At 44.3% G+C, this 72,089-nt stretch overlaps 1 protein-coding gene and 1 long non-coding RNA gene across 3 annotated transcripts; one reads left to right on the top strand and one right to left on the bottom strand.

Annotated features, from left to right (window-relative positions):
- Positions 1-7,690: 7,690 nt before the first annotated feature.
- Positions 7,691-35,479, bottom strand: HOPX (HOP homeobox). 2 transcript variants are annotated; one of them, XM_057726270.1, is made up of 3 exons: positions 35,320-35,479; positions 14,636-14,792; positions 7,691-8,484 (listed from the first exon to the last, which is right to left on the bottom strand). In XM_057726270.1, the coding sequence occupies exons 2-3, from the start codon at positions 14,777-14,779 to the stop codon at positions 8,407-8,409; spliced, it is 222 nt and encodes a 73-aa protein (XP_057582253.1). In that variant the 5' UTR covers positions 14,780-14,792; positions 35,320-35,479; the 3' UTR covers positions 7,691-8,406. The 2 variants fall into 2 exon arrangements, with proteins under 2 accessions (XP_057582253.1, XP_057582254.1); XM_057726271.1 differs by lacking the exon at positions 35,320-35,479 and adding an exon at positions 31,801-31,905.
- A 10,232-nt stretch (positions 35,480-45,711) lies between these two features.
- On the top strand, positions 45,712-48,403 carry LOC130849314 (uncharacterized). The gene is made up of 3 exons (XR_009052715.1): positions 45,712-45,800; positions 47,244-47,341; positions 47,906-48,403. It is a non-coding gene; the product is annotated as an uncharacterized LOC130849314 (long non-coding RNA).
- The last annotated feature ends 23,686 nt before the right edge of the window (positions 48,404-72,089 follow it).

Below are 72,089 nucleotides of genomic sequence, written 5' to 3' on the forward strand. Positions count from 1 at the left end.
TGGCTACAGAGGCGGGTAGGAAAGGATGCCGGGTAGATGTGGAAGGACAAATAGGACTGTCAATCTGTATGCCTTCATGTTCCTTGTCAGTAACTTTAGAATCAGTTAGTAGGGAGGCAGATCCTAGATCCGTTCTTTAATCTGTATGCCTTTATTGCTTAGGATAAAGGCGAGGCTCTATAATGAGATCCCCAACACTGTGCCTTAATCAAGATGTAAGCTTATTTCTCTAGCAGGTATAGTCCTGTACAGAAGGCCATGGTTGGTGTAATGACTTGATGGTGTTGAGTGCTCTGGTAGATATTAGTTCTGCTGAAAAAGTATTTGTAGTCTTCTTCCTCTGGAAATAAGGAAGAAATGTGCTTCTCTGCCCCTGTGGGGTTAGTTGTACTCATGCAACTTGCTCTGGCCAGTGAAATGTGACTGTGAGATTTGTCACAGAAGCATTTAGTTGCCAACGCCAGGCTTTTGTGCTCGTTTCCCCTTTCACTGAAATTTGTGGAAGCATGATTGATATGAAGGACAGCCATCCTGAAGAGTTTCTCGGAGCTGCAGCGGATTTGTGGAAGTGAGAAATAAAGCATTGCTTCTAGGCCGCTGAGATTGGAGATTGGTTGTCAGTGCAGCTAAACCTGGTATTTGCTGACTAATGCAGAGTATTGGTGCCTCCAGAGCCTAAGGGATTGCTGTCATCTGCATGATCTGAAACAGCTACTTACCATTGTCACAGTGTAGCTCATGGGAGGTGGGAAGGAGAAACAAGAGAACACACTCTAGTTTTTCAGGGGCATGACCCAGAAGGAGCACACATCGCTTCGCTGGCCACATCCAGTGCTTTAATTATCTACTGCTGCCTAACAAATTATCCCAAAGTTTAGCAGATTAAAACAACAGACCTTTACTCTATCAAACCATTGCAGGAGCAGCTTAGCTGAGTGGTTGTGGCTCAGGGGCTGCAGTTGTCTGAAAGCCAGACAGGGGCTGGAGGATGCACTTCCGAGCTCACTCACAGGGTTCTTGGCAGACCTCGGTCCTCACTCCTCACTGGCTATTGTCAGGGGGCCTTAGTTCCTTGCCATGGGGACCCCTCCACACGGCAGCTGCCTTTCGCCAGAGCAACTAATCCCAGAAAGGGGGGGGTGGCGGCAGAGAGAGAGCGAGCGCGACTGTAATGTTTTTCAGAAACTAATCTCAGAAGCGACACATCATCATTTCTGCATTTTTTTTTTTTTACTGGTCACACAGACCAACCCTGGTTCAGTGTGGGAAGGGCCTACCAATGTGTGAATACCAGGAGGCAGAGCTCTTTGGAGGCTAGCTAAAAAAACTACCAATATGGGACATGAGAAAATGTAGTCTTTAGCTGGGCAGCCATTGTCCTCAGATAAATTTACAGGACGAAAGAGAGAAGGGCTAAGGGGACAACCAGAATTCTCTGCCTCAGCTCTCTCCTCTGGAGAAAAATATAAATACATACATATATATATATATATGTCCTCTTCTCATACGTGAACACACATTCTGTATCTTGAAAAGATTCTATCTGTGCTTCTGGATTGTGGTCCCTGTGCTGTTCCCTGACGCTTCTTACCCTCAGCATCAATATCTCCAGAAACTTGCCTTCTTCACTCCCAGGCAAAGCCAAATCCCAATTTTAAAAAATGGAGTGGGGAGAGGGAGCTTCCATTTAGAAGAAACAGAAAGAAAATCCTTCTGCCTTGCTCGTCTGGAACTCCAAGGATGAGTCATATGGACTATGAGTCAGTTTGTCATTGTATTTAGGTAGTTGGATGAGTTACATAAATTGAGATTCAAGTCCAATGTGTCTCATATTTTTTTAAGTTTGGGTGGTAAACTCTTACAAGAAGCCACATTGAAATTTATGTTTACAGGAGTACATCCCCCGCGCAGCAGCGCTGAAATATTGGTCAGAATACAGCTGATGGTGAAACTGAAGGGAGAAGCTCTCTAGAAGCTGTTGCTTCTTCATGCCTGTTCATAGAGACCACGCCATCAAAGCACCAGGCTTCTGCAAACCAAGAAATCGTATTTTCCTTCCTCGTCAACATAAGCAGTGGCTCATGTCCTGCATCCCTGCCTGACTTATGTGCACTCCACTACCTCCCAGTACTTCCATCATGGGAAGAGAATATGAAGGTTTAAATTACTTTATTCTTATTACCATTGTTTCTAGTTACTTTGGCATTGAGTTTGGGCAGGGATACATTTGAAACAGTTGGTGTGAGGTTTTAAAATGACCCTTTAGTGGACAATGGAATATGTGGAGCAAGACTTCCACATGGAGGTGGCCAGGGTTGAGGGAGAGTAGCCAAATGTCCCCAGGAAAGTAACAAAATCCTATCTACCATACGTTTGCACTTAATTCAAATAAGTATATATTTAATGTCCATAAATTATCTACTTGTCAGTAATCATCTTTTCCGTTAATATGCAAAAATAATCTTTTTCTCAAGTCCCCGTGGACTGAGAAATGTCTGGTACTCTGTCCAATTAATTACTTTCAGGGTTTGTTGGCCTGTGTATTCCTGGCCCTCTTCTGCTCTGAATTCCTGCTTCTCCTAGATGCATAATTCCCATAGTGGTCAGTATTCCTCCTCTCATGCATTCCTCTCTTCCTTTCTCCACTCTCCCATTAGTTAGGATTCTTTTTGCTGCAAATGACAGATACACCAAGATGGGAATTCACTGGTTCACAGAGCTAGGAAGGCTGGGATGGCCCAAGGGAAGAGTGGACTTAGCTCTGTCTCTCTCTCTCTCTCTAAATTCCATCTCTGCCTGGCTCCATTCTCTCTCATCACAGTGTAACCATCTCTACGTAGCTGTGTAGATGGCTGCCTGCAACCCCAGGGCTCCACCCTCACAACTCTCCATGCGTGAGGCTGATAGAGAACTACCCATCCCGGGCCAGTTGGGAAAACTCTGCTGAGGGACTTTAATTGGGCCAGCTTAGGTCAAGTGCCCATACCTTGGTTCAGTCCCTGTGTGTGAAGGGAAGTGGCTTTGTGATGGGCCAGCCTGGGTCATGAGTCTAACTGGGGGGGCGGGGAAACTAGGACACTGTGATTAACTGCTCTCCTAGGACCACATGAAGTGGGAGGTGTTCCCCAAATGCAAAGGGGTGCTGTTACCCCTTTACAAGAAGAGAGCAGACAGAAACAAGTGTTTCTGTCATCCACTGTGGGCCACAAACGTGGCCCAAGCAGTTCCTTCCCCGGCTCCCAAAGCATCGCCAATGCAAGGCCATTTTGTGCAACAGTGCTTTCCTAAAGGTAGAAGATAATAAAGAGCAGTGACAGAATGGCAACAGTGGGCCCAGCACTGTATAGCTGTTAATTTAAAATGAATAGTTGACATTTGAAAGTCTCTGAGCCAACTCCACCAGGCTTCTGGGTCCGCTGAGGTGTTGCTGGAGCCTGTGCTCCGGAACCAGATCATTCTTCTCTGTCTCTCCTCTCCGTGCCTGAGGGCCCCAGCTAGCCTCCTCCCTGAGCATCCATGGGACACAAGCCCAAGTTCCTGGTGTTTTACTGTGCACAGCCACTGAACTCTTCATTTTTTTTCCCTTCTAGACCTGTGTTTTATAGCCGGAAAACTCATCAAGGTGTTTTCATAAACAAAAGAGCAAATTCCCCCTTCGGAAGAATTTTTCTAAGGATATTGTGATATTGTGATTAATAGTAAGAAATACATATATTTGCTCTTCATCTTGCTCCTGGCATGCAGCTCCTAAATCCCTTGTAATTTCCTAAGTGATAAGAGCCAGGTGAACCTATTTTGTTGTAGTATTTGGTGTTTTGCCTTCAGATCGCTCCCGTTCCAAAGTAGCTCCAGAGTGAGAAAGCTGAAGGGAGCATCTTGCTATTTCTAACAAGCCCCTTTCAATCACACCTGAGTTTGTGTTATAGCGGTGACGTTTGGAGAGCCCCTAGATAACCACAGGATGGGGGCTGGTCGCCAGGGGAACAAATCAGGTTATTAGAGGGTTGGAACTTTCAGCCCCACCCCTCCACCCCTGACATCCAGGGAAGGGAGAGGGGCGAGGAATTGAGTTTAATCGTGAATGGTCAGTGATTTAATCAATCACGCCTGCATAATGAAGCCTCCATAAAACCCCACTGAAGTACAGGGTTCAGAGAGCTTCTGGGTTGATGCATAGGTGGAGGTGCTGGGAGAGTGGTGTACCCAGAGAGGACCTGGGAGCGCCACATCCTTCCAGCGTACCGTACCCTTTGCATCTCTTCCATCTGCCTTTTCCTGAGTTATACCCTTTATAATAAACTGGTAATCTAGTAAGTAAACATTTCCTGAGTTCAGTGAGCTGCTTTAGCAAATCAGTCCAACCCGAGGAGGGGGTCTTGGGAACCTCCAATTTACAGCCAGTTGATCAGAAGCACAGGTAACAACCTGGGCTTGTAATTGGCATCTGAAGTTGGGGGCAATCTTGTGGGCCTGAACTCTTAACCTGTGGGATCTGATGCTGACTCCAGGTAGACAGTGTCAGACTGACTGAATTGCATGACATCCAACTGGTGTCACAGAAGTGCTGCGTGTGGGGAAAAAACCCCCCCCACATATCTGGTGTCAGAAGTGACATACCCTGAGTAGACTTGTAGTAGAGAAAAACAAAAGTTTTTCCTTTATACATCCTCTCACAGTAATGGTTCAAACAGCGGCTACCTCCGAAAATGGTTTCTGCTCCCCGCTCCCTGTGTGTTTATGCACTGAAAACATGCCTACCCTCAAAAATATTAACGTTAATATTAGGGTTACCTCTGCGTAGTGAGATCATGGTTAATTTTTATGGGTTTTGTTTGTTTTATTGTATGTTTTGTTTGGTTGGGGTTTGTTTTGTTTATCTCTGTTTCTACAATTCACAAATGAAACTGGTGCCCCTCAAGACAAAAGGACAGAGCCTGCTGCCTCTGTACCTTTTAGCAAGAAACACAAAACTCTTCCCCAAAGCCTTCTACCCTTCCCCCAACTTAAACCTAAATCTCATTGGCCAGACTGTGTCACACGACCACCACAGCTCCATGAGAGGATGAAAAAGGCAGTAGTGTTGTATTTTGGTTTTCCAGCCTCCACAGCGTCTGTAGGGAAAGGAGGTAACAGAGGGGTTGGGAATAATTATCAGACTAACCAACAGTGTCCGCAACAGAACTAGAACACAGCGAAGAAAGAGGGGATAGTGTGGAGTTTTTCTCAGCCTGGGGTGGGTATTACCACTTTGGTGTGTGACTCTGGGTGTCCAGAAGACACTCCTGATATAAAAAGAGCTCCGGGTTCTGGTTAAGACTTAGGCATGAAAATGAACCTTGCCCTGTCCTCATTAGTATTTTGTAGCAATAGTAATTATTATTACTTTTTCAAATTTCAATAATATATTTCATTTGACCCAGTATATCCAAAATACTATGATTTCAGCATGTAACCAATAGAAGAATTATTGAGACATTTTACAGTTTCTTTTTTCATACTAAGGCTCTGATATCTGGTGTGCATTTTACATTTACAGCACGTCTCAATTTGGACCGGCCAGATTTCAAGTGTTCAATAGCCACATGTGGCTAGTGGCTACCAAACCGGATTGCACAGCAGGCTCTGAAGGGAGCTGATCTAGAGTTAGAGGGAGCTCTAAAAAGATACTGATCTACAGTTAGAGAGCTCTAGAGTACTAGCAATACTAGTTATTACTATTTACAAAGTACCTTTTTTCTTAGTAGAGTATTGCTATGTTTGTATTGCAGTTGAAAAAGTAAACTCAAGGAGGTTAATGTTGGTAACAAATTTACATTTAAAAGGGACTCTTTCCCTGACGCTGCCCCGAAGTGCAGAGGTGGATGCTCAGGTGCATTCAGGATTTCACGCCACCCGCTGAGCACTAAATCAACCTAATTAAGGTTGATGACAACCAGAAACTAGGGCAATGGGTAAGGCTCTGAAAAACTGACAGGAAAACCTGGCAAAGTGGTTGGTTGCAATTGTGTGGTGGTTAAGGACTATGGCAAGGATGTCATCAAGGAGTACTTCAAATGCAAGAAATGAACAAATAAACTTGGCTCTAGTTAAACATGTATATTAATTGAATAATTAGTTAAAGGATACCTGATCCTTATTCCCTGCCAGCACCTTCCATTTAAGGACTCTTGACTCTTGGGCCTGGTAAACACAGGAAGTGATCCTTCTGTCATAAACGTGCTTCTCAGCTCCCAACTAAAGGCACACTCTCTGCCCAGCTGGTTGGCTCTTCTTGTCCTGGAGGGCTTGTTCTTGAATCATGTCTCTGGGGTGCTGGAAAAACTTCTGAGCTGGGGCTTAGACCTGGTTTGGCATCTCTCTCATTGCCTGACGTGGGCAAATCGCCACGCTCTGTCTTGGTCTGCTTTGCCCACAGTCATTCGAACAGCACGTTTTTGCCCCTCTCTGTTAGCCCATGTCTATGAAAGTGCTTTGAAAGGTAAAGAATGCTCTCTCTATGCAGATATTTATGATGTGCTCACATTCCTGTATAGTACCCACCTCCTCTCTGCTTTCCTTCCTGAAAGCGGAGTCAGTATCCAGCCCTGTGCTGACAGATGCTCAGAGCACCACCGATTAGGTTGCAGAGGAACGAGCCAGATGAGGCTGTTTTGCTCAGACCTTGGTTCACTATGTATTGTTTAGAGAAGCGATGTTTTAAGGTAGAGGAAGAGGAAGCTTGCCAAGGATGTTTAATGGGATCTTGTAAACATTTGTATTCTGAATAACTGCTGGCATTTCTTATTCTGGGCTCTTTAAGGAACTGAAAAGACTGCCTGCATTGTAGGTAAGAGTTCAGAAGTGCACAGCAGCGTCATTTCAGGCCGGGTTGGCAGACGCTGCTAGTTTCCTTTCCAATATCCATCCTCCCCTTCTTTCTTACCAACAGAACCCTAATTTTGCTTAAGGCAGTACTATGCCTAATTTAAAAGGCTCGCCTTCCCAGACTCCTTTGCAGTTGGGAATGGCCATGTGACCCAGTTCTGGCCAGTGAGAGAGGTGGAAGTCCCTAGGTGGAGGGAACCTTTTTTAAAGGGGAGAGTGTTAGCTGGCATTTGCCTTTTGCTTTTTCCTTTTTTACCTGAAATGCATCCATCTTGTTTCCCTGAACACAAGAGCCACATGCTAAAGATAGGAAAGTAGGAAGATAAAACGACTGCAGGTTCTCAGCAACCTTAGGGAGCCACCAACCTGCTGATGTCTTATGTGAAAATAATCAATTAAGCAGTTAAACAAACATACAAAAAGCCTGTTTGGTTAATCCACTATACTCAAGTTACTGTTCTACGCAATCAAACATAATCTTAACTGATAGACTGCTGAGACGTTTAATGTGCTCTGATAGAAAATAAACGCAGATCGACTGTAGAGTCCTTTAGAGCAGTGCTGCTCAAGCTTTCATGTGCATATACACCACCTGGAGAGCTCACTGGAAATGGCGATTCTGATTCAGTAGGTCTGGAGGGGAGTCTGAGATCCTGCTCTTCTCACAAGCTGGCACTAATGCTGATGACGCCAGTCCTAGACCACACTGAGTAGCAAGGATTTAGAAAATGACAGCTCTTTTGTCAGGCTGCTTCTGTGTTGAGCTGTTCTGTTTCTCTTTGCTATGCTTATCGTTCAGTTAAAAATCTGCAGAGGACTCAGCGTATTTTCAACAAAAGGTTAATGTTTTATTTAGAATATCATTTTAGAGACAAAAAGTTCATTTTGTTTAGCAAAATAAATTCAACAAATGCATGTAAATAAGGTAAGTTGAAGACTTGTGTGGATTTTTTTCCTTAGTTACTTGATTTTTTGCCAGTTTGAGTTTCTATCCTCCAGTCTGAGCACTTTCCAAATTAATGCAGCTATAATCCAAGGAACTGCTTTATGAAATCTGAATGACTCAAATTCCCTCTGTATCCTCACTCAGTCTCAATGTATTAAATGAAACACAAGGAAAATGACTTAGGGAAGTAGAAATAGAAGGAAATGTTTTTCCCTCTTGGTCATGTTATCTTTTGAACAGAGGCCTGTCTGCTCTGAAATGGATGGTGAAAGAAAATTGTTACTGGGAGGTGATGGTGAAAAGAAAACTTAGATGGTTTTCACACCATCTGTCATCATGACCCAAAAGGAAATGCAAGCCACACCACTTTCCAGCCAAGCCAGTGCTTTACACAGAAGCTGCACATAGCTTCCTACTGTTATTTTCTTTTCTAGTTATGTACATTAAAAAAAATATACACCATTGTGTTAAATAGCAGGAGAGCTAACAGTGGAACATGTTGACACGACACTAAAAACCACAATAGCTTGATTAAGCCAAGGAGAGAAACAGCAGATGGTCTTCATGGAGGGAAGCCGCCAGTGACCACCATCTCCTCAGTCTGTGACGGATCTGCACTCTGAGGGCAGGCCTTCTGACCGCCGCCACTGGGCCAGGCGCTGCTTGAACCATTTCTGGAGGAGGGAAATGTGTAAAATTACCTGTCACATACTGAAAAAAAAAGTCCATTCCCTTTCTAAAAGTAGCTTCTGTGGCCCAACTGGAAAAGAGGAAAGCAAGAAGTGAGTCCATGGGTATGGCTCTTCTCAACTGTGATACTTATCTTTCTGCCTCAGGACCTTTGCACATACTATTTCCTATATTTAGAATATTCGACCTTCATTATTTATCAGATGATCTCCTTCTCATCCTCAGGGCTCAGCATAAATAGAACCTTCTCAATGAAGCCTTCCCTAACCAGTTTATCTAAAGTAGATTCTCCATCCATCTCCTTATACTCTATTTTAATATTGTTACCTTCACAGAACTTTTAATATCTGTAATTAATTTACTTGTGTATTCACTCGTTTTTAGTCTACATTTCCTTCTAGAATATAAGATCCATGAAAGCAGAGTCTGCATCCATCTTATCATCATTAGCCCCTAGCATAAGGGCTTAACAGAAATTAATCAATGTTTGTTGAATGAATAAAAGAAATTGGAGCATCTCCTTGATGCCCCAATAAATCTCTATGGCTGCTATGCCTCTCAAGGGCCTTGGTTGTCAGTAGTGCTTAGTAAGAATTTATTGAATAAAATGAATGAAAAACTAAGCACTGGACAACCTTGGGGCACTCCTTTTGGGGGATCCATGGAGTAGTCTAGCCCAGTCTTTCCTGCTCCAGGGCCACTGACCAGTGAGAAAAGATCGAGTCAGACTCCCAGTTTACTAAAAATCTCCTATCTCTGTGTGACCCAAATATTCATACCTTGCAAAAGTGACCATGGATTTAGGAAAAGCCCCAGATGGGATACTTCTAGACATGGTACTATGTGAGGGCTAAAACATTTTCTGTACATTGTAAGGCTGCCTTACAACATACAAAGCTACCTTTATTATACCACTGGGGAGGGTGATTCTGCAAAGGGGAGGTAAAGAGACCCATGCTGGGGAATAGTTTGGAGGATGAACCAGGTTGGCCAGGAGGAATCTGGATTTTTAAACAACAACATTGAAGAGGGAATAGTGAAGAAATAGAAGCGCAAGCATTGCTCCACATGGGAGAGGGTGAGTTAGAGGATGCTATGGGAAGGCAGGACCTCCAGGCTTTATTCTCCTGTGCTTCCCAACCTTTCACACATCATGGCACACTTTGAGAATGAAGATATTTTCATGTCATGCTGCTTGGGTAGGTGACCACTGGGGGCTCTGCAGCCCTGGACTCTGCCAACAGGAAGCTCTGTTGTAACCAACTGGTGCTGAGAACCTGAGGAAGTTAGAGTGCAAGTCAGCTCAACTGTAAGTGAAGAGGTAAACTTAGGGGGCTTCTACTGTCCCTTGTAGGGTTTCTAAAGCTTATCTATTCTAGGGGTCAGTAGATGAGGGGACAGAAAGGAAGCAGAAGGAACACAGATGTGGGATGGATGCTAGACCCAGGATGTGCTGATGGAGATGGTGTGGTGAGAAACACCTAGAGGGCTCTGACGTAGCACAGCCAGATGCAGATTCAGCCTCCGAACAAACAGGATGGGTGCTAGGGCCATGCGCGGGAAGACCTCATCTCTGCAGAGATCTAGGGGGTCATAAGGCATTTCAGCATAAGCCCAAGATGAGAAGAAAGGGCAATAACTACAGGAGAAGGAGTACTTCGAAGGCTCAAGGCCTGTAGAGCTGGAAGGGAGCAAGGCCACAGCACGGTCTAGGGCTCCAGACCAATGTTCACCTGACAGCAAGGGACCACGCCTACAACTCGCCCTAACTGCTCAGCAGAGTTCACACACTGAAGTGCCTAACAGTAGTCAAGATCCGTTGTCTTATACACCTTTGTACTGTGGGGTGGCAGCAGAGAAAAGTAATCTAAAGCCAGGGCAGCAGACTGCTCTTAGGGAAGCCTTCTCTTTGGGGGTTGCTCTCTGGGTGCCATGTTTCATTCCTGGGGATCTCCAACCTTAAGGAGAATAGAGAGCTCATGTATCTTTGGTGGCTTTAAGCAACATTCTACTGCTAAAGGTGGGCATGTTTGCTCTGGAATCTGGTGTGAGAGAAGCATAGTTCCAGTGTCACTAATGAGGTAGCTCTGCAGGGGTTTCAAGGCTGGAAGGTCTGATTAAACAAAATTTCCAGTTACTAGAGCTGAATAAATGGCAGAGTTTTACAGACCGACTAATTAAAACTTGGAGGCGGAAAGTCTCATTTTCTATCAGGATTCATTTAAGACGAAATGATCGAGCTGGCTTCATTCAGAAGAGCCACCCACATCTTTACCCTAGTAATGAAGCAGAATATTAATGTACAGTTACTGCAAATAACTTCAGCAGTGACCAAATCTGTGAATCGGTGGGTTGGCATCCAAGTGCGTAATCAATTGAACCCTAGCATTGGGGGATGTTAGGAGGTTCAAGAAAAGGCCAACTATTTTCTGAAGATATGTGTTTTAAATCACATATGTATATAATAATATGGCAAACCAATTGCTCTCCAACAAAAATCATGCAACACCTTGCTTGCTTTTTTCACCTCCAGAGCTGAATGTTATCACATCTCACTCACATACATGCTAATTTTCCACCTGGCTTTCTCCTTCTCTTCTTTGTCTCAGTCATCCCCTGGGAAGGACATTCATCCTTCGCTTGCTTATGAATGGGTGCCCTCATTAGCCTTGCCCATTGATGCAGATTTGTTTACTCTGAGTGAACAGATGATAATTAGACACTGAGATGGGGAAGGGTTGAGGCAAAAATGACATTGTTCCTGTCCTTTTCTCTAGTAACTAGCATTTCATTCTTTTTCGGAGGAGACCTTTAGAGGCCTTTATTCCACTCATAAAACATCTAACAACTAAAACCAGGGTTCTGAGAAGAATCCCAGGACATCAAAAGGAGATAAAAATCCTGGAAACCAATCTAAGAACCAACACCAACCACACTGGGACTGAATCAGTGATGACAGAAAATGGCAGATCACCTAACCTCCCAAGGGGCTGATGAGAGCTTTCGCAGGCCCTTGTCACAGTGACTTCAAAATAATAAAAGATGCAGGGGTTGGAATTCTGTAAGATTTATAGGAGATATCTAATTACTGTCATGAAAAAAAACCCATTCTAGGATCCCAGCAAATGCACCTTAAAAAGTTATTTCCACTAGAGCATCCTTCACCTCACTTTGGGTTCCTATAGGTGTCCTTCCCCCCCATTCCAAGTAGAGAACATTGTCTTACAGTGGGACAGTTATAAAGAGGTCAAAGCCCCCAGTCAGAGAATATTTCCACATGTTAGTCCCTTTTGTCTTTGCCAAAGTATCAGCAGTGAGAATCAGCTCAAGTTAACTATCTCACAGGAGCATCACATGCTTATATCTCTTCTCCTAGTATTACTTGTTCTAGGAAAATGAATATGGATCCAGTACTGGAAGTGGGTGGTATCAGACATAAGAGACCAAGCATATGAAATAAATATTATTTTGGCTTTGATGACCTTTTCTCATGGAAAAGGGCAACACTAACAAAGAAAAGAAACGGGAAGTGCTGATACCAGACACTGCTTATGTGTAGGCCCAACAAACCCTGGCCTCCATCAGTTATTTAACGGGTCCCTACAGGGAAACTATTCTCACCCACCAGTGATATGGGGGTGAGAGGGTTGGGAAGGGATTAAGGGGATGGGGAGAAGGTTGGGAAGTTGCAAGATGAGATCCAATCTGGTAAGGGATGACAGAGGGTTACCTAGGAAGCCTCCTTCCCTGAAACTGCTGAATTCTGCCTCTCTCTAAGCTCTGGGGTCTCAGATGCTTTCCTGTGGTTGATGCCGGAAGACAGAGGCGCAAGCTGAGCTGTGGCAATCTCAGGGAGGAGGAAGGTTGTTAGCCTCGTGGCAGGAAAAGGAAGCAAGGCGCCCTGCTATGAGGCTGACTCATTCCCCCAAATGCTCACTTCAGGGCTGGGTCTACCATTTCCTTGTTTGAGGATGGGAGAAGAGGGGAGATGGGAGAAGGGCTGCCTGAGAGGTGCACAGGAACCTGCTATGTAGGGGTCTGAACTGGCTGACCTCAATTATAGAAAGGTGCCCTCTCTTTCTTCCTGCTTCTGACCTGATTTCAGTTCAGTTCTCTCACTTAAGGTTGGTTAATCTTGAGGAAAGATTGAATATAGCCTGAGATGACTGTCATTTACTGCATGGATTTTTTTTTCAGGAAGAAATAGAACATAAATTGAATTTTCAGTCCTTCCCTCCCCCGACCCAGTTGTTTCCATTCCTTTTCTGTCACGACAAAACAGCATGGTAGTTAAGCATCTGGTCCAGAGGTCCAGACTGCCAGGGTTCCGATCCCAGCTCTGCTACTCCCCAGTGGTGGTCTTAATCAAGTTATTTAACCTTTCTGTACCTTAGTTCCCTTATTTGTACAAGGGGGCCAACAATACCTACCTCACAGCATTGCTGTGGCAAAGATGATTTAATACTTGGTGAACCCCTGGAACAACAGGTGGCAAGTATCATCTATTATAAAGGTCAGCATCATCATTGTGCTTTACAGATAAGGGAATGACGATCACTTGCAGATTCAAGGGAGAAGGGAGAATCGGGTTGATACCCAGCCCGTAGTAAACCAACAGCCTTCTTTTTAAAAAGTTGAGTTACCATCTCTGTGATCACTCCTCTTTTCTAAATATAGTGTGGGATTTTAAATGACACAAGTTCAGCAGGCTGCCTCCTGGAAAGGGGGGGTGGTTCTGTGAAACATGAGCTGTTCAACCTGGGTTACAGGAAATCACCTTCCATGAAGTTCTGGTTCTGGTTAGCCAGACAGCTGTTCCCTTTGCTAAAAACAGATATGCTTGGCTTTCTATTTGACCTAGGAATGGGAGGATTTTCTATGGGCAAGTTCTCCGAAGGCTTAATTAGTAAAAATCATTTTGGACTTGGGATCCAAAGTGGATCTGGGTTCTAGGATCCACTGGAGCACCATGACACGCTTTAAGCCTCAGCTAAATATGATTCATGGTGAGAAGAGAACAAAATGTCTGATGCTCTGGTCCATAAAATGGGAAAAATAAGAAAGTCTCTGCTTTAGACCTGAGACTAGAGGTGTGAATTGCTCTGGGCTCCCATGGGAGAGATGCTAGAGGAGTTCCAAGAGGTATTATCATGCATAACTAATTGTCTTTCCATGACCAAAGGGAAAATAGAAGTCAGAGTTTAGACGGGGGTTTAAAAAAAGTCAGTTGAAGGAGCTAATACTGCACCTAGTGGTTAAAAATCATGGGCAGTGTTGCATTCTATACGCTAAACAATTTTCAGGATAATATAGGAGCTTTTAAAATAGATAAGTAAATCAATACACTTATACGGTGACATCTGCTTCCACTCCCTTCAGTTGTAATGTCAGATATCTACCTTCTCAGAAAACTCCAGAAAAGTACCCTAAACCTTAGAGCTGTGGAATTTTAAAAAATCGGAACGAAATCTCCCTGGCTCCGTGCAATTTTAGCTCTGCAGCTAAGCGGAAGCTGCAGCGTGATGTGATGCAAAGAGCATGCTTAACGACCTGTTCCATCAGGGCAAGTCTCTCCCTCCGAACCTGTTTCCTCGTTTACCAAACCCGAGGACTGAATTTATAGCTGATCACGGAGATCCCTTCCAGCTCTGACATTCCCTCTGAGAATAGATTTGAGGGCGAGGAGCTCAGAGGGCGCACAAGGCACCTCTTCTAAAGATTTCGCTCACAGCCCAGAGGAGAAAATAAACCCGGGAAAGCGAGGCAAAAGTGGGCCAAAGGACGCTGTTCCCAGCCCGGAGGGAGGGGAGAGGCGTTTATCCCGAGCTGTAGGGGAGAGTGGAAAAGCAAGGAGAAGGGAGGTTGGCGTGGGGTTTCCAAGCAGCTCCTGCGGGAGCCACCCGGCTGGGGTGGAGGGGCACATCTGGCGCCCGTGGAGCCGGGAAGCTGGGATGCTGCGGTGGGAGCGATGCCGGTCTGGTCTCCCGGGGTGCGGGCAGAAGAAATGAAAGATCGGCGGGAAGGAGGCCAAGCGGGAGCCGCGGGCAAGGGCGGCCCCCACCTTCTCGAGATCGCCGAGGCGAGGGTGGGCGCGGCGGTCCCGGAGGGCAGGGATGGGCGCGCGCGGGGGCTCACCTGCGTCTCCTCCTCGGAAAGGCCGGCCTCGGCCGCGATCAGGCACAGCGTGGTGGGGTCCGGGTGCTTGTTGACCTTGTTGAAGTTGTACTCCAGGATCTCCACCTGGTCTTCCGTGGGGCCGCTCGCGGTCTCCGCCGACATGGTCCCGACACGGCTGCGAGAGAGGCAGAAGCGGCGGCGGTGAGCGAGGCCGCGGGCGGGCGGGCGGGCGGGACCACGGGAAGAACGGAGCCCCGCGGCGCGGCCGGGCGCCCTCAGCCCGCGGCGCTGTCCCCGCCGCGGTCGCACGGCGCGCGGGTCCCCGGCGCTGCTGGCTGCGGCGGGAGCCTGCCCGGGCTCCTTGCAGGGGCGCGCCTAAGGGTCGCAGCGCTGCGCTACGCTGCGCGGCCTCGGGCCTCCCTCCTGCCCCGAATTTTCACAAGTTTCTCCGGGGCCCGTGGTCTGAGGAGGTGGGAGGAAGACGACGCCGCGCTTTCCTCGCCCTGAGGCTTTAAGGAAGGAGTGGATTTTGAAAAACCGCCTTCCTCCGGGGAGAGGGAGGTGCCCTGGGGACAGCGCTGACAGATCGCGTGGCTGGGCAGCCCCGAATCCGCGGCGGGGACGCCTCACCCATGCGCGCCCTGCCGCCTCTAAAGCAGCTTAGCACTTCGCAGTCCTCGCCAGGGAGGGCTGTGCACTCCCCACACCTGCTTCAAAGAAATGACCCACAGGACAGAGGTCACGTCTCAAAGTTTGGGAAATGGGGGCGGCGCTTTTAATCTCTCCCTTTTACAGAGGTGGAGATAGGTCCGCAGTGATTTGCCCCTGCAGTGCCTAAGGCCGGGACCTGAGCATCAGGAGGAAGTTCCACCTGAGGGCTTGTGTGAGTCACTCTGCAATCGGCAGCCTCCTCCTCCTCCATCCCTCCACCCCCGATTTTTCTAAGGGGAGCCATGAGCCAGAGGCCTTCGGTCGCCCCAGCTGCTTCCTGTCCCAGCGTGGCCTGGCATTGTTCCGCAGGATGCAGCAGACTCCACTTCACCATGTGCCTCCCTAGATGAGGCCTTCCAAGACAGAGCCAAAACCCAGCTAAGGAGGATCTACAGCAACTGTCTTCAAAATCAGACGTCCCCTATAATTGTGTTACAATTATGTGTCAAGTCAAGAGAATGGGTCCATTTCCAGATCCAAGGTCTCTGGTATTTCCTTACTTTAGAGCCAAGCATTGCTCTAGCAGATGTGGGGCAACATGACTTCCTGCCACATCTCTCACCCTTAAGTAGCCTCCGAAATGGGGCCCCAAAATGGCAGATGTGCTCTGCTCCCCTCCCCCTAGTTGAAGATGTATTGAGCTATAGGAAGTTAGGGTCTTCAAGTTCCTGGCTGAGCACTTGGTACACACAGGTCAGGACTTGCCACTGCGGACAGTAACAGACAAGCACCAGTGTGGGAATCACGCTGGTTTGTTGTTTGAACAAACAATTGTAAACTCATCCAGCAAAACCCTGAGTAGGTTTTGATGTGGTTTGTGCCTGGGGATGAGCCACACTCCACTGACCTGCCTTCATAATGTCCCCGATGTTGTGACAGTCTTTTCTACTGCGACCCGCATCCTGGGCTGCCTAAATAAATATCCTTCCCTCTCCTCTTGGTCAAAGCCTTGAAGAGGCTTTCAGGTGAGACAAGAAGCCATTCTTCTATGAGAGATTCTGAGCTTAAGCCAGTTGTCAGGTCATGGTGAAATCTCCGTGATTTTAGGGAGTTCTGTGCTCTCCCACTTACAAAGCTGTCCCAGTGATTCCTGTCACGGTGCTGAGCCAGGATGGGGTCAGGACAGGTCCTAAATGCCTCTTTTCCCGTGGGCACCTTTCTCCCCCTTTCTTTGACGCAGACCTTCAGAGCTGGAAAGAACCTTGGTGACCAGCACCCTAGAATGGAAAGCCTTGGCTTCAGTTTCAGTCCTGTGCTCTTCTAGATCCTTCTCAGCAGGCCATTCGGTCTTTAGTTTGGCAGAAAAAATCAGCAGGGCAACTGTGTAAATGCAGGCAGGGGCTTGTTGCTATTTTGAATGGGCTTTGACTGCCCTTGTAAGATACCAATTCCAGCCAAAGCTGCCCACTGGAACCACCCACCGCTGCTCATTGTGCCTAAAAAAACACAGGAGAGGAGACACTGCTGCCTCTGATTTTATTCCTTGCCCTAGAAAGTTTCCATCTAACTCCAGTGACACAGTTACGCTGGCTCTTCCAGGAAAAATTTTGCTGCTGCTTTATAGACTTCCCAGTCCTTCAGAAGCGTTCATTAAATTACAGATTTCTAAACTGGACTTGGATTCAAGGACTGTTCTACATGTACTTCTTTCCCTCTTTTTGTTTTTAATTGCTATTATTTTATTCACAAGTGACTCATGTTCTTACATTATCAGGTGCATTTTCTCTTATAGTTTTGTGGTTTGCTATTACAGGCCTTTGTATGAGGTTTCATGGATGGGTCCACTTGACTTTAAAGTACTCCTTGGGTTAGTTGACTGAGGGCCATTGCGCTTGGTTGGCTGCTAAGGAGACTTATGGGAGGACCATTTGCTCTTAGGTACACTAAACAAACTTGACTTCTAGCAATGAGGATGGAAGATCTGACCACAATAGAGATAGCCACCTGTTATTTCTCCACAAAACTCAGTCTCTGTTATGTCAGCCCTCTGTGGTTGACATGTGCTTGCTGCTGCTACTGCTCCGTTTCTTCTCTCCCTCTCTTTCTTTCAAAGGAAGCTTTTAAATCAAATCACCCTAGTAAGCTTGGCCTTATGAAACTTCTCAACTCTTTCCAGTAAGGAAACTGTTGAAGAGTATCTCTGAAGGTAGCCTAAACAGTGTCAGATGAAAAGAACTAAAAATATTTTAAAGCTTCTTAAACTTTAATCTCAGCACAAGTTCTATCGTTGCTGTAGTTATTAATATCTTATGCAGTTTATTGTATGTCAATTATATCTCAATAAAAGTTCTTAAACAAACAAAACTAAAAGGCAACCCTCAGAATGGGAAAAAATAATTGCCTATGAAACAAGGGACAAAGGATTAACCTCCAAAATATACAAGCAGCTCATGAAGCTTAATACCAAAAAAGCAAATAACCCAATCCACAAATGGGCAGAAGACTTAAATAGACATTTCTCCAAAGAAGACATACAGATGGCCAACAAACACATGAAAAGATGCTCAACATCACTCATCATCAGACAAATGCAAGTCAAAGCCACAATGAGGTATCACCTCACACCGATCAGAATGGCCATCATCACAAAATCTGGAAACAACAAATGTTGGAGAGGGTGTGGAGAAAAGGGAACTCTCCTCCACTGTTGGTGGGAATGTAAGTTGGTACAGCCACTATGGAAAACAATTTGGAGGTTCCTTAAAAAACTACAAATAGAACTACCATATGATCCAGTAATCCCACTCCTGGGCATATACCCAAAGAAAACCATAATCCCAAAAGAAACTTGTACCATAATGTTTATTGCAGCACTATTTACAAAAGCCAGGACATGGAAGCAACCTAAATGCCCATCAACAAATGAATGGATACAGAAGATGTGGCATATATATACAATGGAATATTACTCAGCTATAAAAAGGGATGAGATGGAGCTATATGTAATGAGGTGGATAGAACTACAGTCTGTCATACAGAGTGAAGTAAGTCAGAAAGAGAAAGACAAATATTGTATGCTAACTCAAATATACGGAATCTAAAAGTGGTACTGATGAACTCAGTGACAAGAACAAGGACGCAGATACAGAGAATGGACTGGAGAACTCGAGGTTTGGGAGGAGGCAGGAGGTGAAGGGGAAACTGAGACGAAGCGAGAGAGTAGCACAGACATATATATACTACCAACTGTAAAATAGATAGTCAGTGGGAAGTTGTTGTATAAGAAAGGGAGTCCAACTCGAGGATGGAAGATGCCTTAGAGGACTGGGGCGGGGAGGGTGGGGGGGACTCGAGGCGGGGTGGAGTCAAGGAAGGGAGGAAATATGGGGATATGTGTATAAAAACAGATGATTGAACTTGGTGTACCCCCCAAAAAAATAATAAATAAAAAAAATAAAAAATAAATAACAAGGGAGAATATAAAAAAAAAGTTCTTAAACAAATATCTTATGAAACATTCAAAGTCCTTTGTCCTGTGGTTATGTTTTCTTTTGTGATTGGGGGAAGACAATGCAAAAACCTTTTCAAGAGGTTAAATGAAAACTGCTGGCTTTTTCCTAAATTCCAATGCCTGGGTAGGCAAGTTGTGTCAATCTGACAGCTTTGTCTTTGTCCCCTAATCCTGTAGTCATTTAGTTTAAAAGTGTCTACCTATATGAACCAGCTCTTGGAGAGTGCTACAAACTGGAACCTGCAGAACTCTCTTTGGGCTCACGTTTACCATCTTCTCCTCCTCTTCCCAGCATCCTGACCTCTTTGTAATGCCACTAATTCCAAACCAAGAGGATAAGATTATCAGCAGCAGATATTCCTCATAAACAGTCCCCTGGTGAGCTGACCAAAAGCAAAGAAAGCAAATGGATCATTCTTTAGGGTTGTCTCCCAATTTACTTTAGCCTGCCTCTCCTTTATGCTCACAGTGGACTTTCTGGAAGCAATGGTCTCTTAAAGCATTCTGTATTTTCTTAAGCGAGAAAAATAATACACCGCCATTTCCCCAAGAGAAGTGGTGGGTCTTTGGAAGTGGATAGAGTTTCCTCACTCATCAGTTCTGGATGGGATGTGAGCAGGGGATCACCCAAGCTATCAGTGTCTCTCAAAAATTGACAGATAGGAGTAGAATATTGATCTGCTCCCCCAGGCTAACACAAGGCTGGTTTTAAAAGAAAGGACGTTTTTGTTTTTTGTTTGTTCTTTGCATATGAACCTGGTGGTTAATATCCGAAAGCTTAAAACAGTAGTTCTCATGCCTGGCTGGGCCTCAGAATCACCTGTAGAAATGTCTAGGCCCACTGCAGACCTCCTGAACCAAAACTACATTGCAGGAATCCAGCATGGGAGAGACACAAAAAGTATCTCAGCTCTCACAAGATTTTGCAACTTAATCATTAAAAATCAACTATAAATGTTTAGAACTTCCACCTTATACTGTGAAGATGCTTTACAATATCTTTTAACTCTGATGCTGTATATCATCTCAACACTTGAGTAGACAGTAGGTTGAGGCAGTTTTAAAAGAATAAGGTTTAAAAAATAAACATTGGAGGGACTTCCCTGGTGGTGCAGTGGTTAAGAATCCACCTGCCAGTGCAGGGGACATGGGTTCGAGCCCTGGTCCGGAAGATCCCACATGCCGTGGAGCAGCTAAGCCCGTGTGCCACAACTACTGAGCCTGTGCTCTAGAGCCTGAGAGCCACAACTACTGAAGTCTGAGCGCACCTAGAGCCCATACTCCACAACAAGAGAGGCCACTGCACTGAGAAGCCCAGCACCGCAACGAAGAATAGCCCCTGCTTGCTGCAACTAGAGAAAGCCCGTGCACAGCAACAAAGACCCAATGCAACGAAAATAATTAAAATATCTCTATATATATACATTGGAGAGGAAATTTAGCCATTATGCTATTTACCTTTTGTGTGTATGATCAGGAATGTGGAAATTATCTTTAACATTATGAATTATTAAGAGAAATTTCCTGATGCTGTCAAAAATTCAGAAATAATATAAATTTTTTTTCCCAGAAAAACACAGTCTTGTGTTGAGATCAGAATTCAGGAAAGCAGGTCATCAAAAGAAAAATTTCTTCCACCTTATACAAATTTCTGTAATTGACTTAGAAGCCAAAAATTACAGTGGAAGAGATTTGGCAACCTTGACAAACCATTGTCCTCTAAATTCTTACATTTTCCAGTGAGGGAAATGCTAAAGTTTAGGTTATCATTTCTATAGATAATTTATATAATACAACTTAAAAGTGAGCATTAGATTATGAATATACCATATACACACAGTGTCATTGCTGTCTTCAGAGAAACAAGATTCCAGATCTAAATAGGAAAAGACATTTTTTAATGCTGTATTGATTCCAATTTTACGTATTAAAAAAACTGAAGGAAAATACAACAAAATGTTAACAGCGTTTATATTTAGATTGTGACACTACAGATGACCTAAATTTTTTCTTCTTTTTTCTGTTTTTTCACATTTACTAACTTGAAATTAGAAATTTTAATTTTTTTCTTAAAAATTATTCCTTTTCTTTTTTAGATTAGTTCCATCACATATGTGGGTCCCTAAAAGATCCATACATTTTAGTTTTATACATAAAAGTCATATCATACGATATGTAATTCTTTTGTGATTGCTTTGTTCATCAACATGTTTCCAAGATTCAGTCATATCTCAGCATGTAGAGAAGTTCATTCATATTCAGTGCTATTTCCATTTAGTGAATATACTACAATGTATTTATGTCTTTTCCTGTTGGTGGGTATTTGGGTTGTTTCCAGTGTTTTGCTATTATGAACGTTTTCCTCTGAACATTTTTGTACATATCCTCTAAAGTACATCTAGGAAGTTTTCTCTAGTAATGGAACTGGTCATAAGATATGTGACTAGTAGCTTTACAACATTATACCACTTCTTTTCGAAAATTGTTGAAGAAAACTATACTCCTACCAGCAGTGTATAGCATTTCCTTTGCTCTACATTCTCATCAACACTTGTCAAACTTCTTAATTTTTTCCAAAATTGTTATATATTCTTTTTGTCCATGAATATTTAAACCTTCTTGAAGCTATTTACATTTCCATCTTGATTAACTTCTTGAGGCTAAAAGGTTCCATATGTTTACTATTTACTGTAAAAAAGTATTTCCTGTTCCAGTCCAGAAGGAGATTTGAGGTATTTTTGGAGAGTTTAGACTCTGTCTCCAGGCTAGCTCCTTACTTCCACTGGTTACCAAGAACAATACAAAAGATGTATGGGAAACTAATTACAGCAGACCTTTTGTCTGTATAATGCTAAAAATGTTACTATCTTCCCCTCTGCAGAGCTCCTGGGAGTCTGGACTTGACTATTTACTTAAAAAATGCATTAACCATATCAATTTATTTTTCCCCCACCTCTAAAGCAAATATCAAAGTCTCCAGATGAAAACCACAGGCAGGGGTTTAAAATGACTGAATAAGGAAGAAGAAAGGATGTAGGGTTAGACAGGAAGTGTAAAAGAGAGAGATTATTTGGTTGTGGCTTAAAATAGGATATAAACATGTGAAATCGAATAATGTGCTCAGTGTTTGAATTGCAATACCTTGATCCTGGGGGTGGTGAGTTCCAGTACAAAAGCAAGGTGCTGTTAGTTGTTTCAGTGTCATTAACAAGCCTCTCTTAGAAATCAGAATGGAATTAGTCCTGTTTTGTGGTTGAGAAAAGTTAACTAACTTATCTGCAGTGTCAAAGGAAGACTCAGAACTCTACCTTTTATTCTGGCCACAGTGGTAAAGGCAGCTCTTGATGTCATGAACATCAAGATTGATGCCTACTTCTAAAATGTAGTCTCTTTATGCTCTATTGATGTTAGAAATTCTAAGATATCACAGAATCGCCTACGTGGATCTTTGAGCTCTAACTTTAGCCATAGCCTGTCACTTTAGTGAATGACTGGGGCTAGGGTAGCCAGGCCATCGCTGACTGACTGTGGTCTCTCCACAGCCTCGTTCCCTTAGTGGCTGCTGCACCCAGCCCTCTTGCAGACCTCCTCCCATCTCCTGGGAAAGCCCTAGTATCTACTTGACAGCAAGGCAGCAGAGAGAATGGAATCACCCCTTTCAAATTTTGTTCTGACTCCACCTTTTGAGGTGCAGATACATTGGGGAAATTTATTCAAGTTTGTCTGGTAAGATCTGAACTCTTAATTCTGACCTAGTGTAACAGCTACAGGCACATGCAGAACCACACGCTAGGTCACAGTGACAAGCATGCTGTTCTCCCAGAACAAGCTGCACTTGACTCCATGGGGCAGGAAGACTGAGATGCCAACCAGTGCTTGAATTCATGCCATTCCAACTGGTCTCCAGTGACTGCACCATCCCAAGTACCTCTCATTCCCCCAAGTTTTGTCAGGCAAAGGTGTCATCAGATTTGGTTTGCAGTGTTTCAGCCCTGCTCTGGGGTTGCATATCTCTTAGTTGTTAAGTCAAGGCTTAAAAATGTGAAGTGTGCCTTCTTTTAAGCTTTGCATATCTGACATGCTTTTATATGTGCTCTGTGTAATTGCTAATTCAGTTTAGTACTTTCCAGGTCTTCCTCTTTAGACTTGCTTTCCTCTTGCCTTATAAGCCTGTTTCAGGAAACCCAGCAGAATTAAGAGCACAATGAAATTTGAGTTAACGTAGTAAAAGTTCAAGTAATTAGAAATCTTGAGTACTAATCATTTGAAATATCATTTTGCTAAGCCTCCATTTCTTTCATGCGAAGAAAGGGTATAATAACACACATCTGAGTCTAGCTCACAGGTCTGTTGTAAAGTTCATATGATATCATTGTGGGGAAAGTGTTTCTAAACTGCAAAGTGCCTGCTCACGGGAGATATTGACACTATTGTTGTTTGTTTGTTTGTTTTTTTATTTTATTGGCTGTGTTGGGTCTTCATTGCTGCACACAGGCTTTCTCTAGTTGTGATGAGTGGGGGCTACTCTTCATTGTGATGCGCAGGCTTCTCATTGCAGTGGCCTCTCTTGTTGCAGAGCACGGGCTCCATGCACGTGGGCTTCAGTAGTTGCGGCACATGGGCTTAATAGTTGTGGCTCACGGGCTCTAGAGCGCAGGCTCAATAGCTGTGGTACACAGGCTTAGTTGCTCCGTGGCATGTGGTATCTTCCTGGGGCAGGGCTTGAACCCATGTCCCCGGCATTGGGAGGCAGATTCTTACCCACTACGCCACCTAGGAAGTCCCAATACTATTGTTGTTTAAATGACGGTGAGCAAGGAGTTCAGTAGGGCATCTTCTGGGGGGCAAACTGGTAAGAATTGTTTGTAAGTTTCACTCTTTCTGGGTTTCAATCATCTTTTTTATCTTTCTGGAACGGTGATGCACAATGGTTGAAATCAGAACCTTTTTTTAAAAAAATCAAATGCTGTATATATTGCTTCATCGTAAGATGTATCCCTAGATGGAGCTTCTCAAGAGTAACACCGTGGGGGTGGCAGATTTTCTCATGAACGATTCTACACATTATACATTGATTTGAACTTAGTTGCTGATATTTTCACTAAAATATTCTTGCCTTTGCTCATTCCTCACCACCACTCCTTAACTTATACTTTCCTCTCACCTACTAATAAGGAAGCATTACTAGGACAGAAGGTGAGTAGGGAGGAAGTTAATAATAAGCAGGAACCATTATTCTATGAGTTGGTGAGTAGATTTTTTGAGGCTGTCTTGGCGTATGAGAATAATGACCAAATTGAAGTTGTTTTGAAATAATTTGTTCATGGGCTTGTCTTTCCCATCAAATTATATGCTTTCCTGTGGTGGATGTGTCATCTCTTACACACTTCCGTCTCTCCAGCATTCATAGGTGTTCTGCCGCTTGATAGGTGCTCATTGTATGTCTGTTGAACTGAACGTAACCGATGGCATCTGGCCTGACTCGATTTAGGACAAAAGTTAGGAAGACAGAGCTCTGTGTTTTCAACAACAGGAACTGCCGTGTTCAAAACCAAAACATAACATTGGAAAAAATAACATTCTACGTTCTAGTCTCCTAATACCCTTTCGTCCTCACTGCCTCAAACGACACAGGGCTGATCCCTATTTCTGAATCAGAGACAGAAACCTCACCTGTTATAACAATAACAACAACATATGTATTGAGTAATTGCTGTGCTCCAGGCACAGTCCTAAATGTCTTAGACATATGAACTCAATCGTTAGAGGAACAGTAACGCTATGTGATAGGCACTCTTATTGTCTCCATTTTACACATGTGTAAACTGATGGAAACTTACATACCTTCCCCAAGGAGGTGTGTATAACTTTCCCCAAATCACAAATCAAGTGAGTGGCAGAGCAGGCATTAAAACCCAGCAAGTCTAACTTCTGCATCCATGTTCTTAACCACTACACTGCATTTCCTCTGTGTACTGAGTAGCTATGTAGACAGAAGAGCCTTGATGGCTGGTTGTGGAAAGATGGGTAGTGAAGCTGAGTGGTGCACCTGGGACAGGAGTCAGGTAGTGTCCTCTGTCTGCTCTGGCTTCTTTGTGGGGCGGGGCTAGTCAGGGAGCAATGCTTCCCTCCCTGTGACACGACCCTCAGCCTTGGTGACCAGACAGGCTCTGACCCAGCTACATGGAGTAGCCAGTGATTTCAGGTAATACTACCAGCACCACCAGCCGGGCTGGCTTTCTTTTCCCATATGCTCTTCTTTAATTGGTACAGATGTAATTGAAAGAGGACATTATGTGAATAATACAGTACACAAATGAGAAAAAGTTACAGCATCTGACAGAATGGAATAGAAGGGTTGGCTTCAACCAGACCAGCTGGATCTTAGTGACTATTGCTGCTATTTTAATTCCTACACGTACAGAGTTTTGTTGACATGATTAGGGAACCTCCTAAAACTATTGTTGGAGCAAACCCCTCAGCAGGTTAGTCTCTCTACAGCCACTTACAGAAAATAGCAAGATATTATGAAAAGCTATTGGAAGGGAGGGTGTCTGTGAGTGACTTCCAGCAGTGAATGAATCATTAATTAACCCTGGACATAAAATTCTTTGCATGCACACTGAGTGGTTTTCACTGATAGCCCAACTCAAGTTCTAATCCAAAGATTTGTATGTGGAAACATGGAAAAATGGTGAAAGCCAATAATAAAACCTTAGACTTCTTCTGTGAAATAAGTGGAGCATTTAGTCTACCACCTTAGAAATAAATGGGCAAATAAAAGAGGGCAATCCCATTTCCACAGTCTCCTTACAGATCTCCATTTTGTAAAGAGGTTGCTTTTCCAAAGGTCTGTCTCCACGATTGTTATGAATTTCAAAAATCTTTTCTTTAGAAAGAACGCTACGCACTGTAGATAGAATCGCAGGCTAACCCACCAAAGGGAGTATAACTGAAATACTATATATTCATAACTGGAAAAAAGTAGAAAATGATCCTGATGAAATATCCTAGTAAAATTTAATAAGAAATCATTATTTTGAAAGCAATGCTTAAGAAAAAGCAGTTTTAATTAAAATTTGACTTAGAGAGTTGAGGTTTTGGTGCAGATACTAAAGGGGTTTTCAGGGAACTTTTGAGAATGTTGGAGGTTGATAGCACAACTCTTATGTATGCCAAGTATGCAGAATAGTCCTTGAACCATTGTTGGGTGTGCAGTGAATACTTACTGAATGCATGTTGATTGAACTTTATTTTCACTTCAAGAAGTGTGACTTTTCTTTATCTTGATATAAAGGCATAATAATTAGAAATGTATTTGTGTGTGTGTCATAGATGAAATAAGGAGGGGGAAAGAGGAAAAAGGAAAGAAGGGGAATGTTGAGATGTATTGATGTGAAAGTAGGTCATCTGAGATATGATTAATGATGTGAGTGGTGAACGATAAAGAAGAAGCCAGAGGTTACTTTGCATGGTCCTCTCCTCCTCATCCTTCTACCCAAGGGACGAGGAAGAAGAGGGTAGGAAAGATTTTATTCCTTACGTTTCCTGAGCCAGCCCTTAAGTGGCGCTGTCAGACAAGAACAGTTCAGCTGCTGTCCAGAGCTCTTTGTAGGTGGAAAGGGAAAGAGAAGCAAAAATAAAGTTCTTTGGGGTATATATAGCATTCATTACAGAGGGAATGTTTGCATACCTTTAATAGATAAACTGTATGTAGGGGATACCTGTTAAATCCTCATTAATGACTGAAAATACTAAACTGGCATGGAATACGGGAAAGAGCACTGGGCAAGGAGTCAGACCTGGATTTCAACTTTAACTTCGCTACTTAATAGTCACATGACCTCTGCGGAGGTAGTTTTTGTTTTGAGTTTTCTGTTTGTTTGTTTCCTTATTTGAAGCTTCGTTCTCTTCCCTGTAAAATGTGGCTAAAAAACTTCCTTCCTTGCCTATTTACTCCAGTTGTGATGCAGTGAGATTATTATGCTCATGAAACGATTTAGAAAACTGTAAAATAACATACACATTTTTAGAAGTATTATGATTATTTCTTCATCCAGAAAAGTGAAGCTATGGGGCCAGATGACCTCTGAGATCATTTCTCTTTTAAAATTCTGACTATCAGAATGGCCTGGGCTTCAAATGATCACATTGTTCCTCATCAACAGTTTACTAATGTCACTGACCTGAGAAAGGGGAGCACTGTGGCCTGTTTTAGACCATGTCACTGAACACTCCGTGCCCAGTTTCTACTTCAAAAGGCAACTGAGGGGCCCATGAGACATTCGATGTGCTTTTTCATATTCAGCCTATCTGATAAATTAACATGACCATATAATTTGTCATCACTTAAGTGATGACACTTAAGTGTAAAAGGGGTGCTGTGACTAATTACACCAGAACAACAGATGTACATCAGAAATGTCCCAGGCAAACCTGGATATCTTGTCCCCTTATTCTATGTAAAACATTAAATTTCTCACGTACATGTGGGATAGTAAAAATGCACCTGTTGAATTCAGGCATCTGAGCTGCTGTTATGGAAGCTGCTGTCAGTAAGATGCAGGTCTATTAGGATCTTAGAGGACAGAACTACATACAGCTACCCAAAGTAATGAACGGGAGGCTGATTTTGCTCTTAAGAAAGCATACCCGTTGCAGCTCTGTGGTCAAAGGTAAGAGGATATACTATAACTTCAAATTTCCTGACCTTTCATTTTTATTGCAGTTTGAAATACATAGAATAGAAATTTATCTGGTAGGGTGAATAATGCTTGGGCTTCTGCGTGCTTTGGGTATTGTTAGTATAGTTGTACTAATGCTTAGTAAGTGTGAATACCCATCACATATCAAACAGAGTTTGGTCCTGTGATCACATATAAACAGAGAATCAAAAATGGCTTTACTAGAGATTTCCATGGTGCAGAGCCATGGCTTTTCAAACCAGATAACACAGGAGGCATGAGACTTGTGAAGTAAACGGAATCATCACATCTCTTTGAAAATGTCTGGTTCCCTAATACACCAAGAAATTAGAGTTCTGTTATTGGGGGTGGAGGAGTGTCTCAATATTTCTAAAGAAAGCCATTACACATAAAGGGAAATTTGCACTATTAAACTTTGAAGCAAGTAACAAAAAGATCAACTTTCTAAAGAGTTTGTGGAGAAGAAAAATGGCACAAAGAAGTTAAAATGGCAGATAAATATTCTTTTTATGTTTTAGGGTATGCTATTATTTTTTGTGTCACCCATTTAGCTTGCTAATTATGTTTTATTTAGGAGAACATTAACCATATTAATTAAGTCAGTAGTGAGGTATGTGTGTTTGTTACATAGAAAAGGAGGGATGCTCAAAAACTTAAGTGCTGATGACGGAAATAAGTCTGATATTTAAAAAATCTAGTCCCCATAAGCCACACATCGATAATTGAGAATCAAGTAGTATTGTCATATTTCTCTGTGGCCATTCAGTCACTTTAGAATGTTAAAAAATTAATTTCTTTCTGAAAACGTTCTCATTCCAGTGCCTGACTCTGAAAAGGGCTGTTTGTTTGTAATTCTGGGGACATGTCATTATGATTTATTGGTTTTGAAACCGTATTCTGGATTCTACAGTGTTTTTGCCTGAGCCCTAATTACCTAGTAAGGAATAGTGGTTGGGGACCTTCATGGGATTGCACATGCATAATCAGAAGATGTTTAGACCGTTGAAACTCATAGGCCACTCATAGGTCGTTGAAACATCCCCAGTGCAAGCAGGCATAACTTCCTCGGGTTGTTTGTGCATTTGCAGAAAAGACTCTTTGATAGAATGGAATGATCTCTTTGCACAAATACACTTGAATCAATTACTTTTTATGGTCCAACTACCATTCTTATTTTATGACCATACTCTAAGTAATGGATAAAATGACACACACCTGGTTCTTTGTAGAGCTGTAAGTTATGCCGAAGTCCAGCCAGGCATGCTGCTTGTTGCCATGATACTCAATTACATGGGCCTTATTTTTTTCCCCATTGAGTGGTTTCTATGAACAGGTGTTCAGCTAATGGGATAAACAGAGGCTGTGCAGCTCTAGCCTAATCATTAACATCAGGAAATAATTGAAAAGGACAGATACACCAGAAAGCTTGCTCTGAACCTACAGTAGATTCTTTCTCTGATCATCAGACATAGTGTTGCAGAAAGAGGCTGAATGCAGCCTCAGAAGACCTGCACTGTCCTTCCAGCAGTAGCACTTAAATCTCCAAGTGACTGTGGATAACTCATTTAATAGCTTTGAACCTCTATTTCTTCATCTATAATTGAAACTATAATCCTACGCCACCTGTCTCACAGGGTTGTTGTAGGATTCAATGAGATGGATTAAATTTATGAATAATGCTATAAATTATTAATAGTATATAAATACAAGACACCATTATTAAGGTTCTAATCCAGCTTTCCTGGTGATTCAGGATATAATGTTGGGCAACTGATGACATCAGGTTTTGCAGCCATTAACATAGCAAAACACTGTAGAAACTTCACTCAACCTTATGCCTAATAAGATTTCTTAGAACTTTTCATTTGCTTTGTCCAGTAAACAATCACCAATACAGAGAAATGAAATGCTTCTAAAACTGACCAGCCAAGTTTAAGAAAATGACATTGAGAAGGAGAGACTGCTGAAGATCACACTCTTTAAAAGTTCCAGAAAATTATTTCAGTCACTTTTTAAAGTCTTAGTAAAGGAACCCAGAGAAGCTTCTAAATGTTTGAAATACTAGACTAGAACTTATGTTATCATGTGTCTCCATGCTAATGAAGGCAGAAGAAGACCTCCCTCTTTCTTCACTCCTGCTTCATAAACCTCAGTTCTAGTCTTCTCCAAAGGATGCTATTCTACTATCCACAAAGAGTGTGAAGAATACATAATAAAGTGATTGACACTTCTGGGCATAAATTCTTGAATTAAAGCTTTTTATAAAACAGATTCCACTCCTGGACCAGTAGACTAGAAATTTGGAAAGGGGGAAGGGAATATAAGCCCTAGGGAAAATTGTTTATGTAAATTTCCTCAGGGAGAAACCACATAGGAAGGAGATGAAAATACATCAACAAAGACAAGACTATCTAAGCAGACCTGTCATGCCCTTAAGAATTACAGGAAATTTCCATCGTGATCTATCTAGATCTAATGGCTGGAATGACCGCCATTAGTTTCCTGTCCAGTGTACACTAAGAGATTAGAGCTGATCAATGTCTGCCTTACGTTGTTTATGACTTTGTTTTTGTTTTAACATATAAAGATAGAGTAGTTCATTCATGAAAGATCTGACGGGATTTTTATGTTTGGTCACATTTTATCAAAACCACCAGAAGTAAATTATAAGAAATTCTATGAGGATGGGTAAAAGTTAACTTCTCTACTTTCAAAAGAGCTTCTATCATGACCTAAACATGGCCATAGCTAACAAGAGCCTAAAGCAAGTTTCTGAGTAACTTGACCTTATGATTAATGATTCCTTGAACCCCAGCATTCATACTGAACTCCTTGGTGAGCCAATGTAAATAAACCAGCTCTCTGTCTGGGCAGGACAGAGACAGTACTTCCCACAGGGAAGCTGAGTCACAGGGGGAGTGAGTGACTTGGCAGAGAGGCCAGAATGAGGCATGGGGAGGCCTGGGTTCAGAGTCAGCTCCGCCTCCAACTAATCCCAAGATACAGGGCAACTCTCTTTACTCTCTTGAACCTTCATCCACTGTATTCACAGGTGACCATATAGTGTATTGCTAATGGCCAGGTATTTTTGAGAATGAAAGGAGGTACTATTAATAATCCACTGGGACAACTGATGTTTTAGGCTTTTCCCTCCTGCTTTAAAATTCCATTAGAGCTGAAGTAGAGCTGAAAATAGGACCAGGTTCCTGACGACAAGACGGCTACTCTGCTTCCTAGGCTAGGCCGTCTACACTGCCAGGACCTGTCTACACTGGAATTCTGTGGAAGAGTGTTTACCGCATCACCTAGAGATCAATGAAGGCACTTTCCCAGCAATTAAAAAGGACAGGCTGACCCGCACCTGCTTGGTCAGGCACTCATACCTCCCAAACCCCACCTGTGTTCAGAATCAACAGCACTGGAACGCCAGATCCACGTGGAGGTCACTGAAAGGCAGGGGAGGCCGAGGGAGCCAGGGCCGGGAAGAGAGCAGACGCAGGCAGCCCCTGAGTGAGGACAATCCCTGCTGTTTGCAGACGCAGGCCTGTTCTCCACTGGCCCGAGGCCTGTGGACAGGATGGGTGTGACCTAGGGGCTGCCTTGAGAGTCTCACGTGTTGGCTTTTGCTGTTGTCTCTTGTTTGAGGCCATACCACGTGGCATGAAGGATCTTAGTTCCCAACCAGGGATGGAACCCACGCCCCCGCAGGGGGATCGTGGTGTTTTAACTGCTGGATGGCCGGGAAAGTCCCTCCTCAGGTGCTGGTTTTTAATGGGCAGGTTAGTACTTCATAAATCACTCTGGGCCACAGGCCACCCATCTAACAGTTTCATCACTGCATAGCCCTGTTCACCTGGCTTTTTTTTAAAGCTGGAGGAACCATCAACAGCATCAAAAAACTAATCTGGGTGATGGCACAGCCTTAGAAAAAATGTCCGAGGGAACTAAGCCGTTCCACACTAAGAGAATTTGGAAAATATTCAAATAAACGACATCCAAAAAAGGCAGAAATTCTGTCACTGCTTTTACAACCCTATTTCATCAGTGGTGCAAAAAACATTTTTTTTAATTAAAAAATTTTTTTTTAATTTTAAATGAGTAAATTTTAATGTTAATGAGTAATTTTTAAAATTTACTCATTAAAAAAATTTTTTTTTGGTAAAACTCTGAATGGCAAGAAGAAGAAACATTTGGCTTCTGAACGGCAGCATTAAACCAATTTTAGAGTGCCATCCCAGTGGCAACAGCCTAATCCTTCCCCCCCAAAGCTTGGGTCCCCTGTGTCCTGGTCCCCCCGGGCCCAGGACGATGCTCACCTTCCTCCTCCCCTCCTCGCTGCTGTCTCACCAATGAGGACTCTGTGCCATCTGGCTCCCGGCAGCCTGCAGACTGTACTTCCCCAGAGGGAGGCTAAGTACACCCCTGACCACACCCCTCTTCAGAGGCTGGACCTACCTAGTACAGCTGCCACTTGCCAACAAGAGCTACAGCAATCTGAGGTTTCTGAATGGAAGAAAGGGCTGTCAGAGTCACAGGATTTAAGGGTGCCCCTTGCCCCAGGCTGCAGGACTGAGTCCGCAAAGAAGGAGGCCCCTTGTCACTAAGCCTGGGCAAGGCGTTCTGCCAGTGCCAGCCTTCTGCCCTGGAGAAGGAAGCAGGTAATATTTAAAAAGCCCTCTGAGCAGAATTTATTGACTTTTATCTCTACTGTAGCGACGTTAAGGTGAGTTTCCATTTCTCAGAAATATAAATGAAATGCAGCCATCTCCGATGAGGACAGATGCATTTAACAAAGAATAGGCTGATTCAGAAAAAGAAATCTCTCAGGGCCCACAGTGTGCAGGGAGTTCTCTATGGGATGTGACTTGAGGACTTGGATTGAAAACTCCCAATCTTGGTATATTTTCCCCCAGCAAGTTGCTTGGGATTCTGACCAGTAGGGATTATAAATTTTGCCTAAAACTTTGATTCTCCTGATTACTCCAAGTGCTAATTATATTTATATAACATTTCAAAGAACTCCCACATACGATATCTTGCTGGAACCATATACCAGGGAGGGACATAACTCATTAAACAATTATTGTCTATTAACATTATAACTTTAATTAGTTTTCCAGAGCTGGGCAAGAAAAGCCCTAAGGGGATGAGACACTAGAAATTATTGGACTTGGAGGAGAGATGGGAAATCACTTGAAACAGGACCAGCTGGCCCAGGCAGAGCAGGTGAGGTGCTGTGGCGCCATGGGCATCCCTACAGCCACCCCTGCACGGGCAGTCGCGCCAAGGTGAGGGATGGGCAGGGAGAGCAGAAACCACAAAGACAAACTTCACTCCGCTCACGCGTCTGCCCAGGCTGACCTGGAAAGCATGATGCAAAGACCTTGTGAGGCCAACTAAACTCACTCCAGCGCTGAGAAGCCGGGCTAGCTCCTGAAAGAACGACTTGGCTGTCCCCCAGAGCAGAGCGCCTGCTGCGTCCGCCGCGATTCTTTTCAATAATTATAATCCGCTGGCTTAGACCAGATATTATGTAGGAAACCAAAGGAAGCTTTGGTTTTGAAACATCGCTTCTCACATGTTAGCACAGCCCTTAAATAATGCACCTTTGAGGCTCTGACTAATTCCTCCCGCCTGCCGCCGGGAGCATGTCTGGGTTCCAGGAATTTGCTGGAAAGGCACCGGATGCCCTATCCTAGCTAGAGTTGAAAGTGCGGTATTGAGGACCCAGAAGCAATGGTCTTGGGGATCCCTCGTCCTCTGAGGTCCGGTAGCTGTCCTCCCTGGGCCCTGGGACAGGGTGGTGAGGGGTTGTGTGGTCGTGCGGCCAAGGGCAGACTCTGTCCTCTCTGTGTGTCAAGTGAGGGCTTTGGGTTTCACTTGTTTTCATCCCCAACTGCACATTAGAATCACCTGGGGAGCTTTAAAAAGCAATGCTGGGACCACCCACCCAGGGATTCTGATTTAATTGGTTGGAGTGGGGCTCAGTCCCAGGTATTTTTAAAAACAGTTCTCCAAAGTGTGCAACTGCTGCATTAGATGATCTCTGGGACCCTTCCAGTTCTATAAAAGACCACAGTCCTGACGGTCCTCCACTTTATTTACTGAACTGATTTCCCCCCAAAATACTCATTTTTCATTTTCAGTATACTGCACAGGTGAATTCTTAGAAATGCTTTTAATTATTTAAAAAAGAGATAGATTGCTAAAGGATTGCTATTGCTTGTTGAGTATAACTGGCATCTAATACTGCACATTTAAAGTGCGCAATCTGATAAATTGTCACATATGAAAAGTGGTTGCCCAATCACAATAGTGACCATACCCATCACCCCCAAACCCTCCTAATCCACATAACCCTCTTCTCCAGCTCCCCTTCCCCAGGTAACCACCGACCTGCTTACTGTTACTACAGATTAGTCTGCATTTTCTGTCATTTTATACCATACAGTACGTACTCTTTTTTTGCCTGGCTTCTCATTACTGATGTACTTGAGATTTCAAGCTCTTTAAGAACAGGAGCCATCTTTTATTTCTTTTCTCTTCCTCCTGGCCGCCAACTTATCTTTGCTCAGAGAAGCCCCTTAATCATTATTTGCCTAAAGGAAATCAGAGTTTTACGACCTTACAACTGAGCTTCAGTTGGGTGGCAAGAAGCACCTGCTGTGTTAATGGTCTCGACTCCCCCCTACTTCTCTGTAGGTTCCCAGCCAGCAGCTTCAGCTCAATTAAAATGTAATGCATTTGCTTAAAGCAGAGGTCTTCACTTAGGGTCATGGACTGCTAGGGGTCCAGAAAATGAGCGTCAAGATGAGTGTTGGGGGCAGGGGGGTGAGGGAACGACCTGGGAAAAGCTCGTGGATTTCCCCCAGATTCTTGACCCAAAGCGAGGAACTATGGAATTCATGCCATGCTTTATTGCTTATTCTAGTCCTACATGCATTTTATGAATATGATATCTAAAAATAAACCAGCGGCTCCCCCAACTCTTTCCTTCCCCAGTCCCCAGTCCCTTTGTTTTGTTCTCTGGGCTCTGGTTATACTTAACCCTACTAACTAAATACACTCCAGGGCCCTGTCGATTGTCAGTGCTACCTCATGGGAATTTCTTGCATTCCTCTTATCTTTCAGACCTTCTCACCTAAGCTTTGTGGTGTGTTGTGCTTTTTAATTCTTATTCCACTTTACTTAATAATTTACCTGGATACCTGGTGCTCAGATATCACAAACCCGTATTTCCCCCGAACCCCAGAGCATGGGATTCCTTTTCATCTTAAACAAGATCAGTGTTTTCATTGTTATGACTGATAAGCGTTATGAGAACCAGAAGTAACAACAAGTAGCACTGCAAATTCACAGTCGAGCCGCCTCCAGTCAACCCGGAGACACCTCCCCTTTTGGGAGTTTTGACTCCTTTGGGGTAAAAAAAATTGTTTTAAATGATACTATGTCTGATTTTAGACTAAGTTGTAGAATAGCAATATCGACTTCTAAATGATAGAAATTCATATGTATCTGGTACAGCTGGTTTCACTGTGTCTTTCAGAGATAGGAAAGAGAAAGAAAAACATCTCACCCGCTGACCCAAAGGCCAACACGGACCACCCCCTGCTCCAAATCCACCTCCACCCCACGCAGGTTCGCAAGCATCTGATGCCTTACACCCTGCAGCGTTCTCTGGCTCCCTGCTTGGGGCCGGCTCTTAACTTTCCTTCTCCCCTTCACCTCTACCTTTTCCCATCAGAATAGCAAACACAGTAACAACAGCATTTCAGTCTAGTCTCTGCATAAGTTCATTCCTCTGCATGAAAATCAAACCTCTGAAAGTTACTTACGTGAAAGTGGCAAAGGCAAGCTCTGGATTTGGAAGCTGAGTTGGCTGATGCCAGCCTGCTTAAATAGCTGGGTTGGCTGACGCAGGCTGTGGGTAGCACGTTTATTTACGCCTGTGAGTGCACACTCCAGCAGGGACCTGAAAAACCTGCAGTGTGGGCAGGAGGAGAACACCTGAGAGTTCCATCTCTCCTGGTTATTCAGGTTTAGTACTCAGGCGGTGACTTCTGAGAGTCTCATGGCAATTTCTTGTCCCTGATCTCTTTCTTAGCCAAGTAGGACTCTTCTCCAAGATTGGACGAGGAAGGTTCAGCTGAGAGAAGAAGGAAGATACCCAGGACCCTGGACCCTTGTGCCGTGCTCCTTACTTTGAACGGGCTTCCAGTTATATGTTGCCTCATTTCAAAGCATAGGCTTGGTGAGGTTGATTTTGCAGCTCTGTGGGCTGGATGCCAAACTAAGAGCTTGGACAACTGCCCAATCAGTGAAAAGTTGTTGTTGTTTTTTTTTTTCTAGGCACAGAATGTACAAGTAACAGTTATAAGGGAGGATCAGGCTAGAATGATATAATTTTAGGTTCCCTTAGAAAGCAATTTTAATTTCTTCCCTGCTGCATCTGGACTTTCCTCCCAGTTGCCCCTCCCCTTCCTTTGTTCATGAAATTCCTATCTGAGAGCTGCAGGATTCCCCATGAGAGCTCAAATAAAAAGCCAGTGTGTGAGCAAGGCTGTGGGAAGATGCATCCCCAGGATGAATTCTCAGTGGTGTGTGTGACCTTGAGAGGAAATGTTCCTAAGGGTGAGGGTATGTGTGTGGGTGTGGGGACCCGGGTAGTCAGTGTTTATCTGGATCTTACAGCTAGATACAGCAGTTAATAGTCAATCGCACGACACTAAACACATTAAGTGGGTTTGATTTTAAGAGGATGAAGGAAGGGAGACAGGTTTTGGTGAGATCATTTATGGGAGTATCTGTGTGTGTTTGCTGGTATGCACAAACTGGTAAGTGCCACCCAGATGTACACATCCTATATTTTTCACTTCACTGGAGAAAGAAAAGGCCCATTTGATTCTCTTGGGAACAGCAGCTGTATGTGAAAGAAGAGCAGCAATCATTCAGAATATTTCTTTCTTGGAAAAGGGGATAATGGTTATAAAACATGTGTGGGAGAAAAGTAGAGACAGGGGGCCTAGCCTACCCCAACCCTGGTTACCAGAGGAATTCTTTTGTTTCTGCCTAATTCATTGCCTAACTTTTGACTTCCAAATCTGGATTCTTGCCTCCCAGACTTCCTGAATGCAGGGTCTAAGTCTTGTTCATCTTTTGACACCCACAGTCCCTGGCACAAATTACTGTGACAATGGCAATGAGGATGACGACAGAGATGATGATCTAGAATCTAGAGGAACTGACTACATGCCAGGTTCTACGTAAAACACTTTACAGAGCGTTTGTTTGCTTATTTAATCCTCATAACTCAATGAATTAGCTTCTTATTGCTTATTTAATCCCCACAACTCTATGAGTTATTTTTACAGATGAGGGAGCTGATCCTCTGAGAAATTAAGTGACTTTCCCAAGGTCACAGCAAGTGGTAGGGGTAGCATTTTTTAAAAAATAAATTTATGTGTTTATTGGCTGCATTGGGTCTTCGTTGCTGCACACGGGCTTTCTCTAGTTGCAGCAAGTGGGGGCTACTCTTCATCCTGGTGCACGGGCTCCTCATTGCAGTGGCTTCTCTTGTTGCGGAGCACGGACTCTAGGCTCGTGGGCTTCAGTAGTTGCAGCACACAGGCTCAATAGTTGTGGCACACGGGCTTAGTTACTCCACAGCATGTGGGATCTTCCTGGAGCAGGGATCAAATCCGTGTCCCCTGCATTGGCAGGTGGACTTTTAACCATTGTGCCACCTAGGAAGTCCCAGTAGAGGTAGAATTTGAATCCACATCTATCTGGTTGCAGAGTCTAGGTTTATACTCAGGACCGATTTGAAGCAATATTTTGAAAGTTGCCTAAGAATGTTTTCACCTATTCTTATTTGTTTACCTGTATATCATGGGTCTCCCAGAATGTGATTTTCATGACCTTAATAACCTTGCCTACTTGTCCAGTCTTGTAATCCCAGCACCCAGCACAGCATATGGCACATAGTAGGTGTTTGCTCAGTAAATATGTGCTATTTGCTCCGTTTCTAAATTCCTTTGAAGGCTGTGCAGCCCAACAGGCAGAGGGTCTGACATCAGCAGAGTCTCATCTTGCTTCAGACACAGTTCTTTTATAATGCATTGGCTTCAAGCTGTTTCTCTTTTTTTCATGTATCATAGACATGAAACTAGAAGTGGCTAAAACCATAGAGCAATTTTACATTAGTTAAGAACTCTGCAGGTATGTGGTTTCAGGTTGTCCAGTGGTGTAATGAGGTCAGCAAGAACCCAGGTTTTTTCTCTCTTTCATTTTATAGCCCCCAGTGTGGTACTGTTGCCTCTCCCTCATGGTGGCAAGATTGCTGCAGTAGCTCAGTACATTACATCCTTAAACAGGAACATTCAAGGACAGGTAAGAAGGGATGTGGGCTTTCTCCTTCATATTTCTCTTTGTTAGAGGGGAAAATCTATCCAGAAGCCATTAGCAGATTTCCAGTTATGTCTCCTTTCTGAGAAGTGGATCAAATGACCACCACATTGGCTAAATCCATCATCTGCAAAGAAGAAATGAATCACACTGATCAATGTTCACCTCATGGGCCCCGGAGAAGGTTCCACATTCCCCAGACAAATTTCCTTACTATCTAAACAAAATCACGGTTCAGTTAATAGGGAGGTAGTAGAGAAGTGCAATCACCAGTTTTGTCCACCTAAGAAATCCTTTAAAGTATGATAACCTAAACAGCTTTAGTGCTTAGGCACCAGCCCAGGCCTCAAAAACTGGGTTTCACAACATCAGTTCTCAATTTCTGTGTGCTTATTTTTTTTCTATTTTAAGTGAGAAAAGCTTGCTTTGGCTCTCAGCAAAATTAAAACTATTTCATAAACCCACAAATATAGGAAGTAGCTGGCCACAGTGATTTTTTTCTATAGGTTTAGATCCAAGGTCTTTATATGACCACCGATTTTCTGCATATCCAAGGAATAGCACACAATCTGTCACCCTCTCGTCTTCTGTGTCAAATGGGCTTATATTGTTGACTTCTTAGAAACATCAAATCTAATACTGCAGCTAATTATAAAAGGATTGCAAAATAGGTATAGGGGTTTAGGGCTCACTTTCCTGCTCTTCCTCTTGTCTATTGCATTTCAGTGGATGACATAATCCCACATGTTTGCATCTGGCTCTGCCTAAAAGCTCCAGCTACTGCCTGGGATGTGTGAACTAGAAATGTATGGTTGATACAGTAATTATCATGTAGTTCTTTTTCTCCTGGTGGTTAACAAACTTCAAATTAACACCTACAGAAAGGTAATTACTTTCCTTCTCTTTGCTGTTCTAGACCTTTTCCCTGTGGTGAGCTTCAGGCATTCTTTCCTCCATTGTCACCATCAAGACAATTAGGATGAAGGATGAAGTGAGCTAGATGTTACCTCCAAAAGGAAGGAACAATGTCTGGGAGTTGGTAAAAAGTAAATTTTTGTTGAGTGACTGGAAGAACTGTGGAAAGGAAAAAGTATGGGCTTCTGAATCGTGCAGACTTGGATTCAAGCCCCACCTCTGCCATTTACCATTCATGTGATCCAGGGAAAGTTGTGTAACTCCTCTCAGACTCAGTTTCCTCAACTGTAAAATGAGAATAATGATGCTTATCTTACAGGTTTGCTGTAAGGACTAGACATCATATAGGTAAATTATCTTAGCATAGTGCCTAGAACATAGTATACGATCAATAATTAGCAGCTACCGCTAATACTGAAAACAGGATGCCGGTTTTTCCTTAGTCTTCTTTGTGGAGCTCACACACGGTGGGCACAAAGTATTTAAACCTAAAACCCGCAAGTGCTACCACAAACAGAGGTGATTGGTAGAGCCACATAGAAGGCAGTGATATCTGGACAGCTCTTCTCTTCCTGCCCAGAGCTGGAGATCACTGCAGTGCAGAGAGCCACCTTATGAATGGGGGCGTATGGAACCAAGCAGCAGTGCAGAGAGAGAAGAGCCATTCCTCGAGGGACAGAAAACTACCAAAGGCATTTAAGAAAATTCACTGTGAAGGATACAAACCTCCCAAGGGTGAAAATCTGACTTGTACAGAAGCAAATGGGGAAAAGGGGTAACCAGAATATAGAAGCATACTTGCTGAAAGTTCTGCCCCCCAGGTATGAACTTGCAGAAGGAGAGACTGAGAATTCTCCACTGATGGTGTGGAAGTTCTGACCCCCAGCGTGCCCTTCCTGGTCCAGCCTGGCTGGGGTGCAGAATGGTGTGGGACATAGAAGAGAATCAGCAGATGACAGAGAATGTAGATCCGGAAAAGGATGCCAGCTGGCCTGAGTAGGAGATGTTTCCGTTGGCTACTCCCGGCAGTGGGTTCCACAAGTTCCCTGGTGAAGAGGGACTGGAAGTTATGACATAATCACACTGTGTATTTGTTGTAGTTTGTTGTATACCTAGTAATGATCAGGTCATCCTCTCGGTGAACTGCGGGTATGTCATTCTAAGGGTGGATTCCATCATCTTACCTAATCCATCTATTGTCCTCATGGAGTCCTGAGTCAGCTGATGACTAGGGGTTAGGATGCTGCAGCCTATAAGCAGCGCCCGTGAATGAGGGGGCAGAGCTGCTCCATCTGGCGTGGCCCGTGCCGCCTTTTCTTCTCATGCTGTTTACTTTCATCCAGAGGCTGATGAACAGGGAGGGCACGAGCCCTGTTTTCCTTTGAAATCCCACTCACGCGAACGGTCAGAGGAGCACCGGTGATGGGGAGCGTCACCCCATCTGTGGCAGGAGGGTGGAGGGAGGCATCTCTCTTCACCCACGGGTGACGGGCTTCACCCACGGCTCCCTCGGCACTAGGACGGACTGCCACTGGCAGGAGCCGCAAGAGAAGCAGCGTGGCGACATTCTCAGGCAGGGTGGGGGTGGAGCCTCACCTGCAAGCCTTCCTCTTCCGTGAATGATGGGAAGATGTTGCAGGTCGGCGCCACCTCAGCCTGGTTGTCATCCCCTAACACATGAGGTCAGGAAAGAGAGTCCCCACACCCACTGCTGAAATTTCAGGGATGGGCCCTGTGCTTTTAGAAAGCAGGGGCTGGGGAGCTGGAGTAAAGAGAAGCCAAACCCTTAGGTAAAAACTTGCTTGACTGGGTGACAAACCCAGGCACAGTCCGTGTCCCTGACCACTGCAGGGACACTTCTTTACAGCCACTTCTAACAGCAACTCACAGAGCCCCAGGCAGGCGAGGAGGAACAGCCCCAGCACCTCCCACGGGTGCCCCCAGCTCTGGGCTCCGTCTATTTAAGACACTCGACGTCTATGAATGATTTTACTTGGGAACAGAGAGCAAGAAGAAAGGAGGACCGAGCTGACAAAAATACAAAGTTTGAAGACAAAACCAAACAGTTTGCATGTTTGATATAGTGGAGAAAGAAAGGGTTCAAAATAATTGGGGCTAAAATTGTGCATCAGCTGAAGGCAGAGAAAAGTTTTGATTAGAGGCTACAGACCTTTTTCTTCCCGCCTCCTCCTCTCCACCCCAGAGGTGCCAACGTGGACTCACGTGCAATGTTGGCAGCTCTCATGCCCTCCTTCTGCCTCAGCCCCGTCTGTGTAAGGAGAGAGTCCAACTGGATGGTCTCTCCAAGGCCCATTCTGTTTTAATCTTCTGTCCTCCAAGGGGACAGAGTCAGGGGCAGGCGGGTGGTGAGGAGGGACCCCCAGCAGGCATAGTGGGAGGATGGTTCCCCCCACTTAGGGCTGAGAGAAAGCCGCAAAGCCCAGGCACAGCTTCACCACCTGTTAGAATAGTGAAACCCGCCACTCCGCTACCATCGGTAAGCAGCCCCTCCCTGAGGCTCCCTGGTCCTCCCCAGACCTCCTAGGATCCAGCAATGAGAGGGCAACCCCACGCACAGTGTGACGCTGTGTGTGTGTGTGTGTGTGTGTGTGTGTGTGTGTGTGTGTGTGTGTGTGTACGGGGGATGGACCAGGATTCCGCTCCAGCGACAACACTTTCACCATGTATTTAGTCTGTGCGTGGCGTTTAATCAGTGCCTGGCCTTCTGCTGCCATCCAGGGAGAAGTCTTAAAAGAGGAAACCCCAGTAAAGGTGGGGGAAGGGAGGAAGGAAGGAGGGAGGGGACCGTAGATCACCCCTGAAAAAAATGTCTGAAGGTCTTGATTTCTGCTTTTGGCAAAAGTATGCTGTGGTCTGATTTTTTGACTAATTCACTGCAATTCTGCGCTATGCATTTCAGCAAACACCTGACTCCTCCATGGCCTTCTCTGTAATGAGGCCCTGGCAGTGCAGTGGACAGTGATTTAAGGTTTCCTATAAAATGTCATGTGATGTGGCCAATTGCATAAACAGTGATGTGCACTCTTGTGTCTGGTTTTCACCTCACTCCATAGTCAGCTCCCGGACTCGTCTTTCCAGTGGTTCTGAGGAGCCTTCAAGAGGGCCTGCTGTCCTGAGTTGATCTCCCAGAGCTGACACCCCTGACTTTGTTCTCTGATTCAGAGGGAAATGAACTCCGTATTCTTCATGGTGCTGCCAGTGGAAGCCCCATCTGTCCCAGGGCCAGACCTCAGGCTGAGGATGATTTAGGGTGGTACCAGGGTTCAGAGGAAGGGCTTTGGAGACCTGGTTCAAACCTAGGGTGAACAACCTTCCTGGTTTTCCCAGAACTGTCCTGGTTTTAGCACTGAAAATCCCATGTCCCAGAAAACCCGCTAGTCCTGTGCAGACTGGGACGGTTTGTCACCCTAGCCTAGTTCTCTCATTTCATAGCCAGTAATTTAACCTCTTTGAACCTTAGTTTCCCCATATGTGAAATGAGGGTAATGATAACAATGTATGGTATTGGAGGACTAGGGCTGAAACATCCATCCAAAGATTGTTCAGGAAGAAAAGAGGATTGGGTGACAAAAATTATGTCTTTCTGCCTCTGTTCCAAGAAGGAGTAGATGTCTCCTCTCCCGAAGTGTTTTTACTTTCCCAAGTGTAGGTGTGAGGACAGCATTTGAAGATTCTGGAACCATCTTCAGATAGCCTTGCAGGCCCTGGCTAATGCAGAAGGGTGGATTAAGGGCACTTCCAGCCCTATGTTTATCTGATTAAGCGTAAATGGCAGAAGCAGATGCCTGCTTGAAGAAGTCACTTTCAGAGCTACCACTTGGGAGTCACAAATAAGGGATTATGAAGCCTTTTCTTTTCAGTTTCTTTGCTGCCCCTTAGCTATGGTCTGCAAAGATTCTTAACTAATAGGCATGTTCTGAATGGCTATCTCCCAGGAACTACTGTTTCAGGGCTGAAAAAGGAAAAGAAGTCAATGTTTCCAAAGGACTCCCTTGCAAGGCATTTGCAGCACAAGGATGGATTTCACAGACATCTTAATCCCTGGCAGTGATGGCTGAGGGCTGTCTTGGAGACCAAAAGCACTCGAGCAAGAACTTGGATAACAAAAGAGAGGCGGGGGGGATTATTTATTCAAATGCCCTGATAGAAGAAGGCCTTAATCAAAGACACCATAGAAAACAAGCCACAGGCTGATAGGGAGGATTTGGAACATGAAGGTGTCAAAGGGATCCAGGCTTTTTCTGAAAGGAAGGAAGTGATTGAGGGAAATGGTTCTTCATTAATTGAGCAGAGCTCTGTCAGCACTGACGACAGGAGGGGCATTTTATTAGGAAGATGCCAAGGACAGGGGATTATTCAAAGTGCAAACATCTTCTCACCCCCATCACAAATGAAGTAAGAATCATTAGAATTAGTGCCAGGTTCTGACTGAAAATAGAAGTCTTCAAACGTTGGAAAACTCAACAAGCAAGACTCTGGCACAGGGATAACTAACTAGTTCGTGTCCAAGGCAACTGATGGCACAATTTTGCATAATTAGGACACATTCGGGAGTAGAGAGAAAAAAGAACTCTCCAAACAGGAATTTACTGATTTACATACATACTAGCGTGACCAGTGGTTTCAAAGCCTACGGTACCTCGGTCACGTTTATGTTCTAAAGGAAGGGGCAGAGTGCCAAGGAAAGCGACACTGCTGGTTTTCGGGAGCACACAAAACTGTCCACCAGATTCTGGGGAAATCTGCAAAGCAGAATTTTTTAGGTTACCAGATCATCTTTTCTCCTGTGCTTTCCACCCTTTTCTAAAGAAAATTAAATTCTGCAACAGTTCGTTTAAAAGTTAAGAAATTTGATGATCAGGGTAGCGCATTAAGGCATGCCCACTAGCAGTATGATAAATCACCCCAAAGCTCAGCGACTTAACCACAATTATTTCATTACCTTCCCCAGTTTCTGTGGTCAGGAATTCAGGGAGGGCTTGGTGGGGAGATTCTGGTCTGGAATCCCTCACATGGCTGCGATCAGATAGTGGCTGGAGCTAGAACAGCAGAGGGGTTGGAGGAGATGCAGTCTTGCTGGGTATCTCTCTCTGTCTTCATGCAGTCTCAGGACCTCTCTGTGTGGTCTCTCCAAAAGAACTGGTCTGTGCTTCCTCACGACATGGCAGCCTCAGGGCAGTCAAGTGCTCCGGTGCAAGTATTTCTGCTCCCAAGGCAGCGGCCACATCAAAGTTCATGACATGGCCTCAGAAGTCATGCAGCATCACTTCTACCACATTCCATGGCTTGCAAGTGAGTCCCAAGCCCACCTAGATTCAAGGAGGAATTAGACTTACTCCTCAATGGAGAAATGGCAAGGTTCTTGAAGAGCAATGTGGGCTGGGAGATACTGTGGCCATCTTTGCAAAATATAATATGGCATAAGGTATAAATAACTGATGGTCATAACCTTTAAAGAAATTTTTGTATTTTAAGAAAATAATGTTAATCCAAATATGAGTGGCACAAGTACTGAAGAACCTTGTGTTAACTACCTTTAATCTCTTCTTCTCCACATTACCTCTGATTCTTTAGGGTAAAACAATTGGGTGTAATGTGTTATATTAGTTTGCTAGGGCTGCCATAACAAACTACCACAAACTGAGTGGCTTAAACAACAGAAATTTATTGTCTCACAGTTTCGGAGGCTAAAACTCTGAGATTAAGGTCTTGGCAAGGTCGGTTCTTCCTGAGGGCTGTAACTGAAAAACTGTTCCATGCCTCTCCCCTAGCTTCTGGTGGTTTGCTGGTAATCTTTGCTATGCTTTATTTTGTAGAAGCAATGCTCCAACCTCTGCCTTCATCTTCACGTGGTGTTCTCCCTGAGTCCATGTATCTTGTTCGAAGTTCCCCTTTTTGTGAGGATACAGTCATATTGGATTAGGAGCTCACTCTACGCCAGTAAGACTTCACCTTAGCTAATTTTATCTATGACCCTGTTTACATATAAGGTCACGTTCTGAGGTGCTGGGGGATAGAACTTTAACATATGAATTTGAGGGGACACAATTCAACTCATAACATGTCTCTTATTTTTTGGAAGAAACAGCTTCTTCTGATGTGGTTTCTGAGAGTATGAATGGAAGAACAGGACCCAATCTCAGGTAAAATTTTCAGATATTACACCTGTCTTCTCCTTTCCCTGGCCCTGACCATTCTCCCATATCTCCTAAACACCTTCTGTAAATTTTAAGCAAAGGTTTTCATTAAGGCTGTTAATGCCATTAGAGTATTTTAGGATTAAATGTTCTTTTTGTTAAAATGTAATGATCAAATACCGGTTATGGGGTCTGATTCCCTCCCAAATATTCTATCGTCCTAATGCCCCTAGTTATGTAACTTCATATTTCATAGAATTTTTCAAGACTTTATCCTCCTTGTAACTTATGTTTCACCTCTGGAACAACCTAGTTCATATAAGGAGGCTTAAAGAGCAATTTATTGACTTGGGGGATTCGAGATTGTTCTCTCTCAACATTATGCAGACATTTTAAATTTTATTTCTTTTGGATGTCTAAAGCACAAAGAAAAAGCCTCATTAGGGAAGCCACAAGTCTTTGGCTTTACTGGCCTAGCACTTACCTTGCTCTTGATGTTTTCAAAATACCATCTAATCTTTAAATAGCCAGTACGCACTACATCTTCGTAAGACATGAGAATTTTTGTGATTTTCAGTAGAGGAAATTGAATCAAAAAGCACCAAGGTGACCCGTGCAAGGTGACATAACAGATCAGGAGTAAACCCAGATGTTTGCCATTTCATGAACTAAAACTTTGTCCTGTGCAAGCCCAGGCGTAGATTTTCATGACCACAAACTTTTCTTTTTTTCCCAGAAGCCAGAGGCCCACCTGCCCCTTTGCTCTGCAGTCAATAGAGAGGCAGCAGGAAAGGCAGGAGTTAGCCAGATGCCCAGCGAACAAGGAGGATGCCCAGCAGGTACCCACTGGGAGCAGGCTTGTTATTAGTATTTGTAAAACATCCCCTGGAGAGTCCCAGAAATCTTAAGGGGAAATTTTGGAGTATGACGCCCTGAATCAGGAGGTGGGCATCCCAGTGCAATCTCTTTTGTATTTGCTGGGTGCTGAGATCTGGGAAATTCAGGTCATATGATAATATGAAAAATATATGGAAGGTGTTCCTTCTAACCCTAGAAAACAAATCTTCTTGATCACAGATTCTATTAGAAACAAGCCCCCCAAAATATTTTGGTCTAGTCTTATGCCAATAAACGATAATAGCAATATTTATCCTTAATTCACGGAAGGTGCTGCAGGAAAGAATCCCAAACATCTTATGTGGCTGCCTCCCCAGGAAGACTGGTAGGCACCATAATGCCCTCTAGTATTTGCAAAGTTCTCAGTTATTTCTCGTAAGGAAAGATTACATGTAATTGGCAAGTACTGTACTTGAGTGGAGGGAAATCAATGGCATGTACATTATCTTGTTTAAGATAATTCAAGATGCCACCCAGACTAGCATGCTCCTCTTAGGCAGGGCATTGAAGCAAAAAGCCAATTGAAATCACATTCTCTCCTGAGCTACCAAACATATCTTTTCCTTGCTTTTCTCTTTAGTCATTTACTTTATTATTTTTTAAATATTTATTTATTTATTTGGCTGCGCAGGTCTTAGCTGCATCATGCAGGCTCTACTTCCTCGACCAGGAATCAAACTCCGCACTTCGGGAGGGCAGAGTCTTAACCATTGGGCCACCAGGGAAGTCCCTAGTCATTTACTTTAAAATGGTGACTGGTTTTTTACTGGGCAGAAATGTATCTAGTAAGGTATGCTTCGCTTTGATTATATGATACTCACGTGGGATAGCACGTGTTGTGGATTTCTTTATGAGCAGGAATATAAATTGAGGCTTCTTGTTTTCATATCAAAGTGCCATCTTTGTGTCCTGCACACCTAAATTCTAAGCGTATGGATAAGCATTTAGGCCTATTTTCATAGTCAATACTAGGGAATTCATCCTATTTCTCATTTCACATTGGCTGCTGAGAATCTCAGAGCCAAATTTAGTGCTCAGTTTCATTATATATTCTTAGTTTTGGTTTTCAGGTATAAAATATTTACAATGTTTATTATTTATCCAATCTTGATTTTATTTTCAAAGAATTTTTTTTACTACAAGGTATCTCAAATCTTTTTTTCTTAATAATTTAAGCATGGTGTTAATAATAAAGAAAATACATTAAAAAAAAAAAAAAACGCTGGTATACTATTCAACACTGAGAATGTCCTCAGAAAGTCATTATTTGTTTTGTCCACAAGGTGACTGGAGAACACTGGTAAGAGATAACCAGTTCTGATATTTTGCTGGCAAACACCTAAACCACCATACTAGAAAGTTAAGATATTGACATCTCCCTATAGGAATTGTTTGAAGCCACTGCCCTGAGGACTTGCCACAGCCACTTACCTCTCCTGCACCTTCCCCAGGATCCAGCTCTGAGCAGTTGCCATTCGCTCAGGTTGGTGGTCTAGCCATTCTGATGATGTATTTTAATACCCCCCTTGCCTCCTTTTAGTGCAAACAATAGCTCTGCTTATTTATATGTAAAATATAAGGGCAAGATAGTGACAGATGATGCAAACTCTAAAGCTGGACCGCTTGGGTTCAAGCCCTGGTAAAGCTTCACATTGTCCCTGTGACCTCAGTGAGTCCTGCATCTTCTCTGTGCCTCATTTCTTCCCCTCTGAGTTGGAGGTACTAGTGTTATCACCCTCATAGGACAGGTCTGAGGAATGAATGAGTGAATGTATGTAAAGCAGTTCGAGCAGTGCCTGTAGTAAGCTCATGCCTTAGCCATTATTGTTGAGTATCTACTATGTGCCAAGCACAGTACTGAATGCTTTGTGTTACTGAATCCCCCAAATAAATACCACATCTAGTAGGTATTATCATCCCTAATTTAAAGAGAACTGAGTCTCAGAGAAATTAAGAAATGTGCCCGAGGTTACCGTGCTGGTGACAGACAGAGAAGGTTTAAATTCCTATCTTTGACCCTGAATCCATGCTTTCCCCTGTGCCCTAGATTCTTCTCTGGAAGAAGTGGTACTTTGCAGCAAAGAAGAAAGAGAAGACAAGTGGCTGGTCCAGGTACCTTTGGTGAATGCTGAGTACATGGAGATGGTGGATACAGTGGATACAGAGACCTCACAGAGGATGGGTGGAAAACAGAGTTCGCCTCTGACTAGGAGAGTCAGAGCTTCTGCTGATAACAGGATTCTCTGATCATCCAGGCTTAAAACCTGACAGTCATCCCTGACCCCTCCTGTTCCCTTGCTCCCAGCTCCAGTCACCAAGCACCTCGATTCTGCTGTAGTATGATGCCTCTCACATCCTTTCCATTCCGTGCATGCCTCATGCAAACACTGCATTTCAAGTTCTCATTACCTCATGTCTGGATCATTTCAAGAGCCTCTTAGCTCTTCTCCCAGCCTCCATGTCTCTAAGTCATCCTTCCCACAACCACCACATTATTCCTATAGAAACTGCTTCCATCATGTGATTTCACTGTTCAAACCCTGCTCCCCCATGACTACCCAGTGTCTACTGAGTACAGTTCAGCTTCTCGAACAACATTCAAGTTGCTTCTTAATCTAATTCCAATCTTCTTTTCTAAACTGCTCGCTCAGGACTCCTCTGGAAGAATCCTGTGATTTCGCTGGGGCTGTTTCCTCGTTCTTCCTTAACTACGCTATTCCCTTCCCCACCTCCAAGCCTCCACCCACTCCATTCCCCACACCTGGCACACCCTCCTCCCTCCGTCACAACCCAGTTCAGCCCCTCCCTACTGTGACACCTTCCCTGTTCACTGCAGGGAAAGGAGCCTCCCCTTATCTGAATCGAATCGCACCACCCATTCGGCACTCAGCCCCCGTTGCCTTATGTTGCGAATAAGGTTTTCATTAGCATATGCTCTGCTTTCCTGGTTGTGTTGTGACTGTCTTCCAGCCAGAGGAGTGAAGGAGAGGGATGGTCGGAGGGCTCAGGCTGGTGGTTAGGCTCCTGGGCTCAGAAATCAGACAAGCTGGGTCTGAATCACAGCTCTGCGCTAAACAAAGAGACAGTCTTATTAAGACACCTAATCTCTCAGTGTCCCCATCTATAAAAAGAGGATAATGGCCATCCCTTCCTCACAAGGCTGTTGTGAGGATTAATGAGTTAATATGTAGAGAGCCCTTACCCAGGGCCTGACATATAAAGCTCAATTAATATTAGCTATTATTACTTTCATTATCAAACAGGAGAGGGTTCATGATGTACTAGACACTGTATAAGTGACCTTATTTAATTTGTATGACAACGCTATGAAGCAAGAAGGTCATGCCTTAGCTATGCCCAGCTGTGAAGTCCTCTGACCATCCTTGAACTGCTAAATTGGAACTTTTACATGAGAGAGAAACACATGCCAGTCATATTTAAGCCATGTTCAATGTCCCTGTTGCAGCTGATTAAGTCTAACAGGCATGATTCCTGTCTCTCTGGTCCTGGATGTAGCAGAACTTCTCTCTGGTGGCCATTAGGAGCTTCATTTCTAGTATTTTACAAAAATTCTAGTAAGAGGAAAGGGCTCAATTTCAGTCGTTCCCACACTATCCAGCTCTCTCTTTCGAGTGAGCCAAAAAATATCAGATTGAGGAATAAAAGAAACAGATATAGATTCTTTCTAAATAGATCGGAGGAGGCAGAACAGAATTAAAACTGGGGACTCTAAACTGCCACTGCTCAAGACACCCTGGGGACACTGGGGCAGGTAGAGTTTCACTGTGGGCACCTCTACAGAGAATCATGTAACAGCATCAGAAGTGGGTATTTCGAGCTACACAGATCTTAAGCCCAACCTCAGAGCAGAAACGCGCCTGGAGCTTGGCTGTGGGTCATGTTTAGCAATTTGCGTTAAGTCATGACCTTGATTTATCCTTTGTGCATCTACACTTTAGAGAGAAAGAAAAGTAAGATATGAAAACAATAAGTAGGTGGTCAAATCAGTGGCATAACACCCCTCACTGCGCCACATTCTGACTTGCTAAAGGAGCTTGTCCTTCAATAGAGCCGCGCATTGGAGATGGGCACAGACATGAGGCCCAGTTTAGTCCTATTGACCGGTGATGTCTGCTGAGGGTCTTACGGGAAACTCCTTCTTCATTGGATAGAATTCTGTGGACATGCGGTGCCCAGAACTGCTGTAGCCATCTTGCTGGGAGGAGGGAGACTTGGTTGAGATACCCAGGAAGGCAGATCCAGGGAGGGAACATATCTGGATCCTTGAGGAAATCATTGATCCAATCTTTTAAAGTTGGACTCAATCCACACTATTGCTATCTCCTTATTGTTTAATTAATTTTGGTTAGATATCCTGTTATTTGCAGAGGAACTTACTGATGCAGTGGCCAAAAACACTTTAAGCTGTGATGCTGTATCCTTACAGTCCACCCTATGTCTCACCTTTGCTGGCATGTTATTTCCCCATTTTCTGATGGGCGACAGGCTAGGGAAATATGCTCTATCCAGTTAATGGAAGATTATGTAGCTAGGGGACCTGTGTTCAAAATCTGGCTTTATCTGTGTGATCTTGGGCAAATTACTTAACTTTCCTGTGCCTCAGCTTCCTCATCCATCAAATGGCAACAAGAATTGTCCTGCCTCATAGGATTGTACTGAGGATCAAAGCAGCTAATACAAACACACTACTTAGAAGAGTGCCTGGCCCATAGCAAGTCATCAATCAGTTTACACTAGCTTTGTTTTCATCCTCCCCAGCAGAGCCCGCTTCTGCACATTTCCAAGGCATTTTGCTGTTACACTTCCCACCCACATTTTCCTTTGCCAAGCACTTCTGGGAAGAGCTGAGATGTGGGACAGACATGGCCAGCTCAGTCCTCGTGCTAGCATGCATACCACAAGATCATCAGAAAAGAAGCTTCACGAACAGAAAGTAACAAATATTTTGTCTGGAAACATCATATAGAAGCCAAAATTCCCTGTGCTCCCCAGATCCCACGCTCTGGATGTCCTTCACCCCGTGTGCTGAGACAGAGATGGCACGACTCCTGGGGCCGGTTTTCCCACAGGCCCCAGGGCCGTGCCCTTGGCACTGACTGTGTCCCTCATACGACTAAAGCCCTGGAGACTAGAAATGGGAAAGCCCCACAGATGCTCTTACAACCCTAGCATTTTTTAACTTTGCTACCTGCTATTTCTCCCCCTCTTCAGCTTTTTCACTGGCCAAGAATTCTTCTAGTCTTCCCTTGGAAGTCTCCTTTTCCCATCCTTGTTGGGCTAACACCCCCCCAAGGGACTGCAGAGGCCATTTCAGCTTCTTCCGTCTGCCTTACACTTGTAACTCTAAGTCAGCTTTCAGCTATGACTTCTGTGTATCTCATCTGCAGAGCCCTCGGCAGCTTCCAAAATACTTTGGCCCAAGTTGTCTAATCCTCACAAAAATCTTGCATGGTGCATGATTTTTATTCCAAACCAGACTCCTTGGGGCTTTTCCCCTTTCCTGTAGAGATCAAGGGCAGAGACGGGTAGGACAAAAATATTTCACTTTCTTTGCAGTACAGACCTGCGACGATTAGGACCTCATCTAATTTTACCTCAGCAGCAAGTCTTTCAGGTGGAGAGAAAGCAAAGACCTTGCAGAAATCACTCGAAGTCCACCTGAAACTTGAGTACTTGGCTTTTAAAGGCACAACAAACACCGGATACTTCTCTGGGTCAAAGGATCTGGTTCTGCCTTCACCCTGGAGGTCCAATGCAGATAGAGGGAGAGGGAGGAAGAAGGGTCTGGAAACTAGCTCATTTAACAAAGTACTTTCTGGCATGAAATCGTTGGCCGTTTGTCGGAGACTGAAGAAGCACGGTATCTGGCCCCTTCAGATTAAAGGCGTTCTATTGATTTATTTACCCGAGAGCCCCTCAAGCGTTTATCTTGGCAGTGCCTGGGCTAGAAACTGAGGAGCCCACCCCATGCCCGCAGAGCTGGAGGTTTCCGTTCTCTGTGAAGAGCTGATGTGCAGGTGAGGTTTGCCTGAACAGGACTGCAGGCCTGGGGAGTTCCGCTTGCTGTGTTTGGAAGGTGGAAGGAAAGGGAGGCCTCTGTGGGTGGGCTGGTACCTCACAGCTCTGCCACCTCGGCCTCTGAGCTGCCAGAGTCACGGAGAGGCTCCTTTCATTTCTTCAGTTTCATTCCGTGCCCGGCTGGGGGGCCTGGAGAGGGATCAGAGGCCCAACCGCTGTGTTAACCAGAGCAGTACAAGTGACAAACAAATGCTGTGCTTTTCTTTTTTTTTCTGCCTTCCAGGAAGAATTTTGAAAACAGCAAAAGCAAAATCCCAGGTCACTTTCTGCTTTCAAGCACACCCTGTTCCTTCACGAGGAAAAAAGAAGCCCGCAGCGTAACATTTACTCATAAAGTCTCTATTCAGCCCTCCTTGCTTGTTTTTGGCACAGGGTTCAGCTAACGGGTTCCCACACAGTGCAGACCAGCAAGGGAGGGGGCGTTCAAAGCAGAGAACAGTAAAAAGATCTGCTCTTCCAGAACTCAGGGAAAAACCACACTATTTCTGGATGAGTGGCAGGGAACACACAGGGGACTCTTCCCTATTTTCCCCCTTGGATTGGAGGCTGGCCAGCTCACGTGCCCATTCCTGCCTGGGACACCCTTCCTCGAAAGGAGCTTCCTTGGGGGGAAATGGGGCGCCTTCCTTCATGTCATTTGAATGGGCTCTTTTGGGTGGTTTTCATGGTAGAGCAATTCCTACCTTAGAAGAAGAGAAGTGAGCCGCTTTCTAGCTGCTCAGGGTGAAAATTTTGGAATCATCTTAGACTCCTTCTTCCTCACATGCCACTTCCACTCCACCAGCATATCATGTCGGCTCCACATTCAAGTTTTATTCCACATTTACAGCAATCCAAATCACAAAATGTATTCGGTATCTGTATCTATATATGGTTCAACAAGAGAGACGAACCAGTCGGAGATTTATTGCCAGGACCTGGCTTTGATAATTGCAGGGGCTGCTTAGGTGAGTCTGAAATCTGTAGGAGGGGTGGGAGGGAACGCTCCGGCAGGAGCCCCCGAGCCAAAGCTGCTGTTCACAGGTAAACCTTCTTCTTCCTCAAGGAACCCTCCGCTCTGCCCACAGGCTTTTCAGCTGACTGAATCAGGCCCACCCTGAATCTAGGATAAGTGCCCTGACTTAAAGTCAACGAATTAGAGACTTTAATTGCATCTACAAAATATCTTCACAGCAACACCCAGATCAGTGTCTGAATAACTGGGGACTGTAGCCTAGTCAAGTTGACATATAAAACCTACCATCACTTATCCAACCTCAACTCCCTCCTCCACAGCCCCTCCCTTGAAACAGGCCACCAGCATTTCTCCCCTGAATTATTACGTAAGCCTCTTTACCAGTTTCCGCTTCGTCTCTCGGCCTCCCTGCCCCCTCCCCACAGCTGTTTTCACTAGAGCAGCGAGCGTCATCCTTACTCCGTTGCTCAAAGCCCTCATGGTGGGCAGAATCATGGTTCCCCAATGATGTCCATGTCCTACTCCCTAGGACCTGTGAATATGTTACCTGACGTGGCAAAAGGGACTTTTAAGGATGTGCTTAGGCTACGGACCTTGAGGTAGGGAGTTGACCCTGCACTACCAGGTGGGCCCAATCTAATCACATGTGTTCTTAAAAATGGCAGAGGGAGGCAGCAGAATGGTCAGAGAGATCTGCGCTGAGAAGGGCTTGACCTTCCACCACTGGCTTTGAAAATGGAGGAAGGGGCCACAGCCAACAGCAAGGAAAGGGGGCCTTCGGTCCTACATCTGTGTGGAGCTGAATTCTGCCGACAAACCGAACAAGCAAGAATAAATGACTCTCTCCTTGAGCTTCCAGTAAAAAAATGCTGCCCTGCCAACTGCTGGATTTCCGTCTGGTGAGACCCATGTTGGACTTCTGATTGATAGAACTGCAAGGTACAAACTTCTGTTGCTTAAGCCAATCAGTTTGTGCTAATTTGTCATGGCAGCAATAGAAAATGCGTTCAGCCCTCCAGTGCCTTCCATCCCACTCAGAGTAAAAGCCAAACTCCTCTGAATCTCCGTCTCACTTCACTCTGGCATCATTTCCTCCCACTCTCTTCTGTCACCCCCTCACCCTCTCCGTCAACTCCAGGGTCTGAACTAGAGTGAGGTTCATGAGGCATTGGCCTTGAGAGGCCAAACAACTCAGTAATCAAGTAAATATTTTAGTTCAATATCAAAATTAATGCAAAAAAATCCATGATGCACAAGATATTAAAATTTAGAAGAAAAACAGAACCCAACCCTGTGTCTGCACAACCTGCCTCCCCCCTAATCCCAGCCCTGACCCTATTGCTCTCAAACTTCTGGGCATACTCCACTGGCAGCACTTTCCCACTTGCTTTTGCCCCAGATATCTGCAAAGCATCTTCCCTCGTCTGCTTTGGCCTTTGCTCGGATACCACCTTCATGATGAGCCTTCCCTGACCCTTTATTTAAAATTGCAGCGCCCCTCGCCAGCTCTCCCTGACCTCCCTCCTTTGCTTCATACGTCCCCAAAACACATTACACACCTAACATTCTATTTTATTTGATTCCTACTACGAGGGAGGTAAAATTTCTCCTTTACCCTCTTAGGGTTTCCACCTGCGACTATCTTAACAGATTAACAGGAGAAAAGCATAAACATTTTATTACAATAAAATTTTACATGCACATAGGAGTCCTCATAGGAAAATGAAGACCCCCAAAATTTCTAGGCCTAAGTGTTTATATACCAGGTTGAACAAAGAGAGACAATTGTGGGAAAGTAAGTAGAATACATGAAGAGACTAAAGGAAGATAAGAGTTATTTTAACAAGGTTGGTTTCTATTGATTTCTTTCAGCCCCGACTCCCTGTCTCTGGTGATACGAGTGTTCTTTTCTACCTGTATAGGGAGGGCATCTTTCCCAGGAGAGTTTCATCTCCTGTTTTCAGGAAGAAAAGGGGAGGTGCCCTTCTTATAGCTGTTTTTCAAGTGCCTTTAGCTCGAAATAATTAGCATGCCAAAGTGGCATATTTGGGGATGGCGTGTTCTAAACCCCTCGCCTCCTTATTGTTTACTGCTGTTTCACCAAGGACTAACTGTATGTGGCACATGATAGGTGTTCAATAAGTGTCTGTAGTAGGAATGAAGGAAGGTGGGGGGAGGAAGGAGAGGAAGAGGGGAAGGGTAGGAAGTGTTAAAGGGGTAACAAGATGTGTATGTATATTCAAGGATAGACTTTCCCATTGGTTTATTGAAGCCTAAAATCCCTGAAGAACTGCAGTAAGTTTTAATCTAAGGAACCATCAATTTATAAGCAGGGTTATTTTTTTCCTCTCCCAAAGGAGAATGCCAAAAAAAGGCAATGTGTTCTATTAGATTAATTAGCAGATTTGGATGAGCTGTGGACTTTCTTTTCTAGGACTTTAGCTGAAATTCTGGGAAATGGTTGAGGCCCATACAGTTTGTCCAAATTCCTTTGAGATAGAATCTCTGCAACCCCATGTTTAGTAACTCCTAGAGATTTTATTCTCTTCTAGTTCCCCCTCAATTTAAAATTCAATTTTTTAAATATTTTATTTTATTTAAAATTCAGTTTTTGATGATCTCCTTCCTCCAGCTTTTTATAAGTGGATTCTAATAATGCTATTGTCAAACATCAGTGATAACTTGCATCATAGTAAATTGATTTTTCTGCCACTATAACAAAAAATTGTATATATTTAATACAATTGTATATATATAAATATATAAGGTATATTTCAAGGTTGATTGGGGTGAAAAATAGACGCAAGTTTTGCCACCATCCATTGACTAACACCCATGTGACTTGGGGGTTGGCTGGAATACATGAGCTGGGATTTGAGCAGAGTGAAGTTGCGGTTGGTGGCACGTGCTCAACTATGTGGATTGTGGGCCAGAGTGGCTGGTGTGGGCATGTGCAGACAAGTAAACAGGGAACTAGGTGGGGAGAGAGAGGAGAGGTGCAGAGGCGAGCAAAGGAGACAGAAGCTGGGAGACAAACTTGAGAGAACAGCATCGGTTCCTGACAGCTCTTCCGGTTCCTGTCCTCGATTCTTTGCTTCCTGTCCATGAATCCCGGTGGCCTCGCTGCTTGGCCTTACTCAAGCTAGTTTGAGGGATTCTCTGTTCCTTTAGTCAAAAAAGCTGACTAGACTGTATATTCCTGAAGATGGTTATTGAAAAAACAAGTTATGTGAGCAGACTTGGAAAACCACAGCCAGAACTGTGCAGTGCTTTCCACTGGAATTAAAGAGTGGGTTTTCAGTGACAGGGCAAGAATAAAGATGCAGATGTAGAGAATGGACTTGCGGACATGGGGTGGGAGTGAAGGGGAAGCTGGGACGAAGTGAGAGAGTAGCATTGACATACATACACTACCAAATGTAAAATGGATAGCTAGTGGGAAGCTGCTGCATAAAACAGGGAGATCAACTCCAGGATGGGTGAGGACTTAGAGGGGTGGGATAGGGAGGGTGGAAGGGAGTCTTGGGAGGGAGGGGATGGGGGAATATATGTATAAATACAGCTGATTCACTGTTGTACAGCAAAAACTGGCACAACAGTGTAAAGCAATTATAGTCCAATAAAGAGCTTTAAAAAAGTGGGTTTTGATGTCTTTAGTGTATGAAAGAAAAATGGGTTTCAACTATCTTGGATTGGATCGTGGAACAGAAAAAGGATATTGGTGAGAAAACTGGTGAAATCTGAATAAAGTCTGGAGTTTGGTTACTAATAATAGTAATACCAATTTCTTAACTTTGACAAAGTTAAGTATGAAAGATGTTAACATTGGGACAAACAGGTGAAGACCACACACAACTCTCTGTACTATCTTTGCAACTCTTCTGTAGGTCTAAACTTATTCCAAAATAAACTATTTTTAAAGTGTATTTTAAAAATAGGCTTCAATTCCTAGATAAAGAAGTAGAATGATGGAATGGAAATAGCAACTGTGATAGAAGTCAGAAAAACTAGTGTCAACTCTAGAGAACGCTGGGTTCAAGTCCAAGCTTGGCTTCTTCCCAGTTGTGCTGCCTTGGCCAAGACACTTTACCTCTCTGATCCCCAGTTCCCTTGTGAATCCATAGTGTTGTCTGAGGAGGCAAACAATAACACCAACAAGGATAGCCCGGCACAACGAGCCAGGGTGGTAGAGTAGGAAAGAGAAGGGGCTGGTCCAGCCTGGACACCTGAATTGCATATGAATGAGTTCAACCCTCGGCTTGGGGTTGACACTTACTTTTCTGCACTTTGATAAGTAAAGAGAAAAGATCACCACCATGCATGTACCATGATTACAGACGCTTCAGAGATGCATATTAATGTACATAGAAAATCACAAGTCATGCTGCATTTCGTGGGGGTCACCTTTCAGGTAATATTATCTCATTGGCATTTTTAATGTTTGCAATCGTCCTCATAAATATTTTAACTGAGAATGTGAATGTACATATACCCATATGTATACAACATACTGGTCAAGACCATGGCCACAGAGTCAGGCTCTGGGTTTGAATCCTAATTCCACCACTGGGTGATGCCCATTCTCTCCTGTGCCTCACTTTCCTCAGGCAGAGAAAACAATAGAACTTGCTTAAAAGATAACTGAGATAGCTGAATGAGGTAATGCATGCAAATAACAGAGCCTAGTGTCTCCCCTTCCTCACTTGGGGTCTTTGCATTTTTCTTGTCCATCTGTATGGACGCTTCATTTTAAAAATAGTAGTCCTGGGACTTCCCTGATGGTCCAGTGGTTAAGACTCTGCTCTTCCACTGCAGAGGGCAAGGGTTCCATCCCTGGTCAGGGAACTAAGATCCCACGTGCCACGTGGCGTGGCCAAAAAATTAAAATAATGAAAGTTATTTAAAAAATAAAAATAGTAGTTCTTTGCCTTCCTATTTGCTGAATGTTTCCCCCAATCGATTGTTTATTTTTTGTTTTGATTATTGGCTTGGCAGTCACATGGAGGTTTGATAAACATGGTTTCATAGCCAATATAAACTAGATTTCTGCCCATCCCCAGGCTGATTTCCTTTTCTTGAGGAAGTTGCGGAGGGGTGGAGGGGCACAGTGGGTGGTATCAAGACTTTGAGGAGAGGGTCTGTTGTGGGTCCATGCAGGTCCCAGCCCTGCGGCCTTTTCAGGTCGATCGTCTGCCAGTGCCACACGTGGGACCCGCCTGGCCAGATCAGTGATTCTGTACTGTTCTGGAAGAAGCTCGGACCGGTGGGAAATACTGAGACCAACTCGGGCCTTCGCAGCTGATGTCACTTGTCCTCTACTCTCTTGCACTAGGCTGAGCTTCAGGGATTCTGGGGGCCTCTCCACGTGCCTTCCATTCCTCTGTTTTCAGATGTGCCTTCCCAGGAGGAGGCAGGACCCATCAGAGCCTTTAGGTAGATGAATATTTGAGTGCAAGAAGCTAGTGAGGCGTGGGAATGGGGAGACTTTGGGGAACAGCAGCTATGCTCAGGCCAAGGGAGAGATTGAACTGGGGTGCGGTTGCCGAAGAGGCGCCCACCAATTCCTCAGGAAGCTCTGACACTGGACGGCCTCTCAGAGTTACCCTAAGTTGAAGCAAGGGGGCTGGACCTTTGTTCTTCCACACAGAAGAATCTTTATTACTGGTTGTTTCTAAGGAGGGGCAAGGCAGCCTTCTGTGATACCTGGGGAGGGACGCAGGTGCGACCCCTCGGCACTCGCGGGAGCTGGGGGAGGGGGGAGTGTAGTCCTGAAGGGGGATGTGGGCAGCCTCCACAGCATCCCCACCGCAGCCAACCGGCCTTTGAGCTCGTTTTTGTGCCCCTGGCCTCTCTCTCTTTTCACTCACCCTTATCTAGTCTGCAGAGGTAGCCTGGCTTTTCCATATTTTCCCTGATTCATTGTGTTTGCTCTGAGGCCTGGGATATTGCAACTCCAAAGCCCCAGATGAGCCTCTTTTGTTATCCACATTCTGCTGTGTCACCCCTTCCCTGAGACAACAAAACAAAATGCCGACTGCGTAAATGTGGGGCAGGGAAAGGGTAAACAGGAAATACCAGGACAAAGGGTCAATATATGACCCTCCCACATTCAGAAAACAATACACAATGTTTCCATGATGCAAATGACCCAACGTGGTGGTCCAGACTCTTCTTACCCAATGAAGACACAGAGCAGGTGGAGGGATTCCCAAAGGACACAAGAGCACACCTTGCTACGGAAAACCTTTCAGAATCTCTAGGGCATGGGGTAAGAAGGGATTGGTGAGAGCTTTCCATTTAGCCAAAGGGAGCGTGGATTTATTCATAAATATGAGAATATTGCAAAAGAGTAAGATCTTTCCGGAGGCTAAAAGAGATGGGATCCAGAGACCAGAAGGATTCTTGGTAGGAGGAGGGAAAGTTCTTCTAACTGGAAGGGAAGAGGAAAAGTGGGAGATGTGTGGGAGGAATGACAGGATACTCTGGAGTTGCCTTCGAAGTGGTGTCTTTTCCACTGACAAGTTAGAAGCAGGATCATTTGATGAGAGTGAAGGAGGAAATGCTCTTGTCGAATGAATTTTGAGAAGAGAGAAAGCCCTTCCCAGGGAGATATGGAGGGATCGGTGGGCAGCCCAAGAGCCCTGGCAGAGATTAAGCACCTCTCACTGAGGTTGGGAGGTTTTCTCCAGCAACACTGAATGGCACAGGTGTGGGCTCAGTTAAGGAAGAGTGATGCTTTCTTTTTTTCTTTTTTACTTCCTTGTTTTTAATTGAAGTATACCATATACATAGAAGAGTGCATACATCACATATAGCTTTGATGAATTCGCACAGGGAAGGCACTTGTATATCCAGCAGCCTAGAACCCCCTATAATAGTTTCCTAGGGCTGCTTTAACAAATTACAACAAATATGCGTTAAAATAACAAAAACCCATTCTCTCACAGTTTGGAGGCTAGAATCTGAAATCAAAGTGTCAGCTCTAGGGGAGGACATTTCTTTGCCTCTTCCTAGCTTCCAGTGCTTCCCAGCAATCCCTGGGGCTCCTTGGCTTGCAGATGCACCACTCCAATTTCTGCCTCCATTTCACATGGTCTTCTTCCCTCGGTGTATGTCTGCATCTCTGTCTCTCTGTCTTCACATAGCCTTCTTATAAGGACACCAGTCATTGGATTTAGGACCCACCTTCATCCAGTACAATCTCATCCTAACTGATTACATATGCAAAGACCCTATTTCCAAATAAGGAACATTTTGAGGGGCCAGGTGAATATGAATTTGGGGAAGACACTATTCAGACTAGTATGCCCACTTTGTGACTCTTTCCAGTCACTAGATCCAAGTTTGTTTATCTTTGTTTTGGGTTTCTGCTACAGGGTATAATGGGAGGGAAACGGAGCAAGGAAGTTAAAAGTATGAGCAAAGAATTGTTGAGATGAAACACGGACTCTCCATCACGTTGGGAAGGGAGTAAAGACGAGACAAATAGGTAGGGGTGGATAGTAAGAAGCAGAGGGGCCAGGGATTCAAGATTTTGATAAGGTTGAAGAACTAGGTCTACGGGGACATCTAAGGAGACTGATGAAGGAGAGGAGATTGTGCTGAGGAAAAGGCCATTGAGTTTGTTCCTACTTTAGATGGTGCCACTGAACTACCTGTTTATTCCAGAATTATTAATATACTGCTTTAATCACTGTATCTCTAAAATAGTTTTACCGTTTAAATGTCTAGCCCCTTCAGGGTTATCTTTTTCCAGAACTTTCTTTGATAGTCTAAAATGTTTACTCTTCCAGATTAATTGTAAAATAATATCATTATGAACATTCTTTTTTTTACTATCTTGTTTTAATTGAATGAAAATCTGTAAATTCTACAGTGCTTTACAATTTTCAAGTTTCACACCATGATTTCGTATAATCCCATAACCCTTTTTAAAAATTCCCTACCCTGATGTTGCTCCTCCCACTACAAAAATTCTCTTTGTAATGTTGATTGGAATTGCATTAAACTCACAAATTTATTTAAGAATTAACATCTTTCATATTTCTATGTGGGAAAAATTTTTGTTTTACCATTTACTCAAGTCCTTCACAATTCTCAACAAAGTTTTATAACTTTCTTCGCATATACTTTTGTAATGGGACAGGTTTCCTTCTGTCATGGAGCCTGAGCTAGATGACCTTATATCTAGCAGGAGGGTGGCAACATGATCTCATGGGAGGAACTGTGCCCTTTGATCACATTCTCATAAAGATATATTTCAAGTGACAATTAGTTAATATTTTAAGACTATAATAAAAGTACATTTAAGAAAGCAGTATAAAGACAAGGTTGTGAACATAAAAAGAAATGAACTCCTGATACATACGAAGACATCAATGAATCTTGAAAATCTTATTTCAAGTGAAAAAGGCAGGCAAAAGTGACCACCTATGGTATGATTCCACTTACATGAAATGTCCAGGACAGGCAAATGCATAGAGAGAAAGCAGCAGCTGCTTCTCTGGGGGAAGAGGGGAATGGACAATGACTTTCTATGAGTGTAAGCTTTCCTTTAGGGGTGATGGAAATGTTCTGGGACTAGATAGTGGTGCTGATTGCACAACATTGTGAATGTGCTAAATGCCACAGAATTGTACACTTTAAAGTGGTTGAGACGGTGGATTTTATGTGTATTTTATTACGTGCACATACGTAGACACACACACACAAGACTCAAGGCTGTGAGAAACAGGGAAAGCAGGCACAGGGTATTCTTTTATTACAGTTTCTCCCCCACTCCTGCCACCGCCACCACCACCTGCCTGGGACGCAGGCCCAGCCCCACACCCCCGGCCAGGCTCCTTCCCCTGGTTTTGACCCAGCTGCACCTCTACGGGGGGGACTTATGTGAGCTGCACACAGGTGTGGACAAGATGGCCTCTAAGTTTCCTTCCAAATATGAAATTCTCTGATCTTATAATTCATATGTAGGACTCTCCTTCCCTTCCTCCTTCCCACACATGCTCCTACTTAGAGATACACTAGTATGACATACCAAGGAAGGAGCAAGAAATCTGGAGTCAGACAGATCTACATTTAAATCTCTGCTTTTTGTGTGACCTTGGGCCCACGATGTCACCAAGGCTCTGAGCTTCCTTGGCTGTAAAGGGGAGATGATGACCGCCACCCTGCCAGGGCGCTGTGGGGATTCGCGGTGGTGCGATGGTGCGTGGGACTGGTACCGAGTAAGAGCTAATCCTTGTCTTTTTTTTTTTTTTTTAATCAGAGAGATTCTCAAACCTCTACTAAGAAGTAACTATTTGACCACCGCTGATATGGTGGGATCTAAATTTATAAGTATACTCGCTGAAGCCCAGAAACATCTAGGCCCAATTGGATACTTATAGGATATGTCTTACCTTTGAGGCACGCCTCGGCAACGTTAGATAATGCCTAAGTAATAATTATTAAACTTTATATGTGTCAGCCACATTTGCTACAGATTGGGGCTGAAATGAGGCATAATCTTATTTAAAAATCAAAGCCACACAATCACATCATCTCATCAGAAAAGCAGCAGAATTACAACATGCCACTGCCATTTACATGGAGGACCTAAGCCCTGAACAATCCTTTCAACAAACCCTGCTCTAACATAAGCCAATAAGATGACAAATGGGAATAGGAAATGACTTGGAATAAAATCCACGATGTCGCCCTGAAGGAATAAGGCAAAAATATTCTGATACTGCTGCCTTTCCCAAGGGCTCTACAAAACCCCTGAGGCCTTAACTTGTAATTTTCCAATAGGTTCTCACATCTCCAAACTTTCTCTTACCTTAAGCTGACAAAGCCCCACAAACTGCTGTCGGAGAATGGTTAGTACTCCCCAGATTTTCCACGAGTTCTTGTCTTAATTTGAGTTCCCCCTAAAGCAGAATCTGACAGCAGGACTTGGTCCAGGTAGTTTACTAAAGAGGGATCCCCTGAAACAGAAATGGCGGGGAGCAGGGCATGTGATGGCGAGAAAGAAAATGTGTTATCGAGATGAGAACAGTACAGAAGCCCTCCTACAACCATTCACCTAAAGGTGAGGGAATTTATCTACAAGCTTCCAACCCCCAGTGGTTGGAAGTTGCCAAGAGGGGCATTGACACCCCTGTACTTTGCAGTACTATTACCTGTAGGCTGAACAGGAGGATGCCAGGGTGTCGGAGAAGGCCCTGGGGCAGAACACTGAAGGACAAGACCTCACACTGGAGGAGGAATGCTGCCACTGAGAACAGCATCTGGGCTCACATAGGATGACTGTCCACTGTTGTAGCCGTGGCTGAGATCAGAGGTGGCCAAGGGGGTGTGATGTGGGCCACCAAATGTGTCTGTTTCAGCACTCTTACAGTGCCCAGCCTCCCTCCAGCTAGGTGGTGGTCGTGTGATCCTTGAGTCTGTATGGAAGATATCTGACAAACCCAGAACCATACTCTTTTTTTTTTTTTTTTTTTCTGGACTGTGCAGCTTGTGGGATCTTAGTTCCCTGACCAGGGATCGAACCTGGGTCCCTTGCAGTGGAAGCATGGAGTTCTAACCATCAGACCGCCAGGGAATTCCCAGAACCATCCTCTTCCTACTCATGTCCACTGCACCAGGGAGGCAATAACCTGCATGCAAGAGAGGGGTGGACATAAAAGGGAATTGTTTCCCACACTCAGGCAACAGCTTCAGTAAGGGGACTGTGGGGATCAGGTGGTCTTTTTTCTGTTCTTTTCCCTCTGAGGAACTATATCTAACAACAGAGAGCTGACATATGTCCCTAGAACTACTCATCTTCTTGTAAATGTGAGTAGGATTTGTTTTAAAGTTCTGGGTTTGAATCTCATTGCTTTAGTTTAAATCACACGTCCATCCCTGAACCAATTACTGTGGAAAACTCTGGCCAGTTTTGGATCATGTGACATATATATGAGCCTTGTCTACACCCCCTGAAGGTAAAGACCAGCGGTAAATCACGGTTAATTACTTTAAGAAAGGACAGAAAAATGCTGGATAGCAAAAGCAAGGGCTATGTATAGTATACTCTTCTTTTTTTTTTTAACTCTTTGTTGAGATATAACTTAAAGGCAGTGAATTGTACCAATCTTAAGTGTATAGCTGGATAACTTTTTACATACACACCCGAGTAATCACCACCCAAATCAATTTTAAATATTTTCAGAACCCTCAAATTTCCCCTTGTGTTCCTTCCCAGTCATAACTCTGCAAAGGTAACTCTGCAAAAGGTGGGTAGATTATCTTGCCTGTGCTTAAACTTCATATAAGTGGAATTATACCGTATATGTTCTTTTGTGTTTGGCATCTTTTACTCAGTATTACGTCTATGAGATTCACTCATGTTTTTTTGTATAGCAGTAGTTTGTTTTTTTCATTGTTGTGTAACTTTCTATTGTATAAAATGCTATCCAATCTACTGTTGTTGGACTTTTGAATTGTTTTCAGTTTTTGGCTATCACGAATAAAGCTGGCACGAACATGCTTGTACATGTCTTTTGGTGGACATAAGCACTTGTTTCTGTTGCGTGTGTACCTAAGAATGGAGTTGCTGGGTCAAAGTATATATATATATATTTGGCTTTAATAGGTATTGCCAAACAGTTTTCACTCCGACCAGCGGTGAGTTTCAGTTGCTACACAGTCTTGCCTACACCAGGATTTGCTAGTCCTGCTCATTACCTATTCTTCTTGATTTGTCAAATACCCTTCTACTATACAAAAAGATACAGATATGCACTAGTGGATAAAAACTCCCAGGCATGGGAAAGGTTCCATAGACCAACAGTTAAAGGCTGAACTTAAGAGCTTGGTCCTGATCCTAAGGGCAACAGGAACTCAGAAATGGGAGAGATCAGAGTGGACATGGAGAGATACAAACCTTTGGAGGGTGAAAGGAATAGGGCCCTGACCCGTCAGTGGGATTTGAGTAAAGGAAGGGGAACAAGGAAGACATCCTGTCAGAGTGCACAGCTCAAGCAAAGACAGAGCTTCGAACAGAGATCAGGGAGAAAGCCGACCTCACCTGAGCAGAGAGTAGCTCTTGAGAAGAGCAGGGCATGTGGTGAATTGGTAAGGAGAGGCCAGGCTTAGGCAGGGGGTTTTGAAGTTAAGAAGTGAGCTTGGGGGTGGGGTGACTGCAGTGGGGGAGGGGTGAGCACACAGCCCTGAGCAGAATGAGATCTATTAGATGAGAGTCAGCTGGTCTCATTTAGTCTCCGTTTCCTCCTCCTCCCCCTCCTCCTCCCCCTCCTCCTCACAGCGAGAAGCCTCTCACCATGATGAGCGTGATAATCATTTGTCTTTCAACAGGGCCCCTGAATGGGAGCCAACTACTTCATTTGGTTCTCAACTAGAGAAGTAGATCTGCTCCTAGGCCAGAGAGACAACCAGATGTACCAAACTGAAAAATGGTGCTTTAGAAGCATTTCAAAGCATCCTCAAGGGCCTAATTTTCGCTTTATGTGATTTACACCTATGGGCTGACTTCTCTACATTAGAAGGCTTGTGGCAGGTGTATCTGTATAAAGTGAGGAACACAAACCTGGGCTGAAGGCCCTGAGCATGGGACAGAATAGCTCCACCTCCCTTGTTCTCCTTCTAGAACTCCCTATGGCTGGGCCCATTTAACTCCCCACCTGCAGACTCAGCCCTGCACTGACACGTTGACTCATTTGTTCATTTATTCACTTGCTTATTCAGCAAATTTTCACTGGGTGCCTAGTAAAGGCCAAGTACTGAGACTGAAGATGAAAACACAGAGTTTCTGCCTTCCAGGAGCTCACAGACAAGCAGGAAACACTGACCTACAACAACTGGACGTGAGTAAGGTGTGAAAAGAGCTACAATAAAGGTAATGCAGAGGGCAGTAGGGGACCTCAATTTCACCTGAGGAAGTCAAAGAAATGTTTGAAGCTGAGTCTTGAAGGATGACTTGGAGTTCATCTGGTAGACAAGATTTAGGGGGTGGGGGGGCGGGGTGGCTTCCGTGCAAAAGAGAATAAGCCACAGCATGGCAGGAAGACTGCAGCTCATGTGGCCAGAGCATAGAATTTGTGTGGGGAAGTAGCTGGCGACGAGGCTGAGAAGTAGCCGAAGTCAGATCATGAAGGGCTGCAAACGCCAAGCTAATGAACAGGGACTTTCCTGTGGACCCTGGGGAGCCATTATAGGGGGTGAACCAGAATATAGTCTTGCGATTAGAAACATCACACTGGTATCAGTGTGAAGGATGAAGCAGAGGAAGTGAACCGAGAGACTGGGAAATCAATGTGAAGATCACTGCATCAGACCTGGTTAAAAGAAAAAAAAATATATATATATATATATATATATACAAACTTAAAATGGGCCCATGACAGAGATGAAGAACAGGAGATGGGTTACTGAGGAAGTAAAATCTGTGAGCCTAGTGAGACTGGAGGAGGAAGGGGGAGCCTAGGAGAGAAGAATTTGTATGACTCCCATATTCTGTTTGGGGGACGATGGTGCTGTTATTTAGGAGAGGAAGTGTTGGAGCAAAAGAAGCTTTGGGCGGGACAGGAGAGGGGAGGGGTAGAAGAAATGAGTTTAATTTTGGCTGTTTTAAGCTTGAAGTGTCCGTGGGATATTAGTAGCACATACAGTTGGATGTACTGTCTGGCACTCGGAGTTCTGAGCTAGAGATGTCAATTTAGGATCATCAATACACAGGTGATAGATACAGCCTGGAATCGTTCAGGGGGACATGTAAGGTAAAAAGGAAGAGGGACAAGGACAGTGCCATGGTGGAGAACACTAGGCTCTGAGGGGTATGTGCACAAAAGTCACCCCAGGGAAGCAGACAGAGGAGCAGTTAAAAAGATAGAATAAAGCCAGAAGACATTTAAACTGTCTGAGGGCTGTTTCTCCTTGTTCATAATGTATCCAGACCGCATAGAAGTGTCCAGATCATAGCTGTTGCCTGAATGAATAAACAGACAAATGGAGTGGTGTCACAAAGATAAGGAGGCATTTCTAGAAGAGTACACACTCCAGTGCCACAAAGAAGTCAATGACGCAGATGAGAACTAAGTGTTCCCAGGGTGACCTGCACTTGAACAGGAAGCCCTAGGACAGCCTCAGCCACTTTCTCCTGAAGGGCCCTGCCTAAGTCGCTCTCCTCCGCACATAGTTGGGGGTGTGGCCTCTCCAGTGTGACCACAGGAGGCTCCCTCGATCGTGACTCTCACCCTCGAGCCCTCCCCAGCTTCCACCTTCACGTCCTAGAGCTGGGTCGCTCTGTTCCCAAGTTCCTACTTTGGTACATTGCTGAACTAGTTATCCATTGCTATGTATCAGGTTACTCTAAAATGTAATGGTTTAAAACAATACACATTAATTATCTCACAGTTTCTAGGGTTAGGAATCTGGACATGGCTTAACTGGGATCTCTGCTTGAGTCCCACAAAAGACTGCAATCAAGGGTTTTTTTGGTTTTTGTTTTTATAAATTTATTTATTTATTTTATTGGCTGTGTTGGGTCTTCATTGCTGCACACGGGCTTTGTCTAGTTGCGGAGAGCAGGGGCTACTCTTCATTGTGGTGTGTTGGCTCCTCATTGCGGTGGCTTCTCTTGTTGCAGAGCACAGGCTCTAGGCATGAGGGCTTCAGTAGTTATGGCACATGGGCTCAATAGTTGTGGCTCACAGGCTCTAGAGCACAGGCTCAATAGTTGTGGCGCACAGGCTTAGTTGCTCTGCGGCATGTGGGATCTTCCTGGGGCAGGGATCGAACCCGTGTCCCCTGCATTGGCAGGTGGATTGCCAACCACTGCGCCACCTAGGAAGTTCTGCAGTCAAGTTTTAACTGAGGCAGGATCCATTTCCAGCTTGCTCAGTGGTTGCTGGCAGTTCCTCACGGGCTATTGGACTGAGGGTCTCAATTCTTTACAGGCTGTTTGGCCACAGGCTTCCCTCAGTTCTTTGCCATAAGGGCCTCTCCACCAAGGCAGCTGGAGCATCATCATGGCCAGCAAGAGACAGAGTCTGCTAGCAAGACCAGAGTCACAACCTTTTGTAACCTAATCACAAAAATGACATCCTACCATCATTGCCATATTCTGTGAGTTACAGACAAGTCACCATGTCCAGCCCACACTCCAGGGGAGGTGGATTACACAAGGGTATGAAAATCCAGAGGTGGAAATCTTTGGAGTTCATTTTAGAAATCCGCCTACTACAACTGCCTAGGACTTCCACTCTTTCCCAAAAGTTAGGATCTGTTTTACTGAGAATAATTCTTCTCTGACAGTCGTCTACACCATCTCGGTTGAACCAAGGCAGGAAAATCTCATGACCTCAAATTTTCTCGTACTAATAATAGGTAATGCTTATGTAGTGCTAACTACGTGCCGGGCTTTACATGAGCTTTACAAATATTAACTCATTTAATCCTCACAACAGCTCTCTGAAGTAGATACTCTTGTTAACTCATTTTACAGGCAAAGCAACTGAGTCACTGAGAAAGAAGTATCTTGCCAAAGGTCACACTGCTATTAAGTGGTAGAAATGGGATTTGAGATTCCAGAGTTTGGTTCCAAAATTCTTGCTCTTAACCATTAGGCTTGTCTATAACCTGAGTGTAAGTTGGAATACAATGTTGTCTAGTCTAAGCATGGTATGACATGAAAACAAAACATTAAAAACATAAAACATTAAAAACATCAAACAGTCAAAACCGAAATTCTGACATTTAATTAGCATTAAAGGAGATTCAATCCATACCATACACAACATATTTTCTATCTCAGAGCCTTTCACTTGCCAAGTGCCCCCTGCAAATGTTCCCTGAAAGCCAGCCCAAACTATGTTTTGTTTTCTTTTTTCCCCACTTCTCTCTTAGGTCCTAATTATATGGGTTGACTTGACCTTCTGGCTTCAATCTTTAGTATCTAGTTGATTTAGCCCATGACATGAATTTTACAGAGCAAAGGGTAACCCTGAACTGGATCAAGCCATCAAGAGTTTTACCCCTTTTCCTTACTGTCCAGTCTAGTTTCTCTCTCCCTATTTCTGTATCACAAGAAAAACATAGAATCAGTAGACAGAATTCTCCTTAGAGAGTAGAGGAGAGTGGGAAGCTAAGCAGTGAAGAGAAAATTCTTTTTAGTTGGTGGAGGGCGTGGAGGGGAGAAAGAACAGTAGGCTAGGGATACGTAAGCTGACAACCTTGTTGTTGTCACATTCCAGGGGATGCATGACTGCTATGTTATGTTCGTATTGCCAAGCCTCATCCTGTGATGTGGGGCTACCCCAGCAGACCTGAGAACCCAGGGAAGGGCGGGCAAGCTTCCTTCTCACAGCTCGCTCCTCTGGCTCTTTCCTCTGAGGCTGGGGTAAAGCACACGGAGCATCAGGGAGAATAAGAGATGCTTTCAGCTCTCCAAGCTCCTCTGCCAACCACAGACCTGGGGTCCACACGTTGCTTCCAAGCCTGGGGTCTGTTCACCGGATGATTGTGAGAGCTGATTTGCGAAAGGTGATGCACCCAAACGTCATTTTCTCTCAAAGTCAAACAAGGGAACAGACTCTTAAATCCTGTCGTAGCTACCTCAGCAAAGCCTCTCCAGTAGGTCCCTCTTGTCCATTCCTGCTGCCCACACCCTCAGTCATATCCAGGTGCACTTTAGCTGCTCCCTAAGTCATCCTCCACTTCCTGTCCTGCTCCACCTCAATCCCCTTCACACCACTTTCCTGCTCAAAATCTCTCTCTCTCCCTATAAATCTTCCTCTGAACCTCAAGACCTTCAAAGCCCTCTTTCTAGACATATTCCTCTACGTGTGTGGTATGATCCACCGAAAATAGATGACTCACTGATTGCCAAGCACGCTACACTTTTCTGCTCCTCATTTCCTCTGCCTCTGATCTACTTTCCTCCCCTACGCCACGGTACCAAATGCAAAGACTACCTGAAAAGTTACCGCCCTTGAGAAACATAACCAGATAACTACAACTGAATGTAATTTCTGCCTTCTTTATTTCCCATATCTTTCATTTGATCATCTTTATGGCATTTTTCTTATAGTAGCATATCTATATGCCACCCATTTGTTATAAAGTACCTGCTTTGAGAGAAGAGGTGTTTTCTTGCTAACCTTCAAATAGCCAACAGTGCCCAACAAAGAGCCTCAAATGTTAAACATTCAATAAATAGTAGAAGTTTGGATTGAAATGAAGCTTGCAGGGCTCATATCTCTCCTGTCCTAATTTATTATCCAAATTATCATTTTACATCTTTCACTGGAGTAAACAAAACACATTCCTTTGAAGAGGGAGGACATGAGGGAAAGCACAGTAGAGGCCGTTGACCTGGGTCATGTACATTCCATAGCTTGAGTTTCATCAAACTCCATGTGCATTTAGTCTCTGGGTGTTACCTAGGGGACAACGCCTTTAACTAGCCTGACCTCATGCTTTGCAACCCTCACACGTCAATGTCAGAGGGAGTGTGGCGTGTCAAACAGGAAAAGCATCTACATCAATTCAAGTCTACAAGCATTTGTTGGATTTCTACTATACCCAGCACTCTGCTGAAGTACTGGGGAGAGAGGGATGAATAAGAAAGAGATGCTATGGGAACCTCCGAAGTACAATTCCAGCTACCGTGTGCTGATAGCGTACAATACCAGGCCCTGGACTTGCGTTGTCTCACTTAATCCTCACAGCCATCCCCAGCATTGCCCTCATTTCTAGAGGGGAAAACGGCGGCCTAAAGAGGTCAAGTATTGTGCCCTGGGTCGGCAGCTAGTGGAGCTAGGAGGCAAACCTCGGGCTTAGGACTTACATTCACTCTTAGAAGCACTAACTCTGCTTCCTCAACATGCTTTTGTTCTGCTCAAAATAGATTCTTTCTTCATTCTCTGAGTCTTGCAGTGCGGCTTTGGGGGAAGGAATGTATAATCTAAACAACCTGTCTCCCTTCGCCTCTGGAGATGCCACATGTTCACATGGCACTCGCCGTCCCTCCACCTACAGTGTTCAGGCTGAAAGAGCCCGTGGGCAGAGGCGGGGCCTGCGCGTATAGCTTAAAGGTACCCCTCCCACCTTTCTCTGCCCCGATACTCTTGACTGTGTATCCTATTCTTTTCTATTGTATAGGTTTTCACAAATCTCCTCAAATCCTTTGCGGAACAGGTAATGTATAAGTAAATCAAATATGCCTTATGCCTGTTGGCTGCTCAATATGTCACGTGAATGTAGACTAATTGATGCTTGACATGTGGAGGAGCCTTAGAGAACGTCTTATCCAGTTTTCGTTTTGTTCCACAGAGATGCTTTTGGGGTTATTGGGCACCTTGCCCCACTGCTTCTGGAGCACTCCACTCTAATGTCTTTTGCATATAGAGCATCCTGGAATATTTCCTCTGAAAAATGGATTCTCTGACTAATAAAAGTTCAATTTTTTTATTGGCACCCTTGTGCATTCCTGGTGGGAATGTAAAATGGTGTAGCCACTATGGAAAACAGTTTGGTGGTTCCTCAAGAAATTAAACATAGAATTCGCATATGATCCAGCAATTTTACTTCTGGGTACAGAGCCAAGAGAAGTAAAAGAAGGGACCCAAAAGAAAGAAAAAAGAAGAAGGGACTCAAACAAATACTTGCTCAGCCATGTGCATAGCAGCATTATTCACAAGAGCCAAAAGGCAGAAGCAACCCAATCAAAGGATAGATGGATAAACAAAATGTGGTATATACATACAACAGAATATTGTTCAGATTTAGAAGAGAATTCTGACACATGCTACAACCTGTGAACCTTGAACATAGATGAACGTTAAAGACATTATGCTGAGTGAAGTCAGTCACAAAAGATCAAATACTATATGATTCCACTTATATGAGGTACCTATAAAAGGCAAATTCATAGAGACAGAAAGTAGAATGGTGAGTGTCAGGGGAGGGCAGAGGGAGGGTTGAGGAGTTACTTTACACGTATGAAATTTCAATCGGGGGCTTCCCTGGTGGCGCAGTGGTTGAGAATCTGCCTGCCAATGCAGGGGACATGGGTTCGGCCCCTGGACCGGGAAGATCCCACATGCCATGGAGCAACTAATCCCTGTGCGCCAAAAGTACTGAGCCCACACACTGCAACTACTGAAGCCCACGTGCCTAGAGCCTGTGCTCCGCA

The sequence above is a fragment of the Hippopotamus amphibius genome, chromosome 3 (genome assembly GCF_030028045.1).
Source record: "Hippopotamus amphibius kiboko isolate mHipAmp2 chromosome 3, mHipAmp2.hap2, whole genome shotgun sequence".
NCBI lineage: Eukaryota > Metazoa > Chordata > Mammalia > Artiodactyla > Hippopotamidae > Hippopotamus > Hippopotamus amphibius.

Bases quoted from the DNA above. Each gene is read 5' to 3' on its own strand.
- HOPX (XM_057726270.1), bottom strand. From the start codon at position 14,779: ATGTCGGCGGAGACCGCGAGCGGCCCCACGGAAGACCAGGTGGAGATC. The intron at 8,485-14,635 runs GTGAGCCCCCGC...TCCCTCCTCCAG, and splicing joins TTTCCGAGGAGGAGACGCAG to AAATGGTTCAAGCAGCGCCT.